Source organism: Schistocerca serialis, chromosome 9 (genome assembly GCF_023864345.2).
Source record: "Schistocerca serialis cubense isolate TAMUIC-IGC-003099 chromosome 9, iqSchSeri2.2, whole genome shotgun sequence".
Taxonomy (NCBI): Eukaryota; Metazoa; Arthropoda; class Insecta; order Orthoptera; family Acrididae; genus Schistocerca; species Schistocerca serialis.
In genome coordinates, this window is record NC_064646.1 from 403,450,005 (window position 1) to 403,522,093 (window position 72,089).

Here is a 72,089-nt window from a genome sequence, read left to right on the forward strand (position 1 = left end):
CGCCATTGTTAACATCAATGTCAGAACCGAATATGAGACAAATTCAGCAATGTGACACAAACCGGACACAGGAAACCGACAAACTGGACCGACTATTAGAGTTATTTGCAGACATGAAACGAGACGTTAGTCAGAAAATTGACATATTAAACCATACTATGACCGAAAATTTTGAACGGACGACAAAACAGATGACAGAATTAAATAACACCACTCAACAGCTCAGCCAGCGATTTGAGACATTGTCCGATCGAGTCACTAAACAGGAAAAAACTTTGGTTACATTCACACACGAAACAAAAAACAATATTACCCGATGTGAGAATCAGTTAACTCAAATAGTTAATGTGCAGCAGGAAGTGAACACTCGTGTGGAAGAGTTAGCTCAGGCCCACATTTCAGCTAGCTCCACCCAAGAAAAGCTGACTGAAGAAGTGGGAAATATTACCCAACAACTCACAATGGTAGTTCTTGAACAGACCCACCTCAAAGAAAAGATAGAAAAATTAGAAGACCGAGCGGACCTCGCGTCACTAAACGACACCAACATGGCCGAAAGAATTGTACATGAATGTAAATTGTGTGACGACTATCTGGATAAAAAACTTGAAACAATTACACAGGACGTACTTTCAAAAGCAAAGACACATGTTAAAGACGAGACAAAACACACAGAAGACGAAGTGACAAAATTACGAGACAATGTTGTGCCGTGTTTGGCGATTGGTGCAAACGCATCGCTAGGAAACGACAAAACAGCTAAAACCATGGCTAATGACACAGACAGAACACCACCTATTGTGGAATCACCTATTTCCAATCAAAATTACAATGTGCCGCTTTCTTTTCCACCGAACGATCAATATTACGGTACCACACCTAGAGTAGCAAGTGACCTAAATCACATCAATACAGTTATGCCAACCGGCATGGCCGATGACACGTTTGTAAGACATGGGTATTTCCAGACATTTTCCAGTGAGGACAAGCACAAAGTCCACCCTATTGTGTTTATTAGATCATTTGACGGTGTTTTTCCACGTAGTTGGTCAGAAGTCGATAAAATCAGATACGTCACCAATCTCATGAGAGGACGAGCAGCTAAGTGGGGTGCCGCTATGAAACGGCGGTGCTTTACGTTTGAACAGTTCGAACAAGCCTTCTTGGACGAATTCTGGTCTGAGAATGAGCAACGGAGTCTAAGGAGAGAAGTGTGCAACCCCGAGACCTATGACCCTAAAAAAGAGACATTAAGACAATACTTTGAGAGGTACCTAGACAAGACGCTGTACTGGTCCAAACCAGCCGACTTGCCAGTGATAATTGACACTTTAAAGAGCCACTTACCCTTTCCATACCGAGACAGATTAATAGGAGTACCGGAGAATGACGTTAAGACTTTCTTAAACTTCTTAGATCAAATGGACGTAGTTTACAGAGGCGATTCACGCCATTCAAATTTTACTCATATTAGTAACCAAAATCAGCACCCACCCCAAAGGAACCGTAGTGACGGTGGTTGGTGGAACCATCCGTCCGCGCCGCCACACAATACGATGCTTGCGCGCGAAACATATTCAAATGGAAACGTGTATGACAGTAGGAACAACCGCAGAAATTCGTGGAATAATAATAATAATGATAATAACAATAATTATCACCCATATCAAAATGGTAACTGCAAGCAAAATGAAAATTACAGACAGTACAACAACAACAACAATAGGAGACGTGAGAATAACCGGTACAACGTGGGCTACTTTGACAGGAACATGACATATAACAGACATAATTACCACCAAAACAATACCAATCCCAACAATCACCGACAGAATATGTGGAACACACAAATTTCACGCATGACAAATCATAACCCTCCACAGAATCCGCCCCCGTTCCCCAATACAGTTTTGCACTCCCCGCCACGAAGTAGCAATAACAATTGCGGCGCGCCATCAGCTGACGCGTGGGCGCCAACCGGCCGGAATGTAAACATAGTGGAGTTGGTCAATGAACCCGGCCAAACACAGCAGACGACGGAAAACAGTCGACGACCGAGCTAAGCGCTCGTGCTACGGTCGTGAGGTGTTGTAAGAGCGCAACGGCTGAGACGGTTTGTTTCCTCAGGTACGACGACAAAATGACAGCAAAACAGGAATTAACAAACCTATCAGGTTGATGACCTTGCTCTTTTGCGTTCACATCCCAAGTCTACAAAATTAAAACAGCTGAACAGAAAATGGCAGCTATTATATTCAGGTCCTTTCAGAATAGCAAGCATACCTCACCCAAGTTGTTACTCTCTAGAATACCCGTTATCTCACAAGCCGAGGGGGCTGCATCCCCACAGACATTTGAAACCCTTTGTGCACTAAAACAACATAATATAATGATAACTAAGTTGGACATGAGCAAGTTACTGTGAAAACGAGATCATAAATATTTGTATTGAATACACGAACATTAAGTTATACAGCCTAAGAACACAAACGTTAATTTATGGAAATTATATACTGCAGTTACAATTGTACACATAATTATGAAGAGAATGTAAACCCAGGCGAGTACACTTACTAAATGAGAAAAGATATTCATATAGGAATGAGATCTACACAGGTTACATTTGCTGTTAATTGTAAATTATAAGGTGAATCAACAATTAGTTAGTTATTTCAAGGCACTCTAATGACAGGAGATAATAGCTGTTGAAATCAGTAATGACATAGGTATGTAGCAGAATGAATGAGGATGTAAGAATGAATGATCAGTATGAATGAGTTAATATTTAAGTTAAAATAAGAAGGTAAGTTACTGTGAAGTAGTTGAGGGAGACAAGAGATTATTCGAGGAAAATATTATTGGAGTTTTATGAGAATGGAAGTGCCAAATGGCCCCACGTATGTGATATATTAATGTTTGATGAGGAATCTGTTTAATGTATAAGGATATATATATTATGATGAATATGTGAGTAAGGAATGAGTGAGAATGTTTGGTAATATTGTGCTACATAGAGAAGTGAGTAAACAGTCTACATCTTTAAGATTACATAAGAATTTCAGTTTGAGAGAAAACATTTGTGATGAGTTAGAACACGTGAGTACAAGACGTTAAACGTGAATCTGTTTACAGTGCCCATGAAAATGAACGAATGCAAGAAAAGCAGAGTGAACATAATGATGATTACAGCTGTTGAAAGAAGTGTAATAAGAATGTGACTCGTAAACACATAAGCTTTAATTTATTTCAGAAGTGTAACTTAGTAACCTTTCGTTAAGTCATTGTGCGGAAGAAAACATTTATAGTTCGTGTTCAGACAGGAGAATGATATTTTAAGGAACTTAAGTTGAAATATAGTTTTTACACAGCCCTCATGTGAATACATTTGTATAGAAAAATTTTTTTTTACACAAGACAGAAAACACTGAGGAAGCAAAAGATAGGAGAGTTATTAAGGCTGTTTTTGCGACTTGTACAACACCTCCACTTAAGCGAACAGTTGACAAAATTACATCTACGTTGAAGACATTTGACTTTTTAGGCTATGCAAGGTAAGTGCAAAGGAGCAGTGACCATTCGTGCAGCCGACGTCGAGCAACGGACAGTGAGAAAGAGACATTTTACTGTCAATTATAATAATATGTTCTTTATTTATAATTTATAGATAGAAATGATTTATATATACCACATACATGATGTTTAATCTTCACTAAAGTAGAAGAAAGTTCATGGTTGAACTCTTGAGAGGAAATTTGATATGTTATCATATAATACACATTATGGGAGAGACAATCTCTGAGATACATTTTCCATTTGTATAGATGGTATCCACAAGAAATGGAGATATTGAGGAAGTACTGAGCAGACACGGGATTCACTCTTGCAAGGATTTGTTAAGGTATAATACACTAAGTCATATGAACAATCACAACACAAACAGAGAATCTGTCATGATGTTACACTACACAGACTTGACGTAAGGACACTTACATTTACCCATGATTTGGTAAATTGTAAGCACCCCTTTCACACACCCCTTGAAGGTGATGCAAACGTCTTTCTTTCTCCATTATCCTACCACATACTGCCGCTGGGTATTGTTTGTTTATGGAATGTAAGAATATAATGTGTGACAGTAAACTTTCAGGTATGAATAAAAAGACTTGAATATTAATGGCATTACAAGCCTGGTTAACCACTAGCCAGCCAAGATATGGAATCAAAAGAAAGAAAGAAATAATAAATGAAGGAAAGCCCGTGCTTTTACACATTAAGTCTTATATCCCTTGGCACGCCCAAACCTGAATAAAAAAAATTAATACCCCAATAAAAGAAAGCCAATGGGACTTAGTATAATTTTTTTTTTAGTGTAAATATTTCACATGCATATTCTTGTAAATTTATATGTATTTGTATATGTATAAAAAACTTTGCATATTGTCAACATATTTTGAAATGTGACCACGAAATGTAAGCTATCAGAATTAACGATGTAAACATGCTTGGACAAAGTGAACTTTGGTAAAATGTAAATATGGCAAAAAAGTGTTGCAAACTGTGTTAAACAGTGAACGTTATAAACGACGAATTTTGTGCTGTTTGTGAAACTTATGGCGCATAAACCAAATAACTGTTTGGAAATCGATATAAACTGCAATATACTTCGACGATAATGAGGATTTTCACACTGCAAATGAACGTTTGTTGGCAAGTGTAAACAATGTGGTGAAACACCTACCTTTGCGAACATCGACGCCGTTGTTCCTGGCCGGCCTTCAGATGCTTGGAGACAATAAACTCAGCACCTGTCGTAGGCGATGTGGAGGCTAAAAACTACATCGACCATATATGCCCCGGGAACAATAGTCATGAAAACGCACAAGGACCTGCAGTGTTGTGTCGTAACAGAAGACATGGACGTTGCTTCAGATCACGCACACGCTCAATCTTATGATGTCACGGAACTTAACACGCCATTTATGCTGGAATAACAACTTGTAATGAACACTATGTGAGAGCGAATACTGTTGAAGACTGTCATAACACAGCGATTTTGAAACTGCCGCACGCGAAATTCAGTGATGCTACTGCGCATGCGGAAAGACTACGTGCTGCCAGAGGTGCATTGGGAAACCAACGCTGGGAGCACACAACATTAACTGCTCTGGCGAACAGCTTGTTCACACAAACTGTATGTACATATATATTAATTGGGTAAAAAGGATCCAAACTGTAATAATTGTCTTTAGTATATAGGTTTAGATAGTAAGTGTTGGTTAAGATTATCTCCTATGGATGCACGTGGCCTTTCCAATGAAAATATACATGTATTGACTTTTAGGTTTGCTAGCCTGCCACGCTAAGTGTTTTAGCGTGACAGTCGAGGGGGCGATGTAGCGGGACTTTAAATTTCGCCGCGCTACACTCGTTCCCTCAGATAAAAAATATCCCGTCGCAGCGGTATGAGCGCTCGACGGCAGAGAAAATACTAAAATGGTAACACTTTTTTTGTTTTCTATCCGTTTTTTGTTTGTCTCTTGATAGCCGTAGCTTAAAGCAGGCGTGATCGGATGCTGACGTAAAAACTTAATGGCTAATCTTGATCTGATTGTAATGTGTAGACATTGTGGAAGTTATTAAGAAATTCGGTGGATGGAAGTAGCAAAGTGAATTAAATTGCATACAGTATCAAGATGATTTTAATTAGTATAAATTAGTGATCCCTGGACTATTGCAAGATTTCGGAGCAGATTTTTTCACGCTGAAATGAAGGAAATTTTTGAAGACGTGGACGCCGCCCGAAAGAAGATAAGTTAATCTGGTAAAGGATGATCTCTCGTCTACGCCACTTCCCCCTGTCAGTTACATTCTGTTATTCTCTGTTTCTTTTCAATAACTTTTGTAGTGGAAATTGGTTTAACTTTTGCTCTAAAACGCCCCATGGACCACTCCAACAATAGCTTTTCCGAATAACGAAGTCCGATAGCTTTTCTGTAATACAAAGTCCGATTTGCTTTTCATTCTTTCTCTTTTTCACGGTCTCTCTTCTCCCATTTTTTTTATTAACCACTACAAGATGAAGAAGTTTGCACAGGATAGAGTAGCATGGAGAGCTGCATCAAACCAGTCTCAGGACTGAAGATCACAACAACAACAACATCTACAATGAAGAGCCCAAGGAACTGCAACACCTGCCTAATATCGTGTAGGGCCCCAGTGCCGTAACACGACGTGGCATGGACACTGCTAATGTCTGAAGTAGCGCTGGAGGCAACTGACACCATGAATCTTGCAGGGCTGTTCATAAATCCGGAAGAATACAAGGGGGTGAAGACGTCTTCTGAACAGCGCGTTGCAAGGCATCCCAGATATGATCAATAATGTTCATGTCTGGGGAGTCTGGTGGCCAGCCGAACCGTTTAAACTCAGAAGTCTGTTCCTGGAACCACTCTGTAGCAATTTTGGGCGTGTGGGGTGCCGCATCGCCCTGCTGGAATTGCCCAAATCCGTCGGAATGCACAGTGCACATAAATGGATGCAGGTGATCAGACAGGATGCTTACGTACGTGTCACCTGTCCAAGTCGTATCTAGACGTATTAGAAGTCCCATATCACTTCAACTGCGCACGCCCCACACCATTAAAGAGGCTCCAATAGCTTGATCAGTCCCTTGCTGACATGTAGGGTCGATGGATTCATGAGGTTGTCTCCTTACCCGTAGACGTCCATGCGCTCATTACAATTTGAAACGAGACTCGTCCGACCAGGTAATCTGTTACCAGTCATCAACAGCCTAATGTCAGTGTTGACGGGCCCAGGCGAGGAGAAAAGCTTTGTGTCCTGGCGTCATCGTAAACGAGTGGGCCTTCGGCTCTGAAAGCCCCATATCGATGATGTTTCGTTGAATGGTTCGCACGCTGACACCTGTTGATGGTCCAGCATTGAAATCTAAACCAATTTGCGGAATGGTTGCACTTCTGTCCCGTTCATCGATTCTCTTCAGTCGCCATTGGTCCCATACTTGCAGGACCTTTTTCTGGCCGCAGCGATGTCGGAGAGTTGATGTTTGACCGTGTTCCTGATATTCACGGTACACTCGTGAAATGGTCGTACGGGAAAATTCCCACTTCATCGGTACCTCGGAGGTACTGTGTCACATCCCTTGTGCGCTGACTGTAACACGCGTTTAAACGCACTTAAAACTTGATAACTTGCCATTTTAGCAGCAGTAACTGATCTGACAACTGCAATAGACACTTGTTGTATTATACAGTCGTTGCCGACAGCAGCGGCGTATTCTGAATGGTTACATATCTCCGAATTTGATTACGCATGCCTATACCAGTTTCTTTGGCGCTTCATTGTATAAATAAATGAGACTGTATCGACACCGAGTTAGACGACATACAGAGACGAATGGGTTATCTCAGATCAAAATTCCAGCTCAACAGATTCCGCTGGCATAAAAACCAGTGATGAGATAAATGAAAAATGATATGTACATAATGCATACACGACACTAAATGATGAAACAGCAATACGTAGACAAATTAGGATAGAAATATGTTAATCTATGAAATAAGATAGATTGTCGTGGATGTTGTGCCAGACGCCACGGTAAACCTGTAGTTAGATTACATCAACATAGAAACACAAGTAATCTAGCTAACAGACACACACACAGTATAAAAACACTAACAAAAGTTAGATATTAGAACAGTAATGCGAGAAATGAATCGACTCTTGACACCCGAGACGTGAATTATCTCGTGAAATAAAGTAACAATGGGGCGCGTTACCCAGGGACATGGGGCTCGAAGCCACATTCCGAGACCAGATTCCAGAGCAGCGTAGGTGAGGGGACAGGTATATCCAACAGTGATCATTAGACAGCAGGTTTTTAGATTAAAACCTATAGTTGGAAAACTGAAACTGCTAAACTGTATTGTATTTCTTTTTAATTTTTACTCATAGTAAGTGCCAGTGACCGATAAAAAAATTACAAATGGTTTTTATATACCCTTCTATATAGCATCTTGCTTCTTTCATGTACTGAGCTTCGAGGGATAAAAAGTCCCACTTAAATCAACATGCAAACGGAGCGTTACATAAGACAGCTGTTGAACGAGAAACAAAATTGAAGCAAACGCTTCTAACAAAGGCAACCGATGAATCCACAAAAACAAGCAATTCTGTAGTGACTTGTGTCATGTTATTCTGGAAGAAAACATCCCGGTTCGAAAACGAGGAAATCCTGTTTTCAAAGGTTTTCTTGAGAAGTACAGCCATTAGTCTATTCCTGCAGAGTCAATGATGCGTAGAAGTTATACGTATGAGATTACACTGACTCATTGCACAGAATATGTGAAGATATTGGGGAAGTTTGCATAAGGATTTCTCTTGATGAAACTGCTGACAGTCTTGGCCAGTATATTGAAAATATGACTGGTGGCAAGTTAGATCCAGATGCACCATGCAGGGCTTATTTGATTTGTTGGAAACTGCTCCCAAAGAGTAACTAGCAAACAACTGCACAGTTTGTCAAGAATGGGCTGAAGATGCTGTATCCAAATGGCATGTACGGAAACAAGATACGTCTGGCCTTCACAGATGCCGCTGCTTATATGAGTGAAACGTTTCATTTGCTTCAAGTACCCTACCGCTGACGATTCATGTAACCTGTGTAGCACATGCCGTATAACAGAGCAAGTAAACATACAATTCCCTAAAATAAATTAATTAATCTACAGGGTCAAGAAAGTTTTTGTTAAAGCACCGTCAAAGATACAGGAAACCAAAGAACAACTTCCAGATGTCTCCTTCCCACCTGTTGTTACCCACTACGGTATGCGGTTAGCAGCAGCAGAGTACTTCAGTAAGCATCGCCCAGCAGTCCAGAGGGTTTCTGAAACTCTACGGGAGGAGCTGTCTCTGTAACTTCATCAAAACAATTACTCAAAGATACCTCAATGCAACAGGACTTAGCTATATCAAAGCCAACTACACATTCACGCCAATACTTATTTCCGAATTAGAAGGCCCAGGGAGACCAGTTGTTTACTGCTGGAAGTTGAAAAGGAAATTAACTAAGCGCCAGGTGAATTGGGAGAGAAAGCACGGGCGAAATTGCAAAAGGTTTTGCAGAAGAACACCGGCCTGAAAAACTTGTGCGCAGCAGAATACCTACTTAACGGAAAATGCAGCTGTCCTGATAGCAGCATTTCCATCCACTTTGTGCCGAAAGTGAAGTACACCCCTGTTATATCCGATGATGTAGAAAGTTCTATTTCGGCATACAAATTAATACTGACTAACATTCCTCATACTTTTTTTTTCATCTGGTAACCTAGAAAAGATTTAAGTGATTTATTGTGAAGCCAACTACGATCTGAATGTTTGAAATTGCTGGCTTATCTTGGATTTATTAAATTACATATTACACGTATTGTTGTTGTGTTGTGTAACTGTGCACATTAACAATTTCCTTGTTTCTGATGAATGCTCGCAGATTAAACCTATGTGCCGTACAGAGACTCGAACTCGGAACCTGTGGTGAGGACGGTCTGGCACACAGTTTTAATTTTCCAGGATGTTTCATATCAGTGCACACTCCGCCACAGAGTGACAACCTCGTTCTGGAATAACATACTTATTTCTCAACACTGTGTATTCTACATTGTGTTCAGTTTTTCTACATAATACTTTTTAGGGCCTTTTTTATGTTATATGTAGCCTACATGAACTACCAGAAGAACCTATTTTAGGTGCCTAAAACGCACTGTTTTCCATCTTAATATCTGCGATCTACAAATCACCACTATTTTCTTTTTTTTTCTTCTTAAGAATTAAAATTTTGTAATTTTTCTCTCTGAAAATTCATGTGTTATAATTTCAATCAGTAATCACAGCTGTATCTTAAAAATAAAAGGACATACGACCTCCACACAGGCCAAACCCCATGTGGTGCTGCATGGACAGCAGTGTCCACAGCCTCAGCTGCGTAGTTAAATTGCATTGCTCCATTTGACGGTGGGTACTATGTGGACCGAGTGGAGTACTACGCCCCACACAAACTTTATGAGATGGCGAGCCCTAGTTGACTAAATGCAGCCTTGAAAACAAAAAAAGCGCACTATCTATCATAATTATCCAGACATTCCTATGTAATGTGGAACTGACTTGTGGACGCCACGAGAGGGGGACCGGCCAGTATAAAAGGAGACATATTGTTTTGTCAGGAGAGAAGCAGAGGCAACCGAATAGGTCAGTCAGAAGGACTCAGTAACTTCTAACGTGTTAACCCGGCTAGCCGCGCGGTCTAACGCGCTGCTTCCCGAACGGGAAGGCGTGCCGGTTCCCGGCACGAATCCGCCCGGCGAATTAGTGTCGAGGTACGGTGTGCTGGCCAGCCTGCGGATGGTTTTTAGGCGATTTTCCATCTGCCTCGGCGAATGCCGGCTGGTTCCCCTCATTCCGCCTCAGTTACACTATGTCGGCGATTGCTGTGCAAACACTGTCTGCACATACATGTACACCATAATTACTCTACCACGACCACGCAAACATTTGGGGCTACACTCGTCTGGTATGAGACGTTTCTGGGGTGTCCACTGGGGCCGAACTGCACAATAACCATGGGCTCGATGTGGGGCGCTGGTGGGTTGATTGGTCTGCTGCAGTCGGCTGTGGGGCTGTGAATCACACTGAGGGCTACGGAAGGGACGAAGTCTCTCCGTTGTTTCTAGGCCCCCAGTTCAATACACACACATAAAACTTCTAACGTGCACTAGTCATTGGACGTTACCTGAACAACAATCCGTCAGAAACATTTCAACCCTTCGGAAGGTGCCCAAGTTCAATGTTGACGATGTGGTAAGCAAAAACACAAAGAAACAGCCACAGCTAAACCAGACCAGAGCCTTCGAGCATTGCGGAGTGTGATTGTAAAATATCACATGAAATCAGAGGAATGATTCGTTAAAAAAAAAAAAAAAAAAAAAAAAAGAAATACAGTACAGTGGTCGAGCAGCTTCTCATAACCCAGATATTTCTACGTTCAGTGTTGAGCAACGTCTGAAGTAGTGTAAACTGCGACGGCACTGGACAGTAGATGACTGGAAACTAGTGATTTGGAGTGACGAATCACGCTGTATTCTCCAACAATCCGACATAAGATTTTGTGTTTAGCAGATGGCTGGAGAATGTTACCTGCGATCATTTATAGAGCCAGTAGGAAAGTACTGAGGTATGTGTGTGTTCCTCGTGGTTAGAATGTGGTCCCCTTAGTCTGCATTGTGTAGAGAAACCGTTCTGAGAGGATGGCTGTTTGTGTCAGCATGCCAATGCTCTCTGTCACAAAACAGTATCTCTGATCTTGAAATGGATTGCCCTGCTCACAGTTCCGATCTGAACCCAATGGATGATCTTCGGTGTGGGTTAGAACGTTGACTGCGCTCCCAGAGCCTTCTGCGGCTCTTGAGGAGGAATGGGCTGCTATTCCTCAACAGACACCGAGCGAGGTAGCGCTGCGATTAGCACACTGGACTCGCATCTGGGAGGACGACGGTTCAAACTCGCCTCCGGCCATCCTGATTTAGGTTTTCCGTGATATTCCTAAATCGCTTCAGGCAAATGGCAGGATGCTTCCTTTGAAAGGGCACAGCCGACATCCTTCCCCATCCTTTCCGAATCCATGGGACCGAAGTCCTCGCAGTTTGATCCTCTCCACAAAATCAACCAACCGACCTCAACAGATATTGAGACTCTCATTGAAACTGTCGCCAGCAAAACACAAACCGTCATAAAGACGAAGGGTTGACACGCCCCTTGTTAATGTCCACTTATAGCAGTCCATATACTTTTGGTGAGACATTGTATGTTGGCTGAGGTCTCCTCTGGGAGGGGTTGGTTCACCTCAGGTCAGCGGCGGCTGCATACCTGCATAGGCGGACACTACTGAAGGCGAGCAGGTAGTCGCTTTCACTGTTGTGTTCCGCCGTAATGCTTCCGCTGTATATATTTGTTTACCACGCCGACTAGAGCACAGCAGCAGGAAACAGACTTTCTGACTGTTGAGACTGCTGACAGTTCACGGTCGGGCCCATTGCTTTCTTGCATTAACGGGATTTTTTCCATAAATATCTAGTTGGGATAAATGCACAGCAAAAGGTAAGAGAGCACAAGGACAGAGGTTTCTACAATCTAGAAAAATAACTTGCTTATTTATGAAACAAAAGCACCTTTGCATTCTTAAAAAAAAAAGAAAAAGCGTTAAAAACAGAAAGCGAAACACTGACAACGTATGGTGCTGTAATAACAGGTACTGCATTATAAGGATTTGTGATAATCAGTTAATAGAAACACAGTCACGGTTCGAAAGGAGGATCTATCTATACTGCAAGCATGATAGTTAGAGTTATAATCACAGTTCCTGACGATGACCTATCTCTGACTGGAAGAACACTTGAACAATTGAAATTCCACTTCATAAAAGTTGAAGTACTTCTTTAAATGACTAGAAAGAGAAATCGTAGGCGCAGCGAGGACGAGAATTCAGATGGAGACGGAATACCCGACATAGGTTCTTGACTTGGCATGGCTGCGAGATATACGGTGTTGACGGGAGAGCGACAGCACCTCGCAGTACAACAGCTTCGTCAAACATGCAATTGTGACGAGCGGTTTTATTAGCTCGGTTTCTTAAAGACGTACAAGAAACACATAAAGTTTGAAGTGAGGAAGAACCTTTGTAACTGCAACCAGATGGCACCTACTGAGAGTGTGGGAGTGAACCCTTATCCAGGTAATAATGTTGAAACGACGAATAACTGAATTACTCGCCATCTTGTGCTGTGCACGACACCAATATATTACACAAAGCCGCTCGCGAAAATGCAGTTTTGCAAGCGTCATACTCCGGTTCTATTGATCACAGAGATAATGAGTCAAGTGTTTTGGATAGCCCCTGACCTAGCTACCATTTGTACACCTGTCGGAAGAATGGACATACTATCGCTATTCTACAGTACAGGGTCAAAACCACACACCTTCCTCCAGCCCAGGAAAATTAAGCAAATCGATTGGTTCTGTTGTACTGGGAGTGGTCATGGATGGACTTAGAAACCCTGTAAAATCACCATTTTTTTATGTGTGGTTTCTGAGAAAACACTGAGAAACCATGATTTTTGGGCACTAAATGAACTACTTCTGGCGATGGCTACTTCTGTTTCTTCTGTTTATGGCAAATCGTCGAAATTCTTAACACATGTTCTTAAGATGATGCTCTCATTTCCCAACATTTGTCGTTATTATTATCCCTTATCGAGGTCCAGAGGCTCGGAGTTACCGTACTTGTACACGTAAAATATGCACATTTTAGGTGACCTGAGCCGAAAATGTAGTTTTAACTGACGTAGCAAATACATGGCAAGAGCTGTGAGATCACCAAACTAAGTTTTTAGTCGCTATTTTTTCACCAATGTAACTTCATGACGTGCTGTGTCTGTATAATGGGAACTTCACTCCTATACAGTGTCCTGACCTGGAAATTATTCGATGGTGCCACCTGTCAGCGTGAGCACCTTTCAAGAATATTTTGTCATTCGAAATTCTTTGTACTTTGCAGATCTTTGTACTTTGCATTCTTTGTACTTTTCAAATCAAAAACCGAATTTTTTGGTGCCGCTTAAGACAACCTAAAATGAGGTGCATTTTACTGTAAAGTAATGGATACTTATATGTTGTTTATATATGTCAAATAATGTAAATATGTCGAAGTGTATAAATGAATTATCAATACTTTGTGGGCCTACAGAAATTGTTTTATGCAGAGTGTTAGGGGTGTAGGCGTAGATATTTTTAGTGGTGTCTGGGGACAGTACATCAGTATTTACTTAATTTGCTGACTAATAATTTTAGCTGTTAGGTGTAGTATGTTCTTAGATAGATTTGTACCTCCAAGTACAAGTGGCAAGAACAAGCCATTAATGGTTATTTTCCCCTGGGCAGCAGGTCAGGTGTTGAAATGTAGCCGCGTGGTTGCAAAATGGTCGGCGTATAATGACAGGCATAGTTCATTAAGTGGTGCAGTTACGACTGCAGAAAACGTAAGGTAGTAAACTGTTTAATGTTTTTATGGGAAGACTGTTGGGCGCAGAGAAAAAACAACTAATGCAGTGATGTCAGTATATGTCAAGGTACCAATGATCGCAATATGGGCACTTATATCACTAACACCCTGTATTAGCAACACACCCTGCTGTAACAAGGAAAACCCAACTGAGAAATGATCCTATTGGATAACGAAAGATGCGAATATATTCCTATTTCAAAGACTCTGACAGAAAAGTGTGGGGCCAGCTCTATCAGTTCTCATTCCGCGTCCCTCGACAAACAGTTTGGCATGCTGATGTATTCTGAGTTTCTTGTTCTGAAAGAAAGTAGCATAGAGACAGTGATCATGGAAGAATGAGGAGACAGGACCGTGAGAGAGAAAGAGAGGAAACAGTGATGGTGGGGGGGGGGGGGGGGAGACAGTAACAGCAAAAGAGAGATATGGATGAAGGTAATAGCAGTGGGAACAGAAGAGAGAGAAGACAATAGGAAAGAAAATGGGAGATGAGCAGAGATCGTTCGCAGACTTGGGGTATCACCGCTTCCTATTCATATCCCCCCTCCCCTCCCGTCCCCCCCTCCCCACCACTCCACGTTCCAGACCAGTAAACTTCAACACGAAAAAAAAAGCCCGCTTTCCCATATCCACTGTAGCCACGTTTTAAAGTTTCCAAGTCTAAGGTCAATACACTGAGCAAACCATCCTCAAGGACATTTGTGGGGAGGTGACAATGGGATTGAAGAGAAAGCAGACTGTATGTGAGAAAGAAAGAGGTAATGGTAATGGGAGAGCATAAGACAAAGACAATCTATGTGGAACAGAGAGACAATGAAAACTGAAAATGGCAGAGAAGGTGAGAGTGAAAAGGAAGAGCAAGTGGAAGGGATGAAGACAGTGACAGTGAGAGAGCAAGCCAAAGTGGGAGAAAAAGGTTGGAGAGGCGCATGTGCTTACAGTGGCAGCGACAGGCAGAAGCCGAGTATGAAGTCTTCACTATACAGAGAGGCTGGTTAAAAGGATTTAGAATATTCTAAGAGCTCTAATATATTCGCGTGCCTAAATTTTTGGTGTGCTATGCTGAACGCAGCTGGTTCCACCACCTTTCCGTCAGTCTTTTTGTGCTCTGATAGGGCATTTTTCAGCTAGTTTTTGATACTGAATTGGTGACTAATGACACCATACTGAAATTTTGGGTGCAGTGACTCCTGTGCCTGAGGAAGTTACTGACAGTCCTCCAGGCTGAAGTTAATTAGATTAGATATGTAAAATGGGGCCATAAATTTTCGTTATATCTAGACTATCCATCATATCAAAATTAAAATTAGATGCCTATAATTCTTTAATTTTCATTAAATTATATTAAAATTTAAATGGAAGCTCTCGATATTTGCTACAAACTACGAGGGATCCCTTTTCCCGGCTTTTCTTCTTTCCACTTGTTCAGCTGGAGAGCACGTCCTGGCTGTACCTCCGTGTGGCCATCCTTACGGAAAGTTTCCTGCAGATATTACAACTTTGCAGGACCACTCTTGCTGTCGTAAATGGCTCTTACTCCGATCAACAGGGTAGTTAGCACAGAAGTGCGTAGTGCTGAGTAGCAGCAACTGTTCGCCTCCATGGACAGCTCCAGGTGTGTCCTCTCCCTGTACACGGTGCACAATAGCGCGCCATGATGTGGGTGTTCGTATAATTGCTACAGATACATGTAGCGATGGCTTCTCATAACGGTTGGTTAGGGATCTGAGTCGGAAAGTTTAGAAAGAAATATAATTAACATGTGATAGTACACTAACCATCACATTCCAAATCTTTGGACGGCACGCATTACTCCTTGCTTTCCGTATCCGACTATTTTCTTCCACTAGTACCCTGTTCCAGTTTATGACCTTCTCACATTTCCTCAGACACCTGGAACGTCTTCGCGCTGTAGTTATGATGTGCTATGGGCAGGCATCAGAAGTTTATTCTACGAGTTATCACTTACCTCTGAATCTCTACTCGCTTCACAAAGACGGCGAGCTGCATTATTCAGATAGGAAATACTAGCAACAACCTACCTGTACATGCTTTCCTGCGTCCCACTAGATAAAAACCTCAGTCCTTCAGAAGAAGTTTCTGAGAATGTACGTTTGGAGCACAGAAATGTACGGTACAGAATCATGAACTGAGAAAAAGAGACTCGTAACGTTCTAGATGTAGTGCTGCAGAAGGATGTTGAAAGTTGGGTGGACTGATGAGGTTCTCTTCAGAAACGTCGAGGACAGTAACGTGTGGAAAACATTGTCAAGGAGAAGAGGCAGAATGACAGGATATGTGTTAAGAGGGGTTGGGTTGTTTTGGGGGAGGAGACCAGACAGCGAGGTCATCGGTCTCATCGGATTAGGAAAGGAAGTCGGCCGTGCCCTTTCGAAGCAACCATCCCGGCATTTGGCTGGAGCGATTTAGGGAAATCACGGAAAACCTAAATCAGGATGGCCGGACACGGGATTGAACCATCGTCCTCCCGAATGCGAGTCCAGTGTGCTAGCCACTGCGCCACCTCGCTCGGTATGTGTTAAGACATCAAGAAATAATTTAAATGATACTTAATGGAACTATGGGACGTAACTGTAGGGAAAGACAGAGATTAGAATGTATCCATGAAATAACTGAGGACACTGGGTGCAAGATACTCTGAAATGAGCAAGCTGTCAAATGGTTCAAATGGCTCTGAGCACTGTGGGACTTAACATCTATGGTCATCAGTCCCCTAGAACTTAGAACTACTTAAACCTCACTAACCTGAGGACATCACACAACACCCAGCCATCATGAGGCAGAGAAAGTCCCTAGCAAGCTGTCACAGTAGAGGAATTTATGGCAGGGCGTATGAAACAGTCATAAGACAGATGATCCAAAAAAGTAAGTATCATGAACAGTTCCTCTGCCCAAATAAGCTTAAGTAACTATGTAGACATACTAACACTGTAATGTTCAAAAAGCAGCAATACAAAACATCACTACCAAGTCCGTGGTGTTTAGTACAGTTACTTCTTATAAGACTCATTACAGATGAAAATAAATTATTTTCTTGCTCCAAAATCCACGCTAAGTTCGTTCGCAAAGAAGGTAGCGACGATATATTTTGGTTATTAAGTTTCTACAGTGCGAAATAAACGCGCACAGGGCTTTCCACATCTTACATTGTTAACCTTCATTCGCGTCTCTCAGTTTTTCTGGGCAAGAAGCATTTACTTACATCAAAAACAAAAATCAACGTAACATGCAAAGAGTAATTACTGTTCAAATGAAAACAGATAATCACCAGAGTTAATGATGATTAATAGTGTTGGAACCGAATTTTCAAGTCCACAGTCCAAAATCACTTGTGATTCTGTGTACTTTGCACGATTCTTGTCTGCTACGTATTTCTGCCGCGTCCAACAGAATGTTTTCAAGCAATGAGAGACGAGTGTTGCTGTCATTATAGCGTGCCTGCAACTCGTGTTTTCCACCTGCGTAAATATTACTGGCTCTTGAGAACGCAGGATAATTCTGTATTCTCATTGGCTTGAAAACATGTAATGGCTAATCAGCATCAGTCAACGCTCAGCCAGAATGAAGCACTTCCCCTGCTCGTCCAACTCGCGTCCTTTAATTAAAAATAATATTTCACAGAAAATGGTCTTTTTGATCGTTGCTAATCTGCTATGTAGGAGGAAAGATAATTCTTTGACGGCATAACCTGTACCTGCTTTAGAATACCCATCCACGTCATTTGCGTAACTGATAGATTGAAAATTGTTAAAATTACTTTCACGCGAATTTACTTGTTTATAATATCAACACTCGCACTTTACATTCACTGTGTTAATTAAAATAATTTTATACACTTTGTATTGAAATTATTACGATACATCCACCAAACGAGCTGTTAACTAGAAAGATATTTCTGAGTCATGATTAGTTCATGACCTTCCACGACTTCTCTGCATTGGTACATTACACGACAGCCAAACAAATAGCTAATTTACTGTTATTGCGTTCTTCGGTCAAAAGACAGGTTCGTTGCAGCGCACAATGCTAGTCTACCCTGCGCAAGCCTTTTCATCAACGAATAAGTGCAACCTACCTCTCACTTATGAGGGAAAAGAGAGTGGACTGGAAAACCAGGAGACTTATAAACTCATTGTACCTTAATCAAAAAGTTTCAGTTAAAGTGAGAGGAGAAAGTACAAACTGGATCAGACTAGGGAAAGGAGTAAGACAAGGATGCTGTTTATCACCTACTCTTTTCAACCTGTACTTGGAAAATATGATTGACCAATGCTCATTAGATGACAAAGGAGTAGAAATTGGAGGAAGAAGAGTAGGGTGCTTGAGATTTGCTGATGACATGGTCCTTCTAGCCACAGGGGAAAAAGAATTACAGGATTTGGTGGACACCATTGCAACTAACGGAAAAAAATATGGGCTGAAAATTAACACAAATAAAACAAAAGTATTGGCAATAGGAGGAAATAAGGAACTAAAAATTGTGCTGAATGGAGAAAAACTAGAACACGTGCAAAATTTTAAGTATCTTGGAAGCAGGATAGACACCGACTGGAAGTGCACCACAGAAATTAAAACAAGGATAGCAATGGCAAAAGAGGCGTTTTATAAGAAAAGGAGAATCTTCTGCAGCGATATGGACAGAGAACTCAGAAAGAGACTCATAAAATGTCTTGTATGGAGTGTTCTTCTATATGGCGCTGAAACATGGACTATGAGGAAAAAAGACAGAGATAGGCTGGAGGCTTTTGAGATCTGGACATGGCGGAAGATGGAAGGAATAAGTTGGATGGACAGAGTAAAAAATGAAGAGGTACTGAGAAGAGTGGGAGAGAAAAGGCAGTTACTAGATGTAATAAAGAGAAGAAAAAGAAATTGGATTGGGCATATATTAAGAAAGAATGACGGACTGATAAAAACAGTTTTAGAAGGTTATGTAGAAGGGAAAAGGAAGCGAGGAAGGAAGAGATTCCAGATACTGGATGACTTGATGGACGGTACAACATACAGCAGCCTTAAGAAGGAAGCAATGGATCGCAGAAAATGGAGAGGCAAAGGACCTGCTAATATAGCAGATAACTGATGATGATGAGATGACCTCTCACTGGGATCCACTTATTGCAGTCAGATTCTATGATTTTAGACGACGAAATTCCATACAAATACCGCCAGATAACACTTCTCAATACTTAATTTTGCATTAGATATTAACAAATTCCACTTTTTAAGAATTTCTTTCCTCGATATAGGCAGTCTGCATTTTATATTCACTGTACTTCGGGCATCATCAGTTAATTTTGCTGCCCCAGTAGCAAAACACATTTACTACTTTTAGTGTCTGCTTCTAGTTTAATTCCCTCAGCATCACCTGATTTAACTCGACTACATCCTGTTACCCATGGTTTACTTTTGTTTGTGTTCGTCTTGTAGTCTCTCTTGAAGACATTATTCGTTCCATTCCACAGCTCTTCCAAGTTATTTCCCGTCTGTGGAAGGATTACAATGTCACCAAAGAACCTCATTTTCTGTTTCTTCTCCTTGAACTTAAATTCCGTTGTGCAGCCAGGAATGCTCTTCTTCCACCATTAGTCTGAAAGTACTGAGTCTATCATCCACTACTGAATGTATTATGTTTACTGCACAAGTTCGTTTATGCGCAATAGCTAAATTTTGGCAGTAAAGAAAACTCACTCAAATGACAGGCACAGTTTATTCTTAGCGAGGAAGGAATAAGATATCTTATGTAAAAAGCGTAAAACTACTATCTGTAAAATCTAAGTGTTGTTCCACAAGCTGTGACATAGCCGTAAATAAAAGCCTATAGGAACTTACCACAAATTTTTTCTGAATAAAACAGATCCTAATACGATCTACATCTATATCTACATATATACTCCGATAGCCATCAAGCGGTGTGTGGCGGAGGGCACAATTCGTGCCGAAGTCATATCCCCCCCCCACCCCCCCCCCCCCCACCCACCCTCTGTTCCACTTGTGGATCGCGCGAGGGAAAAACGACTGTCCGAACGCCTCAGTACGAGCTCTTATTTCCCTTATCTTTGAATGATGATCATTACGCGATTTGGAAGTTGGTGGTAATAATATATGCTCCACATCCTCGGTGAAGATTGGATTTCGGAATTTAGAGAGCAACCCCTTATGTTTAGCGCGTCGTCTATCTCCAAGTGTGTCCCACTTCAAACTTTCTATGAGATTTGTAACGCTCTCGCGATGGCTAAATGTACCAGTCACGACTCTTGCCGCTCTTCTTTGGACCATCTCAATCTCTTGAATCAGACCCAACTGGTAATGGTCCCATACAGACGAACAATACTCTAAGACTGGACGAACTAACGTATTGTAAGCTATTTCCTTTGCTGAAGGACTGCATCGCTTCAGGATTCTACCAATAAACCGCAATATAGAGTTCGCCTTACCCGTTACTTGTGTAATCTGATCATTCCATTTGAGATCATTTCGAATAGTCACACCCAGATATTTGACTGATGTTACCGCTTCCAAAGACTGATCATTTATTTTGTACTCGTACGTTAATGGGGATTTTCGCCTTGTTATACGCAGTAGGTTACACTTACTAATATTGAGAGATAACTGCCAGTCATTACACCACGCATTTATTTTCTGCAAATCCTCATTTATTTGGTTACAACTTTCGTGTGATGCTACTTTCCTGTAGACTACAGCATCAGCGGCAAACAGTCTAAGGCCAGGCTTTTAAAATTAGGATACGTTTTAAACAGTAAAGTCACTACGGACCGTAATCGATAGTCTGAGGGAAATTTTTTCTTGATCAATGACTGGAAGAAAAGGATCAAATGCTAAGTGTTGTTGTTATTATCTTCAGTCTGAATAATCATTTGATGCAGCTCTCCTAATTAATCTGTTCTGAGCAAGTGTTCCCCCATCTCTACTTTTAACTACTGCGATCTGCTTACGCCTTGGTCTCCTAGAATTTTTATCACCAACCCTTCTGCCATTTTAAAACTGAAAATTCCTTGATGCCTTGGGACGTGTCCTATCAATCGGTCCTCCTTTTGCTCAAATTGTGGCGAAAATTTCTTTTCTGTCCGATTTGATTCATTATTCTACATTCGTTATCCAATCTGCCTATCTAACCTTCTTCTCTAGCACCACATTTCGAAAGCTGCTATATCTTTCTCTTCTCTAGTATTCACCGTCTTTTTCCTTCTTATTTCTACTATTTATCGTACTTCTATCGGACATGTTGATCAAGCGGTAGAGCGCTTACCTGGATAAAGGAAGGCCCTTGAATTTAACGCCAGTTCGTTCCCAGATTTTTTTCGGTCTGCCTTCAACCTAGCCTTCAGCTCTCAAGGATATGAAAATTCGTCAGGAACGTCATGTCGTTCGGAGTCCAAGTTAAACTGTAGGTTCCCTTTCTCTGGGACGATTACAGAGGTAGTTAGGGACATGCAGGTCACTTTTAGCTATTTTGCTACCCCAGTAGCAAACCTCATTTACTTTTAGTGCTTCATTTCCGTTCAACATTCCCGCTTCGCATGCCAGGCGAGTAGGTTCTGCCCACCTCTGTCGTAGCGCTGCGAGTGTCTCCTTGTTTGCCCTCGGTGTCGCGTGTGTCGTTCTGTGTGTGACATCGCTGTTTGTCTCTCAGCGTCTCGTGTTTGTGATTCAGTTCTGACACGGCGTTGTCTTGCGCCGTGATGTCGTCCAGGGCTCCGAGGAACATTACACACACAGGTACCATCAGCTTTAGTTTGACAAACCCTTGCGACACTGGCAGCCATGTTCGTTAGAAATTCATGACTGGCTTGTAGATACGATCAAGGTCATTTCAGAACAGGTTTACACGGCATACTTCGATTCTGAATGGTATGTGTTTTTATGTCAAGTTCCTAGGTCCGCTTCAGGTTGACAGGCTTCTTTTGTAGCGTAGACAAGAAGTCCCTTTCAATCACCGCGGTGGTCCTAATAATATGGTTATTCTGTTGAATGTGAAGGTGGAATATACGAATGTTAGGGTGTTTAACCTTCCACCCGAAGATGATGACAGTTTCATCAAGACCTCGTTTGGGGACATACGGAATATACGGCGGGAACGCTGGTCCACTCAGCACAGTTTACCACTTAATAGTGGAGTTCGATTCGTGGATATGATGATCAAACGGAATATCCCCTCTCATTGGCAGGTGTTTGAGAACTGGGTACATATAATAAACTACGACCCTACTGGGCACTATGCACTGTAGTTTGAATAGTTAGCTCTAGCCCCCACGTGCTACGGCACGAAAAAATATATATTTGTTACACTCAGCTTAACTGAGCAGCCCAGAGATGTGCGTGGTCTCAATGTTTGGCTACGTTTTTCGTCATAGGGTGCCAGCACACACCTCTCGCAAACTCAATTTTTTAAACTGAAATAAAATATAACAAAACACTGCAGGCAGGTATTGCGGTGAAATTTAAAATATTGAGTTATTCACATTGAATTAAAATTTGAACAAGTAGTTTATTTTTCTTCAGTATATTCATAGAACACTCAAAATGCAGGCTGAGGGGCTTTTACGTAAGGGCGGCCTTTAACAATTGATGCTACAACGCTTCACTATAAAATTCATATATCGCGATCATGGCACTCGACGGTCTGTTCACAATTCACAAAATGCACGTCTGCTTTCCTAAACCACTATATTGCGCTCCGCTTGATGGCTTTCGAACGTGGCTACCAACCCACTACTACCCCCACATGCGCTGCACGTCCGGCTCTCAGCGTCGCTCGGAACCCAACTGTCCCAAAAGATCAAAGATGGCCGCCCTATGCACCCTCGAAACGACTGCCAACTCAAAACAATGTTTGACAATAAGAATTACGAAGATTCTAAAACTAAACACAAAACCACATATGATACATTGGAAAATAGGGAAAATTTCCGGGCAATAGCAATTTAAGGTCCAATTTTCTGTATCTGCCACCGCTTTTCACAAATAATGTTCTTGTGGTGTGATATTGATTTTCCCGGATTTTTGATACTACAAATAAATAAACAAATAAAAATACATACTTATTCATCTACCTCTTTAAACTTTAGAATGCTGCCATTAGTTTTGTCTCTTTAAATTCATTTATTAGGAAAAACAGTTTCTCTCAGTCGAATCCCATGTTCCGACCTCTCATTCAAAAATGGTACATGTTTTGCTAAATCGACTATGATTGCTCGATCCAGCTCTACTAGCCGCATCCGTAGACACTTTGTTTATATTAATCGGCTAAACCATAGTCGAGATATTAGCTTTTGAACTTTCATAAATTTACAAGTTTTCAGACGACAATAACTTTTAAACTACTAAATATTTTTGTGGTGCGTCTAGATAATTTAGTTTTACACTATTTTCTGTCCATGAGTGCCAACTCCCACCTTCCTGTCACTCTTAGTTTTATTTTTATCAATTTTTCTCTGGAATTTAAATTCCTCCAAGTGCGAAAACATGGCCATATGTACCCCTGCCAAGCGTCCACTCGGGTTTTTCCAAGGCCGCGTAAACGCTAACCGCTCGCCACGGCCCCGTAGCAACCGCCAGCCACGCGCTCTGCGGCGGGAAACTGCCGCTCTAAACTCCCGCCACAGCTTGTACGCTCACAATGCACAGAACAAGAAACGACTTGTTTTATAAGTGATGAGAGTGGACATCTCGTCACAAATTGCCCTCGTCGTGTCACGATCTTAAAAATCACTTATGAACGACGTAAAAGGCTAACTTTAGCGGACCTGGGTCCCCAGGTGTCAGCCATTGTGGCTGATCAAGTTTTGGGGCAACGTGAGCCATTGCGTGATGGTCCTAGCGCATTTCCGCCGTTAACCTCGCGTAGAGACTTTTCCGCTGTAGCTTCCGAGCGACCACAACCTGCACTTCAAAATAAACGTCGACGGACGTAAGATGGTGAAGAGTTAGACGGTTCTTTCTCCATTCTGCTGAACAGATTTCGTTGGAGGAGACGTCTCCACTCCCGGATCATAACGCGTCGGTTGCTGTTTAAGATTCGAAAGCATTTATCACCCTTTCTGATGTGTCGACCGAGACCGAGATCGCCTCTTCAGAATTAAAGAGGGTAGGTCTGTTCCGTAGCCCTGTACGATATCGACGGACTTGCCAAACATACCAGAGTCTAACGTCTTCCCACCCTTCTTCTGCATCCCCGGATGGAGAGAGAATTCCACAGGCCGGTGCAGATGAGAACCATGTCGGAACATGTATGCCAGTGGGACATGTGGTGACGGTAAAAGACGTATCGTCAGTTTTCGTTTCCGTTGATTCCCAGGAGCCCCACTGCCCATTTGTGGAAGAGTTGGGTATATTCTCTGTACCTGATACTGGGTTTCCGCCCCCCCCCCCCCCTCGCCACCCCCCACGATGCCTCATGAGGCAGTCGCCTTTCTGCACAGCTGAAACAAACAGTGTTTTCAACCTGAGCGTGCGGCATCGCGAAATAATGGTAAAACAAACAAAAAATAGGTGGAAGAGAGGTATCCATCTCTTTACGTTCGGATTCGTCCGTTGATTCTGCCATGCTGCCATGGACTGTGATATACGACTTTAAAGGTCACTTGCACGTAAGTAACCGCACAGTTTTGGTAATAAAGAGACAGAGACCTAAACCTTGCTTACTTTGAAGGTGAAGAGATTTAGTTCCGAGCTTGCGGCGCGGCCACAATTTATTTACGATTCAAGTGCAGACGTGATCTTTTTGCAAGAAGTGTTATCTGACCATTTTCCTATTCCCGGCTTTTCCACTTTTCTTTAATGTGGTTCCTGAACTATATACTGGCACTGCGTTATTTTACAGAGAGGGAGAACCATTGACTGATTTCGTTCTTGATAATGACCGAGGAATCGGCAGCAATTTTTGTGACCTTACTTTAATTCTTCTTTATGCTCCTTCAGAAGCTGACCGTCCCACAGATCGTGCACGTTTTTGTAAAGACCATATAGTTTATTTCGTAAAACACCACAGAAACTTTTGTTACGCAGAGATTTTAATTGTCTTTTGCGTCCTGTGTATCAGACCCTAATTTTAATTTCAATAAGGAACTGGACGATTTTGTGCGCTCTTCGCGAACACGCAATGCGTGGGGATCTGTCACTATCCCATTGTCGTCAAGTATACGCACATTACAGCAACTTACAGTAGCACTCGATCGCTTTTATCTTTGTTTGCCGGGCGTTGTGACCGAGCGTGAAGCGTTAAAGCATTGCGGCGCTGACAGGGTGAGGTATCTCCGTCGGACACAGTAATTTTATTATTCCGTCTTGCGACATCTTTACCTCGCAGTCAGGGCTCCCTTACATTATGAATGTGCGCCATGTTAAAGCGAAGCTTCTTCAGTTAAAGAGGCAACAAATGGAGGCACTCAGGGTGTGATCAAAATCCCTCTCCTTTCTTCCTTTGTATCACCTTATCCGGTCGCGGACGCGTCAAAAAAGAGCATGTATCACGTCCCTTAATCACACCGATGGTAACGTACTGACCTCCCAACGTGACATTTCCACAGCGAACTAAAGTTACTTTACCGACCTTTATGATGGCCCTGCTACTGACACGATTGACCATGATACTCCTCTCCTGGACTGCGAGGTTGCTCCCTCATTAAATGATGAATTTATAAGTGACTTTAGTTCTTGTGGTGTATATCGCCTTATTGTTGATTCATCATGCAAAAATCGCCGGGACTAGATGGTATACCTAAAGAATTTTATGTGCATTTTTGGCCTCGTACAGATGATGATGTCATTAAGTCACTGGTAAAGGAGGAGACCCGGGCGATCTGATTCCTGACCCCTTCAAAGTTGGAGATCGTTCTAATTCTGAAGACAACCGGATGTCCAGACATTGACAAATTCCATCCGATTACACTACTTAATTTCGATTACAAAACTGTCGTCCGGGTGGTTAATAGCCTTCCTAACCAGGAATAATCTTTATTTGTACATGAGGCAGTCGGACTGTGAAATGGTAACTATTACGTGCAGTAGCTGGTCAGGAATTATTCTTACACGATGTACTTAACCGGACAATGATAGAACAAAGCTACCACACTTCAAATTATTAATTAGAATGTTAAGTGAAGAGAGGGGGAGTTACTAATTGAGCTGATAAGTGCGTAACAACATTGAGATGACTGATGGAACCTTAACACAGCATCTGGAACATATTAGCAGAAATACTTGAGCCTATCTGCGTTTACGTTCACTGAAAATATTAACATCAGACTGAACAATATGTAAATAACTAATATTCAGTAGTTAATTGCATGATTAATCTGCATTGCAGTGATGGCACAGTATGCACTTTGGTGGATAGTCCTTTTTGTTAGAAGTTTAAGGATTATTTATTTTTTATACACAGAAGTGTCAAAGAAATTGGTATAGGTATGCGTACTCAAGTGCAGAGGTATGTAAACAGGTAGAATACGGCGCTGCGGTCGGCATCGCCTATATAAGACAACAAGTATCTGTCGCAGTTGTCAGATTTATTGCTGCTACAACGGCAAGTTTTAAGATTTAAGCGAGTTTGAACGTGGTGTTGTTATAGTCGGCGCACGAGCGGTGGTATACGCATCTCAGAGGTAGGGATGAAGTGGGGACTTTACCCGTACGACCATTTCACGAGTGTATCGTGAATATCAGGAATCCGGTAAAACATCATGTTTCAGGTATCAATGCAGCCAGAAAAAGATCCTGCAAGAACGGGATCAACGACGACTGAAGAGAATCGCTCAACGCGACAGAAGAGCAACCCTTCCGCAAATTGCTGCAGATTTCAGTGCTGGCCCATCAACAAGTGTCATCGTGCGACCCATTCAACGAAACATCATCGATATGGGCTTTCGGAGCCGTAGGCCCACTCGTGTACCCTTGGTGACTGCGCGACACAGAACTTTACGCCTCGGGTGGGCACGTCAACACCGACATTGGACTGTTGATGACAGTAAACATGTTGCCTGGACGGACGGGTCTAGTTTCACATTGTATCGTGTAGGGGTATGGAGACAACCTCATGAATCCATGGACCCTGCATAACAGCATGGGACTGTTATAACTGGTGGAGGCTCTGTAATGGTGTGGGGCGTGTGCAATTGGATATTTTTGGATATGAGTCGGACAGGTGATAGGTACGTAAGCATCCTTTCTGATCACCTGCGTACATTCATGTCCACTGTGCATTCCGATGGACTTGGGCAATTCCAACAGGACAATGCCACAACACACGCGTCCAGAATTGCAACACTCTTCTGAGTTTAAACACTTCTGCTGACCACGAGACTCCTCAAACATGAAGTCCGCAGCTCGTGGTCTTGCGGTTGCGTTCTCGCTTCCCAAGCACGGAGTTCTGGGTTCGATTCCCGGCGGGGTCAGGGATTTTCACCTGCCTCGAGATGACTGGCTGTTTGTGTTCTCATCATTTCATCCTCATTCAAGAAAGGGGCGAGATTTGGGTGAGCAAAGGTTGGAAATTTGTACGGGCGCTGATAACCGCGCAGTTGAGCTCCCCCCAAACCAAACATCATCATTCTCAGACATGAACGTTATGGAGCATATCGGGGATGCTTTGCAACTTGCTGTTCAGAAGAGTCTCTACCCCTCGTTGTCTTACGGATTTATGGACAGCTCTGCAGGATTCGTGGTGTCACTTCCCTCCAGCACTATTTCAGACATTAGTCGACTCCATGCCATGTCGTGTTGTGGCACTTTTGCGTGCTCGCGAGGGCCCTACACGATATGAGGCGGGTGTACCAGTTTCTTCGGCTCTTCAGTATAAATGACAGTCTGCACAAGCTCACTGTATAGTAGATGTGTGAGAGACAATATTCAGCTGAAAATGTTGCAAAAACTGTACTAGTGGTATTGATAACACTTTAATTTCGTCACACGCAACGAAAGTGATGTTTTCACTCTACTTCATTCGCCACAGCGCCCACTTTGTTTGCTAAATAATATGGTTTACGTTTTTAAGTCAGCTTCTTTGTATTTTCCACAGATAATTGATATCTTTGTTACAGGAAACTCAATTATTATTTAGATGATTCCGTTGCGTTAGTTCATTATAAAACATATTAACTTTATCTTGGGTCAGGTTCCTTTTGTAATTGTTAAATATGGATCAGATTTTAGTCACGCGGAATGCAGGCCTGGGTTACACTTACTACTTACGTAAAGGAACGCATAAGCCCATTGCATTGAACAAAACAATAATTATTCAGAATAAATAACCACACTTGTGATAAATTGGCTTCAAAGTTCATAATTGCTTCAGTTAGCGGTCAATGGCTCTGTTTTAATGCTTCGTAGTTACGCACAACAGTACCCATTAAACATTTATCTCGATGCAACAGCTTGCAGTCCGTATAAGTTGCTGTGTCCATTACAGAATTAGTCGGCTATCATCCAGAAGACGCATTACGTTGTCCATTCTGCTGAAGCAAAAGTGCGTTTTAAATACTTGCTGATATGGCGCCAACAAACTCCATCACGATGGTGTACAGCTGGTGTATAAGCGTGGATTCCAAAAGTAGCATTTTTACACAATTTTCGGGTGCTTAATCCGTCTGCTCTCAAATGCTCACATAAGCAACTCTTCACAAAGACAAAATCGCAAAACTCACGAATAAAGACTAAAGAAAATACGGGACTGAATCGCGTCTTTTGTCCACCGACAAATCCATTAACTGATGTAATAAATAATCTGCTACAGCCATTACACTGTCGTTAACGATATGCAGTTTTTAACGCTATCATTTAATAGTTTGTTTTATATATGACATCATTTAAGTTTTAAACATCATAATCATTAAGACCTACCAACGGAAAAATGCTTCTATTGGAGCACAAATCGCGCTGGATTAGCCGAGCGGTCTGGGGCGCTACAGTCATGGACTGTGCAGCTGGTCCCGGGGGAGGTTCGAGTCCTCCCTCGGGCATGGGTATGTGTGTTTGTCCTTAGGATTATTTAAGTTAAGTAGTGTGTAAGCTTAGGGACTGGTGACCTTAGCAGTTAAGTCCCATAAGATTTCGCACACATTTGAACATTTTTTTTTTTGGAGCACAAATAATGCGAGTATGCCCCTGTTTATTTAAATTACAAAACTCTGCCTGAAGAGTGTGATACTATTTCCTACTGCTGCTGTCTCTTCTCGCAATCACTATCTCTCCCTCCCTCCTTGTCACAGTCACATACTTCGACTATGATTTTCACTGTCTCTCACCCACTTCCACTTTCTCTTTACTCCGAAACCCCCAGTAAATCCCCCGGCATTATTCCTTTGTTCCTTTACTCTCTGCATAGCACTGTTCTGTCACTGTGAACTATGCTCCATAGTCATCGAGTGCTTCTCTTGTTCCACATTGCTATTGTCTCCTTCACTCATTCTATAGCACAACCACTATCCACTAGCATCCAGTATTTATTACTTTTCCGTCTCTTTGACACAGCCACTGTCTTCTTCTCTCTCAACTTAAACACCAAAGTTTTTCAGACAATTTTAAAGGTACTGAGACATGTAGAATGAGGCAGCTGGTGCTCTACTTTTAAAATTTTTGGCCACTATATTTATTTTAAATATGACGTAGTTGTTTTATTCTGTAAATCTTTAGATATTACGGCATGTGTTCATTAGGAACGTTAAATGTGCTGTATCCAGTGTAAACTATTTTGTATTATGATGTTCTTATTCTGGGTTAATGCCGTTAGCGAAAGTTATGAAAAGCAGTATCGTTGGTAGAGAGTAAAAACTTGTGTAAGAGCGCTGCCTGTGGACGCAAGACTGATGTGAGAGCAGAGCGCGCATGGCAGTTAGTTGTTCGAGAGACGTAACAGTGAACACGCACTCAAGAGGCACGCAGTGTTGGGCCTGTGTGAGGTGCAGTTGTTACTAGCGAGGCTCATACATCATCAATGGCATCCACGATACACTCTTAATGTTACCGCCCTTGCTTTTATTTTCACCGAAGGTTGTTTTGACTTTTCCATTTGCTGAGTTATCATTTCTTTTTCGATTTTTTCACATTTTCTCAGCAACCTTTTCGCTTTGGCTTCCCTGCACTTCATATTTATTAAATTCCTAACTGGTTTATGTTGCTGTATTCCTGACTTCCTTCTTTCGTCGATCAATTCAAGTACTACTTCTGTTACCCAAAGTTTCTTCGCAATTACCTCCCACGTACTACTGTTTGTCTGTCGAACATCCGTAATAGCTCCTTTTAAATATGTCCACTCCTCTTCACCTGAGCTACCTTCTCTGGTATCGCAGTATCCGGATCCTTAGTGATCTTCAAATGCGTCTCATCAATTATCGGTACTTCAGTATCCCACTTCGACACTGACTCTTCTGTGCTATTCTTTTAAATTTCAGTCCACTCTTCATAATTACTAAATTGTGATCTATGTCTACGTCTGCATCTGGGTACTCCTCACAGCCTCATACCTGATTCCGGAACCTCCATCAGATCCTGGCGTAATTCAGATAAAACATTACCGTGTCTCCGAGTCTTTTCCAGGTACACATCAAATGGCTCTGAGCACTATGGGACTCAACTGCTGAAGTCATTAGTCCCCTAGAACTTAGAACTAGTTAAACCTAACTAACCTAAGGACATCACAAACATCCATGCCCGAGGCAGGATTCGAACCTGCGACCGTAGCGGTCTTGCGGTTCCAGACTGCAGCGCCCTTAACCGCACGGCCACTTCGGCCGGCCAGGTACACATACTCCTCTTGTGATTCTTGAACAGGGCATTCGCTATTGCCATCTGAAATTTATTGCAGAACTCAATTAGTCTCTCCTCTATCATCCCTGCTGCCAAGCCAATGTTCTCCCGCAATTCTGTCTCTTCTGTTCCTTCCCCTACAACCGCGTTGCAGCCGCCCGTGAGTATTACATATTCATCTCCCTTTCCATGCAGACTTACCCGCTCGTTATTCTCATATGATTTCTCTATCTCTTCATCTGCTGCTTACGGCGTTGGCATATATACCTGAACAATTGTTGTCGGCGTTGGTTTGCTGTCGAGTCTGATAACAACCCTATGACTGTTCACGGTAGCTCATTCTAACATGATGGATGTACACAGAGATTTGTTTTAACGCCACTACTTTCATTTCGTAGCTTAAGGGCATTCTATTACAACCCATAACTTTTTGTAGAGCTTGCTTGGCACCTCCTGATATACACTAAAAGTATTCTCTTTTATTACGCTGGGACCTGAAGTTGACATAGTGGAACGCCGAAACTGGTAGTCAAAATAAAATAGAGATCTCAACTAATGATTCATTGATAATTACTTGATGAACTGATGTCCCATGTCCACCATGGATCAATAGAGACTGAGTGAACCATACCAGGTGTTGGGACAGCCCCGTGAATTCATTAGCAACAAAATTAAATTAATGGCAACAACAACTGCTATTGACTTTATTAGGAGATGTATATCTGGAGGTGTCACTCTCGAGTTTGCACAAATCAAGATTAGAAAACGCGACTGGGTTAGCCATACTGTCAAGACGAAAAGTGAAGAGGTGTGGATGAAACAGGAAATGAGAAATTTGTACTGCAAATATGATGACCTTACTGAACGTCTATACTTGGATCACCAAAAACTCAGCAAGTTATTATTAACTTGACAGCTTGTTACAATGTGCTGAGTGTGTAGTAGAAAAGAAAATAAAAAATAAGAAAATCTGTATTCTAAAACGACGACAAAAATTATACGTCAATAATGTAATTAAGTTTAGTAGTCACTGGTTTTTCGATAGAGTTCTTGATAAGACTGACTTTATCTTCAATAAGGAAGAACTTGAGTTGCTACAAAAATATAATAAGTATGCAGTAAATAGATCAATACATAATGATGACATAAAATCATTGGTTGTAGGGATTAAAAGAACTTTAAGCTACTATAAGATCAGCAAACCCCATCAGGCTTTCATTGGTGATAATGTGGCTGAAGTAATATCTTCGCTTAATAGTACAAACAAAAATTGTAAAAAGAATAAAAGTAAAAATGTAAATGATGAGTTATTTGTAAGCAGTATCAATAAGAAACTCAAAACCCATGAGGAGGTTGTCGTTAAGGCAGATAAAGGTAATACCCTCGTTGTGTTATACATAAGTGAATATGTTAGTAAGGGAAAGGAATTCATTGAGAAGAATCGGATTTTCAAAGCTAATCACGATCTCACTAAATATTTTTCTAAGACGATCAAACATCTTCTAAAGAATATCTATTTTTAATTTCATGACAGGGTTTCTAGAACTTTAGAGGTTATGAATCAGCATGCCCCCAGGTTAAGAGCACAACCTAAGGTACATAAAGCTGATGTTCCTATAGGCCTATCGTTAGTTATATTGGAACTCTCACCTGTAAGCTATGTGACAAATTGAATGAAGTTCTTGTTAATAATTACATCTTTGATAGATGTTTCTCTGTGAAGAATACTTACGATTTAGTAGATAAGATAAAAGAAATAAAAATCCCGATTGGCTACAAATAGATATCTATAGATGTGACTAACTTGTACACTAATGTGCCTGTTATGGAAATCATTGGCCTTGTCAAGAACAATTTTGTTAGATTTAAACGATTGGCTGTAGGAGAAATTGAAGAATTTCTACAATTACTTGCATTAGTTTTCTCTTATAATTATTGTCACATCAATGGTGAAATTTTTCAACTACAGGACCGATTAGCTATGGAATGTTGTTTGTCAGGGGCATTATCCAATATTTTTCTTAACCACACCAAGGTATCGGCCTTTGCGCAGTACCCTGAGTTGCACGACATAGTTTTATACTATTACCGTTATGTAGATGATACGATTACGTTATACAAAAAGGAGAATGGTGGCCTTGATAAAACCTTAAGAATATTCAACAACCTTTACCGAGCAATAGCGTTCAGGTATGAGCACCAGGTTAATTATAAAACTGATTTCCTCGACATTTCCCCGAGTAATTAGAGTGGCAGGCATAGTTCTGCTATTTTCAGAAAGCCCACAACTTCAGATGTTATCATACCCACGGATTCCACGCATTTCAACAAGTACAAAGCCTCCTCCTTCTATGTTCTTGTCAGCTGGCTTAGTAATATCCCCTTAGAAGATGTAGAAATTGGAAAGGGAAAGAATATACTATGGGATATGGAGGTGAACAATGGTTACTAACCTGAGATTAATGAGTTAATTCGTGATACGATTGTTAGAAAAAAATGTAATTTTCTGCCTTAAATTACTCTCACCCATACTGAAACCAGTAAAAAAGTATATTCAAGCATGGATTTTATAGGTCCTATTTCTTATAAAGTTGAACAAGCATTGCGTAAAATCAGCACTGAAGTTGGTTTTACTAGTAAAAATACATTAGTCAAGGCAATTACTCATTCAATCGATCCTTTTTTGAGTTCTGGGATTTACAAAATTAAATGCAACGACTGTGATGTAATGTATCTTGGGTAAAACGGTAGAACTTTCAAAGAAAGATGTCGAGAGCACACAGCTCTGCATACCATCAATCATTTTACTTTAAGGAACACCTGCGAACGACAAAACACAAGATCGTTGGTATTAATGACAATCGAGAGATATCACACGTTACTGATAAAGGTGGGACGATGGATGTTTCTGAAAACATGGATATCTATGTTCATTAGCAGACAGAACAAGGGAATCTTTTAAATGAGCAAACTGAATCAAAGAATAAGTTCTTTCTCAAAATTTTTCGCAACCTGTTGTGGATTTATTGCGGAATCTGGAAAGGAGATTACATGGTTTCATTCTGGATCTCCAATTTTTCTGTAGGACAAACGTTTCCTACGTATTTGATCTTTGAAGGCTATAATTTGGGACTAACGTGTGTACGTGAATTTCATGTTTGTCACTGAATGGGCAGCACCTGTGCGTGATAGTTCATCCCGCAGTCTATTTCACGCTGTGTTTGTTCATATTATGCACTTCACACGTCTACGATTTAATGATGTATCGATCTTTGCCACTGACGGGTCTTTTTTATTTTTTGAGTCGGTGGGACTAGCTTCGACCACGTTCTTGGAATGCAGGTGTATTCAGTTGCAATCAAGTCTTCGAATGGAGCACTTGGAATACCGTATTTTGGCATTTAGCAGGTACTAGTGCAATGTTCATCTTGAATTTTATTTTAGGTTTGACTGCTTTCAGTTTTTAGGTTTTGAATTCACGACATCTACGAATATATGGCACTGTATAAAAATATGTTTTATTTTTGAGAGATGCATATGGTGAGCAGTTTACGCTCTATTGTAGTTCTTGCTATGAATAATTGGTGAGAGGGGTTATTTTATTAGATTTGTACCAATGTTGCTTCTCTGACGTATTATGGCTAGGTTGAGGTTTCGTACTTATTTTATTGTTACATACGACCTGACAGAGAGCGATTCTTTTATGAAGTGTAACTTGATATCCTTTTGCAGAATGGTTACTGTATTTCTAGTGATTCAGTTCCCTACCGATTTTATCATAAGATATGTGACGTAGTATTAACATTAAGGGTCTTTGGTGTGACGTCATAAGCGAGTGACTATGTGTGAGATCGCTCTCGAAGTTTTTATATATTTTTAGGTTTCAGATACATATTTTAACGGTTTTTGTGATATTTACTATATAAGTGACTTATTAGTGGTTTCTTCATTCACCTCTGCCTTTCTTGTGTTGTGACCTGATATTTGTGAGTGTTTCGTATCGAGCAACGTAACCTCTTACCTGTGTTTACATTCCGCGCTGACCAGTTGCAGCTGTAGCGGCGCGTCGAAAGCTAAGTACTAATTAATTGTTTGTGTATAGTGGTTTATTTAGGAACTTTAGTAGTCTTCAACCGGTGTTTTTTGTGTTTTCTGGTGAAATAATTTCAGAAGAACCTTTTGGGAACTGTTTTCAGCTTCGTTACTGTGTCATTAGACGTTTGATTCTCTTTCTGTATTAGTCATTTGTTATATTCACATTTGTTGTGTATTAATACTGTTAATAATAGTAGTTACTTCCCTTGTAGAGTAAATTTGTGATTATTGTAGTCAGGTTTTTAAAATCTTATTGTAGTAGCGGAACATAGAAAAGTAAAATTTTACCATGCGTAAGAAGTGTGGGCTTTGCCGTAGGTTCGTGAGTAGTGGATTGTGGTGTGAAACTTGTTCGAAGTATTTTCACTTGGGGGAATGCAGTGGGGAAGCCAGTGGGCATTCTGATGAGATCCTCTCCTGGAACTGTTTATATTTAGTTTTCCCCCACCCAAAACACCCCATTTCCCGTTAGTGTCATTAGGCTTCTTGTGGAAAGTGTGTGCGTTTGTTTTTGATTCCGCCATATTTGTGACGTCATGGGTCAAAGCAGACGGGCGGGATCGCACGCTTCCGTATTTCCACTGCAGGTTATGTGGCAAGAGTAAGTTGATAGAGGAGCAGGAGCGTAAGATCTGTGCCCTTCAGGTGCAGTTGAAAAACGCACAGGAGGAGCTAGATAGGATGAGGAGGGAGAAGGTTGGGGAATGGGAGTTGGCTGTTGGCAAGAGATCTGCTAGGAGAAGATGATTTTCAGATAGTTTTACTATTGGTGTTTACAATAGATATGACCAACTGTCAGTCTAGTGGAGAGGAATCTCTAGTAGCTGTAGATGTAGGAAGTATACAGCAGACCTCAGTAGTTACTGTGGCTAGAACAACTGCAGAGGAAGAAGTTCTTAAGGCAGAGGTGTAGGCCAGCAGTTGCAGGAAGTGCTGAGGAGTACCAGGTCACCAGCATTGTGAAGCCTAATGCAGGATTGGCTCAGGTGACTGTTAACATAGGGGGTTATGTATGGATTTTACTAATGAGGATCAGGTAGTGATTGTGGGTGGGGCTGGTTATAGTATTGATAGGGATGGGGAGTATGACATAGATGGTGACCTGGAAAAGATAGCCACTCAGACTGGCAACACGAATGTGCATTTCGTGGAACTGTTTCAGCGTCACGATCGGCCTCATCTTAATACAGCCGTCAGGCGTAATAACATGAGACTTGGGGGTGCGCTGATAACAGAAAGCATGGGTCACATTTCAGTGGTGTCGGTGGAGTCTATCAGCAGGACGGGGTTTCTCTAGACATGGCCTGCACCTCAACTGGTATGGGAAGGGGAGGTTGGCAAAGCTTGTAGGTGACAGCATAGGTGGGGGTGGTGGGATCAGTCGTGGGAAAATTCCTGCAGTAGTGGGTGTTAGAGCTGCACCTTTTTTAGATTGAAGTCAGCTGATAGGTATTCCCGCTTAAGGGAAGTCTCTCTAACAAAGGTACCACTTTTGACAAAGCTTAGGTATCCGAGTAACGAGGGAATTAGTACATTTCATCAAAATACACAAGGCATTAGAGATAAAGTTAGTGAACTGCTTATAGATGTTGGCTCTGAAATTATTGGTATATCTGAACACTTCTTAAATAAGGAGATAATTCAGAGGCTTCCTTTACTAGGATACAGGTTGGCTGGCAGCTTTTCGAGGAACTCTTTGCGGCGTGGGGGAGTAGCCATGTATGTGAAAAACGGCATCCCATTTGAGTCAATTGATGTTTCAAAGTACTGCACTGAAAAGGTGTTTGAATGTTGTGCAGGTGTGGTTAAATTTAATGGAGCTAAACTTCTAACTGTTGTTATTTCTAGATCCCCAGACTCCGATTTCACAACATTTTTGCTAAAGCTGGAGGAGGTTCTTGGTTAACTTTATAGGAAATACAAAAAGTTAGTTACATGTAGTGACTTCAATATTAATTGTATAAGTGATTGTGCAAGGAAGAGGATGCTGGTAGACCTCCTTAATTCATATAATCTTATGCAAACCGTATTCTTTCCAACGAGAGTGCAAGGGAATAGTAGAACAACAATAGACAACATTTTTGTTCATTCCTCATTACTAGAAGGGCATTCTGTTAGCAAAAAGGTGAATGGCCTTTCAGATCATGATGCACAAATTTTAACTCTAAAAGATTTTTGTGCTGCAACACGTGTTAAATATAGTCATCAGCTGTTTAGGAAAGCTGATCCAGTTGCTGTAGAGACCTTTGTAAACCTTATCAAGGAACAAGAGTGGCAAGATGTTTATAGCGCTGATACAGTAGACGATAAATATAATGCTTTTCTCAAGACTTTTCTCGTGCTATTTGAAAGTTGCTTTCCGTTAGAACGTTCAAAACTGGGTACTAGCGCAAACAGGCAGCCTGGGTGGCTGACTAGAGGGATAAGAATATCTTGTAGAACAAAGTGGCAATTATATCAAAACGTTAGAAACAGTTAAAATCTAAATGCAGCCGCCCATAACAAACAGTATTGTAAGGTGCTTAAAAATGTTATTAGGAAGGCAAAAAGTATGTGGGATGCAGACAGAATAGCTAAGTCTCAGGATAAAATTAAAACCATATGGTCAGTCGTAAAGCAAGTGGTTGGTCAGCCGAGACAGGTTGAGGATATAGAATCAATGCGTAGTGGGAATGCCCGTGTTACTGATAAGTCGCATATGTGTACAGTATTTAATAATCACTTTCTGAATATAGCAGGTGAACTAAATAGAAACCTAGTCCCAACGGGGAATCATATAGCGCTCTTAGAAAAAAGTGTTCCGAGACTGTTACCTGAAATGCTCCTCCATGATACTGACAAGAGGGAGATTGAGTTAATAATTAAATCACTAAAGACCAAGAACTCTCATAGATATGACAGGGTATCTAGCAGAATACTGAAGTATTGTTTTATGTATGTTAGCCCAGTACTTAGCCATATCTGTAACTTTTCCTTTAGGAGTGGTCGGTTTCCTGACCGATTAAAGTACACGGTAGTGAAGCCACTTTATAAAAAGGGAGACAGGGATAATGTTGACAATTTTAGACCTGTTTCTATGCCATCGGTGTTTGCTAAAGTTATCGAGAAGGTTGTATATACAAGGTTACTGGAGCATTTAAATTCACATAATTTGCTGTCAAATGTTCAGTTTGGTTTTAGAAATGGTTTAACAACTGAAAATGCTATATTCTCTTTTCTCTGTTAGGTTTTGGGCGGATTAAATAAAAGGTTGCGAACGCTAGGTGTTTTCTTTGATTTAACGAAGGCTTTTGATTGTGTTGACCACAAAATATTACTGCAGAAGTTGGACCATTATGGAGTAAGGGGAGTAGCTTACAATTGGTTCGCCTCTTACTTTAAGAACAGAAAGCAGAAGGTAATTCTTCCCAATATTGAGAGTGGTAGTGATGTTCTGTCCCAATGGGGAACTGTTAAGTGGGACGTTCCCCAAGGATCGGTGCTAGGGCCATTACTGTTTCTTATTTATATAAATGATATGCCTTCTAGTATTACAGCTGATTCAAAAATATTTCTGTTTGCTGATGACACCAGCTTAGTAGTGAAGGATCTTGTGTGTAATATTGAAACAGTATCAAATAATGTAGTTCATGAAATAAGTACGTGGCTTGCAGAAAATAATTTGATGCTAAATCACAGTAAGACTCAGTTTTTGCAGTTTCTAACTCACAATTCAACAAGAACCGATATTTTGATCAGACAGAATGGTCATATTATAAGCGAGACGGAACAGTTCAAGTTCCTAGGCGTTCGGATAGATAGTAAGCTGTTGTGGAAAGCCCATGTCCAGGATCTTGTTCAGAAGCTAAATGCTGCTTTATTTACCATTAGAACAGTATCTGAAATAAGTGACACTTCAACACGAAAAGTAGTCTACTTAGCATATTTTCATACGCTTATGTCGTATGGTATTATTTTTTGGGTAATTCTTCTGATTCAAAAAGGGTATTTTTGGCTCAAAAACGGGCTGTTCGAGCTATGTATGGTGTAAGTTCGAAAACCTCTTGTCGACCCCTTTTCAATAGTCTGGGAATTCTGACATTGCCCTCACAGTATGTATTTTCTTTAATGTCGTTTGTTGTTAGCAATATTAGCCTATTACCAAGAGTTGGCAGCTTTCACTCAGTTAATACTACGCAGAAATCAAATCTGCATGTGGAATGCACTTCCTTGACTCTTGTGGAGACAGGAGTGCAGTATTCTGCTGCATCCATTTTCAATAAGCTACCACAAGAACTCAAAAATCTTAGCAGTATCCCAAACTCTTTTAAGTCTAAACCGAATAGTTTCCTCGTGGCTCACTCCTCCTATTCTGTCGAGGAGCTCCTGGAAGAGCTAAAAAATTTAGCAAATTCCAGTGTTACATTGTTGATTTTCTTTATTTAAACTTACGACTTGTCACCTGAATGTTTTTTATACTTCATTTTATCTGTTTCTAATATCGTGTTATAATTTCATGTATTGACTCGTTCCATGACCATGGAGACTTCTCCTTAATTCGGTCCCACGGAACAATAAATAAATAAAGATCGTGCACTTCACAGTATTGAGTCCATTTGGATGTGGTACTTGTTAACACTGATGTTTTAGCTCCTATTAAATTGGATTAGGTGACAGCAGAGGAGTTAATGCTAGTTGTCCTTTATAATATTAGGTATAAACAGTAGGTGTTGCCACAGTCTGATGATTGTTTACATATCACGATTCAGTTTCAGTAACGGTGGAGCACTTTTGTGTCCCTTTTATTGCATAATTGGAACAATAAATTGTGGTTTAGTTAGAAACATTGGGTTTCCTGTGTTGCAGTGGTCTTGACCTGTGATTGAATAGGTTGTTGCATTGAATTTTACATTTATTGGTGAACATATGAGGACCTTTTTAAGTACAGCCCAGTTTGTCCTTCACATGATTGTCTCTGTCGGTGTTTTTCTATCATTAGTCTAGCGGGACTGTTTTGTGTAAGTGTCCGCCATTTAAGAGAATAATTTGACTTAACAAGGCGCTTGGTGTGAGGGTTTTCGCTGTGAATACCTAGCTTGCTGTCATTGTTTAGGATTCTGTCATTTCTTTGACGGTTCATTTTTGCCGATATTAGGAGTTTAGCAGTTTTGCCGTGGTATAGTCGGTCCTGTGAGCGAGATATAATAGTGTGTTAGCTGCTCATTATACACTACTGGCAATTAAAATTGCTGCACCACGAAAATGACATCCTAGAGACGCGAAATTTAACCGGCAGGAAGAAGATGCTGTGATATGCAAATGATTAGCTTTTCAGAGCATTCACACAATGTTGGCGCCGGTGGCGACACCAACGCGTTGAGGAAAGTTTCCAACCGATTTCTCATACACAAACAGCAGTTGACCGGCGTTGCCTGGTGAAACGTTGTGGTGATGCCTCGTGTAAGGGGGAGAAATGCCTACCATCACGTTTCCGACTTTGGTAAAGGTCGAATTGTACCCTATCGCGATTGTGGTTTATCGTATCGCGAAATTACTGCTCGCGGTGGTCGAGATCCAATGACTGTTAGCAGAATATAGAATCGGTGGGTTCAGGAGGGTAATACGGAACGCCGTGCTGGATCCCAATGGCCTCGTATCACTAGCAGTCGAGATGACAAGCATCTTATCCGCTTGGCTGCAGCCACGTCTCGATCCCTGAGTCAACAGATCGGGACGTTTGCAAGACAACTACCATCTGCACGAACAGTTCGACGACGTTTGCAGCATCATGGACAATCAACTCGGAGACCATGGCTGCGGCTACCCTTGACTCTGCATCACAGTCAGGAGCGCCTGCGATGGTGTACTCAAAGACGAACCTGGGTGCACGAATGGCAAAACGTCATTTTTTCGTATGAATCCAGGTTCTGGTTACAGCATCATAATGGTCGCATCCGTGTTTGGTGACATTGCGGTGAACGCACATTGGAAGCGTGTATTCGTCATCGCCATACTGGCGTATCACCCGGCGTGGTGGTATGGGGTGCCATTGGTTACACGTCTCGGTCACCTCTTGTTCGCATTGACTGCACTTTGAACAGTGGACGTTACATTTCAGATGTGTTACGACCCATGGCTCTACCCTTAATTCGATCCCTGCGAAACCCTACATTTCGGCAGGATAATGCACGGCCGCATGTTGCAGGTCCTGTACGGGTGTTTCTGGATACAGAAAATGCTCGACTGGTGCCCTGGCCAGCACATTCTCCAGATCTCTCACCCATTGAAACGTCTGTTCGATGGTGGCCGAGAAACTGGCTCGTCACAATACGCCAGTCACTACTCTTGATGAACTGTGGTATCGTGTTGAAGCTGCATGGGCAGCTGTAGCTGTACACACCATCCGAGCTCTGTTTGACTCAATGTCCAGGTGTATCAAGGCCGTTATTATGGCCAGAGGTGGTTGTTCTGGGTACTGATTTTTCAGGATCCATGCACCCAAACTGCGTGATAATGTAATCACATGTCAGTCCTAGTATAATATATTTTGCAATGAATACCTGTTTATCATCTGCATTTCTTCGTGGTATGGCAATTTTAGTGGCAAGTAGTGTGTTATGCATTCCTCTGGGGCGTCCTCTGTCATAACTATGGCATCGATATATTTCGTTTGGGTAGAATAACCTATGACTAGTTTGGCACATTAGTGTCTAGACTTTGTCATTTCTGGGACTTACTGTAGTAAATTTCGTGTTGTTGCTTTGGTGGTTCCTTTGGATTGTAGCTTTTGTTGACCTATATTTATATACTTCTGCGTTAATTTAAGTCTTTATATGTTCTATCATTGTTTCCGACAATCTAAGTTTTTCTTCGCCTGTAATTTTTTGTCTACGATTCTTAGTCTGAATGTACCTGTTTTAACTTTACTGTAACACACTGATTTGTTTGGGTGTGGCATACAATAAGTCACTTTGAGGGAACTGGATTAGCTCGTAGATCTTGGTTGTTTCCGCAACTCCTTGTATCTTGCTTTATAGCAGTCTAATCTGTTGGTATGCAGCACGTTTTCATTATTGGCGGTGTTTTCGGTTTTTTGTTCAAAATGGTTCAAATGGCTCTGAGCACTATGGGACTCAACTGCTGAGGTCATTAGTCCCCTAGAACTTAGAACTAGTTAAACCTAACTAACCTAAGGACAACACAAACATCCATGCCCGAGGCAGGATTCGAACCTGCGACCGTAGCGGTCTTGCGGTTCCAGACTGCAGCGCCTTTAACCGCACGGCCACTTCGGCCGGCGTTTTTTGTCTTGTACGCTATTTTTATACTTAGGAAAATGAAGTTTTTTACTAGTTACCTATGGTGCGATTTGGTGTTATCTACTGTCAACATATCACTCTTTAGCTAGTTACATTTTAGACCCAAATTGACACATTACCAGTTCATTTGTAGGAATTCAGTACTTCCTGCCTGCATCTTATGAGTAACATTAGAGTTTCAGCGTTGTCCTCTAGTCCTCCTTACAGTTTATGAGGTGTGCTATGATGATCTTACTAGATAACGTGCTTTGGTCTTTATGGACTTTGATGTCGGCTTGAGACTCTGTGTATATTTGTACTTTAACACTTTCTTTCATTACCTTGGGCTACTCAGTTACTGGTTATGCTTTGAGCAGTATTTTTCACTCCACGAATACTATATATTATGATTCCAGTTAAACTCTTTTTCGCTCACAATCGGTCCCCCTTTTTGTTAAAGTACGTTACTTATTTAGCGTACTTAAACTTTGACATTATGTTCTTCCCACATTCACCTATTTTGTAGCTCTTCCGTACCCGCATTACCTATCGCGACACCTTCCTATGTGTCTATTACTATTTAAATTGGTTCGTCATTTTATAGATAGGTCGTTAGGGTAGTGCCTCATACTCGCAGGGATATACTACGGCTGAGAACTTGAAGGACTCCCCTTAGTTAAGTAGAAGTTGAGATCCTGATTGATTTGTTCACCGTGGTAGTGTCGACCTGTTAAGCGATATAAAGGACACCAAAGCATATGTTTTTATTTCGAATTGTAGTATAGCATAGGCTCACCAGATATTTGTGAATTTTCTTAGCGTGCTCTTTGCATTTCGTTTTTCTCTTAATATGTCGTCTGCCGTTGGGTATTGCGTCAAACTGCATTTCTGATGCCGTCATACTAATTATACCATGAGTTGTGATGGTACCTGTGCTGTAAATATGCATATTATTGTACTTCGTACTGTGGCCGAGCGGTTCTAGGCGCTTCAGTCTGGAGCCGAGCGGCCGCTACGGTCGCAAGTTCGAGTCCTTCGGTTGGTTAGGTTTGTGTAGTTCGAAGTTCTAGGGGACTGATGACCTCAGATGTTAAGTCCCATAGTGTTCAGAGCCATTTGAACCATTTTTTTGTACTTCGTACATTACAGTGTGACATTTTACTTCGAGGATATGCTCTCATATGTACTAGGGGTTTCTTCACCTGTAAGAATTATATAGGATTTTATAATTATAAAATTGAAAAGCTTTATTCGGCAAAGGTCCTGATTGTATACTGTCTAGTTCTGATCTTTTTAATGTTTTTGCATGTTCTCTTAAATCTGTGATTTTAAATAGTTTCAGGACCAACAAATATGTATGTATGTATGTTTTATTCTATTATGATGGTTGTACACAGAGAATTTTTTTCACGCCACTACTTTCATTTTGTAGGTTTAAGTGCTTTTATGATTACCCGTCATTTTCTGAAAAGCTTGCTTAGTACACCCTAATACACACTACAAGCATACTCTTGTATTATGCAGAGACCAGAATATGACATAGTGGAATACAAAGACTGGTAGTCAAAATAAAATGAAACATGACAACTATACGGCTGTTGGCGAATTTCATTGATAATTAGTCTTCTCTCTCTGTTGTCAGGAGGCCGTCCTGGTTTTCTTGTGGCCGTACCTTCCTGTCACCACCGCTGCCAAAAGTCATGGAAAATGGCTACATCCCTACCAAGCCTTTCTGTAACATCGCAGGAGGAACTTGCAGCTCCTCGTAGCCCTATTACACAACCTCGTTCAAACCCAGTGAGCTGTTGATAATGGCGTCTTCGTTGTATTAAAGGCAATATTAACTGTCATCAACTCATCACGTCCAATCATAAAGATTACTAACTCTCACGACCGCTACACTATGTATTTAAGGGGAGCTTTACTATCTTTGGCCCGAAAAAAGCATGTTCTTTGAGAATTTTTTTTCTCGGGATGTGTTATAGATATCAATGTCAAATTTCGTCGAAATGTTTATTGATATTTCCTCTACATACTGGAATTTTTCTACCATAAATGTGGAAGAGCAAAGGCGGAAGTGCCGTCGGAACGAAACAAAATTTCGATGTAGACCTCCACGCGCGGTATGCCACAGGTCAGCCGGCTCGTCTGAAATAAAAATTGAGTTGACCTTAGCGAAGTATATTTAAGATTCTCTAGGAGTTTTACCTCGCTTAAGTTATTTGGACCATAGGAAAAAAATGGCGGCCATTTGAAAAAAAATAGTGTTTTTTCATCGATTTTTCGACTTCGTCGGCCAAGTAAAAATATTTATAGTTGATGTATCGGAATAAAAGTGGTACAACTCCTAGACAATTCAGTTAGCTTCGTCGGGAACAAGGAATCCTTAATATCGGTTCAGTGGATTTGAAGTTACCATACCGCGCAATAAAAAAGTCATGTCGATAAAAACTCGTTTGAAGTTTTCACTACATATAAATGCGATATTATGCAACGTACATTCAATCTGCTATTCCGGGTCCATGAACTAGTCCTTCCTCTTCCTCATAGAGGGCGTTCTGCTCGATCTGCGTCATCCTGCGCTGCTCCAGAGCCGCTCGTACGGCCGGTGACAAGAGGTTTTCGGCCACTTGAATCCGGTGGTCGTCCGAATGCTTGGCGAACTGCGTCGAATAGATTCCCATGGTGACGTCCATCGTTGTCATGGTCTTCAGAATTGCTGAATACCCTTCGCTGAAGCTGTTCACTGCCAGGAAAGTCGCTATCTCCACAGTCTTCGCACCAGAATGCAAATGCTTGGGGGCTAACTTCCAAACACACGCGTTCAAACTTTCATTTGAATTTTGTGTGTTTCCTCCCAAGCACAGGTACAATAACTCGTCCCATGGTGACGTCCTTCGTTGTCATGGTCTTCAGAATTGCTGAATACCCTTCGCTGAAGCTGTTCACTGCCAGGAAAGTCGCTATCTCCACAGTCTTCGCACCAGAGTGCAAATGCTTGGGGGCTAACTTCCAAACACACGCGTTCAAACTTTCATTTGAATTTTGTGTGTTTCCTCCCAAGCACCGGTACAATAACTCGTCCTACGAAAGAAAACAAGCGGGTCATGAAGAAGGCCGATTTTAGGCAGGTGCATTTTTTGTATAACCGCGAATAACAAACATTTCCGTTCCGTATTTGGAAAACTATTTCAGGGGTGGATTATAAACACTTTCATGGATCCAAAAAAGCAATTTTTTTTAAAAAAAATTGATTTTTGAACCAAAGGATAGTAAATCTCCCTTAAAGGAAACGTGATTTCTATCCGTGGCATCACTCTTATGCGATCGGCGCGAAATCTGAATAGACGCCTTTCAGATGAAGAAACGCGCCTACCAAACTTCGCTCAGCTCGCGCAACTCCTCCTTGGTGCTGGGATTTTTTTCCGTTAGTGTATTTGTGAGCACTGCAGTTGGTTCCGCTCCTTCACGTTTCCGCATTTTATGTATTAAATATATTTTTCAGTACGTAGCTGGTGTACCTTGCTTGCACGCCTCTGCAGCATGTTCATATTGGTGTAGCCAGTGCTCGTAGGTAGCAAATGGCTGCCGGGTCGCGTGGCAGCGAGTGAACAGATGCGGGCGCCGATACGGTACCGGCGGGGCACGTTATTGAGTAGCTGTCCCAACCAGGGCACGTAAGCTGCGGACCGAGCCTAAGTACTCGCTTTCTCCAGGGAGAGGAGAAAACTCGCCAGGGGTCAACGGGTGTGGGCCGTTGACAAGGAGGAGCACTACGCTTGCGGCCAGTCGTACCAATATAGGGGTCTCTGTTGTTCCAGGAGGAGGTTATCTGCGCTCAACGGCAAGGTTATCAGCGCGTGTTGCTCAAGGAGTAATGTAGAATAGCCCTTTGCAAATGTTCTTGTTGTGGTTTTAGTCTGGACACTACTTTATTGCAGCTCTGCACGCTCGTCTAACCTGTGGAAACCGTAACGGAATTTCTTTCGTTAATTGCTTAGTGTTTATTTCCTTCTTACATTTATGCGGTCTGTATTATATGACACACGAGGACTTATATGTAAATTACAGCATGTGTATGATTTCTATTCTGTAAGTACTATACTCAAAGAAATTAATGTAAGCGTTGAAGGATAGCGAGTAGAGAGATGATGAACACGTTTTGTTTTCCTAGCTGGTGGCGACAGAAGCTAGTGTCAAGAGAAGCTTACTGTGAAGTTACGTCAAAATGATGTGTCGCTCGATGCGACCATCAAAGTCGACAGCAGTCCAGTGACACCACTTCTCCCATGTGTGAGTGGAACCTTGGAAATCGTAACATGTTTATAGAAGAAAGAGCTACATGTCTGTGACAAGCAACAATACAAATCTCGTTCCTTCTTTCCCACCGCCTCTTTCGATATCGGGTCGGTAATGTGCTTTCTGATTTGTACGTGCAGGAGAAGGTGTTCCTCAGGGAAGCGTTTCAAGTGTCACCCTCTTTGCTGTCGCCATTAGCAGTATCACCTCCACTATCCGGAGTCCGGCCCAGTGCTCCTTGTTTGTGGACGATTTTGCTGTTTTCTGTTCTTCCTCCAGTCTTGTCACTGTTAGTCGGCAGCTGCAGCTTACGATAAAGCGATTGGAGGCATGGACTGCGAAGACGGGTTTTACCTTTTCTGCAGACAAATGTGTGTGTGTGTTTATTTTAATCGTTCTCGACGTGCTTTTACCTCCCCTGAATTGCGTCTGAGGGACACCATTCTTCCTTTTAGAGACACTGTGAGGTTCCTGGGCCTCACTTTTGATTCCAAGTTGTCGTGGTTGCCGCACCTTAAAGACCTCAATGTGCGGGCCCTGAGCCATCGGTCCTGGGGAGCAGATCGGGCGCGTCTGCTGCAGTTTTATAGGGCTTTCGTCCGGTCGCGTCTTGACTATGGATGCACCGTGAATGGGTCAGCGAGGCCTTCGTATCTGAAGATTTTTGACGCAGAACACCATGAGGGTATCAGGCTGACCACTGGTGCCTTCCGTACCAGTCCCATCCCCAGCCTGTGCGCTGAGGCAGGGGAACCGCCGCTCGCCATCCGGCGGAAACTCTTCATGGTGCTACGGGTGTGTCAATTCCTTGCCTGTCCTACCTCCCCTGCGTACCCTACTGTTGTCCGACCGCCTATGGAACGTCTCTTTTTTCCAGTCGTCCCAGGGCAACGAGACCATTTGGGATTCGTCCAAGCATTTGCTTGAGTCCCTTGGTGTGGAGCGTGTGGCACCCCAACTCCAGGGTTTTACCCGCCTGCCTCCTTGGTTGCTCCAGAGGCCCAGATTTGTCAGAGTACCGGAGGAGCTGCACTCCTGCGTTTGTTTTTACCTCCTTATTTTACAATATTTTAAATCAGCATCCCGACCATGTACCAGTATTTACGGATGGCTCTAAACAGGGGGACTCTGTTGGTTGGGCTGTTGTTTTCCCTGATAGAGTCCTCAAGTTACGGCTTCCTGCGGCGTTTACCATCTTTGATGCCGAATTGTTTGCGATCTTGCGGGCATTGAAGCAGATGAGATGGGTTCCCAGTCTTAAGTTTCTCATCTGTTCTGACTCCCTGAGTGCCCTTCAGACCATGCAACACTAGTACCCAGCGGATACGGTCGTCCAGAACATCCATGACGCCCTACTCCACCTGCAACGGCAGGGGAAGGAGGTTTCTTTCTGATGGGTGCCGGGGCACGTGGGTATAAGGGGAAACGAACAGGCGGATGTGGCTGCCAAAGATGCATGTTCCCTCCCTCACGTTGTTGAATGTGACGTCCCCCTCCATACTGTTACCTCCCTTTTGCGTTTTCGTGTTATACGTCAATGGGAAGAGTGGCTGGCAGTCGGTGAAAATAAGCTGCGTTTGGTCAAGGCCACCACGCGACCATGGCGTACGTCCTACCAGTCGTGCAGGCGGGATGAGGTTCTCCTCACTCGCCTCCGCATCGGGCACAGTCCCTTAACGCATGGTTTTTTACTCCGTCGGGAGGACCCCCCCCCCCCCCCCCCCCCCAATCTGCAGTGCTTGCGGCGTCCAGATTACTGTCCGCCACATTTTACTTGACTGTCCTTTATACTCTGACCAGAAGGCGGTGGTTTCCTTGCCACCGAATTTGTCCTCTATTTTTCAAGACGACGCAACGACTGTGGTTAAGGTCTAACGGTTTTGTGTCCTGTCCAATTTGTTGCCTCGGATTTTAGGGAGAGGATTTTAATGTGCTGCTGGGTGACTGGCTCACCCAGGTTTCAGGTAAGAGGTCCGCCAGTCACGATTACCTACTTATTTCACTTCGAGTTCTGTTCTCTTTTCCTTGTGTTTCCTTTCCTTTTTAGTGCGTTTCTTCTCCTCTTGTTTTGCCTCTGTATGTGAGGATTTGGAACTGCTTCAGGTCTGTGTCTTTCAGCCGTTCTGCTTGTTCACTGTCCGTCTTCGTCCCTTCACCGCATGTGTTCCTGTTTCTATGCGTTTGGGCGCTGATGACCACGCTGTTTAGCGCCCGAAAACCTCTTCGTTTCATCGTTTCACAGATATTCAAACTTTCGTTTTTTAATCACATTGAAATCACAAAATCAAACAACCCCACTCCTGAGACAGACTGCTCTTATATTTGAATAACATCGAATATTCCAGACTATACCAGTGTTACATTAATAAGAGAGCCCCTGAATCTGATACAAACGCAAAGGTGAAGAAGAAAAAAACAAAACAAAAAAAAAGAGTAGAACATAACAGGATACGAACGTACAGCTTTCGACTCTAAGTCTCTAACACTAGATCATGGTGGACAAACACGATATTCAACAGTGTCGCTCAAGATGAGATCATCTGAACACTTTTATTGCTGATGTTTCATTAACTGATATTCAGTTATAACAGCAAGTACCAAGAGGAACGTGTTTGTGATAAATCATCAATGTGTTGTTGCCTTGAAACGGCATACTATCATAACAGGCAGGTTATAATATGAAAACAACGAAATACGATCATTTGTTGACTGCTATTGAGTTTCGAGGCTGCATCGAGTGACGTATCAATCACTACACAATAAGCTTCTTTTGTCACTAGTTTCTCCTGGTTGGTGGCAGGATGTACTAGAAGTGCAAGAACGTATATTAAGGGACATTCATAATTATCTGTGTGCTAAACTTGTGTAAACGGAGAAAAGATTGTTAGATATCAGGTTTTAACGTTTAAAAGTAACACCTACACGGTAGGTTAATGGTGTGATACATATATTCAGGAAGTTATTCTGTATTTAATTGTGATTAATAATCAACAAACAGTCAGCCATTTCCTTAAATGTAAACTGAGTGCGCAGTTTTATATGAATGGAAATGAGTGTCTGTGAGCATTTAGTCTCCAATACATCTGGACACCGCACTATAACTGCTCTGCATAGATTGCATTTCCAGAAACTGCTGTATTACAGCAATCCATTAGTCATTTAGCTTCCAAAAACAGTTTTAACGACGAATTACATAATATGTCACCATACTGGATAAGCTTCAGAAATTGCTGCATCACTCGCCATCTTCATATGTCACAGGATATGCGAAACTTGCCTTTAATCACGTTTGCATTCAGAGTGCAACAACCATTAATATTTTCAAGTAATAGACAGATTAGAGGCTTACTTCTTATATTTAATGAATGAAATCAATTTATAAGCATTCTCGCGAAATTACTGGAACAGTTGGTTTATTTACATAATGGTCTTATAGCTACAACCCTTCTTCATCTCTGTATAAATAATTCAACCTTTATCCATTTGAAACTGCTTACTGTACTCAAACCTTGTTTACCCTCTGAAATCGTTACCGTAAATACTTCCCTCAATCACCAGACTGACGATTCCTTGATGGCTTTTGATATCTCTCATGATCTGATTCATTCTTTTTGTCAGGTCATGCTATAAATTTGGTTTCTTTCCCAATTCAATTCAGCGCCTTCTCATTATTTATTCGATTTACCCTCTTATCTTCAGTATTCTTTTGTAATATTTAAAAAATCTTTTCTCTTCTTAGATATAACGTTTATCATCTGTGTTTCACTTCTCCAGAAAAGTACGTTTAGAAGGGTTCCGCTATTAGCAAATTTCCTTTTCACAGAAATATCTGGGTTTAATGAAAAGTAATGCCTCTAAATTCTCATGTGAAAACTCTTAAAACGAACTTTATTAATATCCCATCACTTTATTTTTCATTTCTACATATTTAGTTCAGTATACTGTCACCCTGGCGACGAACACACTTCTCACAGCGAGAGACCAGTTGATTGATACCTCCACTGTAGAATGTTTGACTTCATTGATGTCGCCACAACCTCACCTCTGCATGCACTGCATTATCACTATCAAAGCAAAGTCCTCGAATGTGTTCTTTTAATGTTCGAAATAGATGAAAATCGGATGATGGCAAGCTGGAACTGTATGGAGGATGATTGATGATAGACATCGGATTGTTGCAGATGTCACAGGACTCGTGTGTGGTCGGGCATTGTTATGCTAAAGGAGAGGGTACTTCATGTCTGTTTCAGTTACAAGGAAATTTTCTGTGGTAAGAAACTAGAGTGCAGCAAGCTGTTTCCGATGCACCGACGTAATTACGTTACACACAGCCATTTTACATGCTTCAATTCCGAGCCCCCTTGAGGCAGAGGGTTGCAATTTGTGTCAGCGAAGTGGGAAAGACGGCCAAGTAATATGCATGACATGTGATACCTCGATCTTTATTGGGAACAGAATAAAAAATTCGGAGCCATTATTTTCAGCACACCGTCGTACTTTCCTTGCTGTTGCAAGTGTGCATTTTATAACCACTGTGCTTCTTCCATCATCAGTTGTCTTGCAGCCCAAATAGCAGAAATCATCTTCATTTAGTATTACATTTACTAATTTGAAACCCTTAGCATCGCTTGATTTAATTCAGCTACATCTCATTAATCTCATTTTACTTTTGTTGGGGAGAAGACGTGGTGCTGTGTAGTTCTTGGTCACCGGTATTCCCTCAAGTGTCTTGAGTTAGATTACTTACCCCTCTGTTGTGTTGCATAAATGGGAGCATGTGACACTGTTGATGGTGACCCAGCCATTGGATGGGGACTATTAACTCAGAGGTTTCCTTGTTGCCGTTTGGGAGGAGTAGAGGTGCCAACATTAGGTTTCAACTTTTCTCTCCTCTTCATCTTCTGTTCCTCTACAAATTTATAAAAATCATTATGTATGTACTAGCCTTTTCCTTGTGGCTTCGCCCATGAATATGTTAAACGCACACCTCCCTCTTCCCCTCTGCATCCACCTGAAAAGATGGACATACAGAGTCTTCCTACCTCTGTATGCCCACCACTTCTTCCCACCTCTGTCTGTCTCCTCCTCCCCACTCTCTCTGTCCCTTTATTTCATCCTTCCCCTCTCTTTGTTCATTTTCTCCACTCCCTCTCATAGCTTCTCTCCACTATCTCTACCATATCTTCGTCACCCTCTCTCTTTCCTTGCCCTCTTCCTTTTCCACCTGGCCACTGCTCCCACAACATACCTTTCATGCAGGGCAAGTTCAAGGGCCTTGAAAATCATTTATTTGCCCCTGCCATACAGAGCGCTATGCAGAGCAGATCGATAAATTAGGACGCTACTATTCCATCACAATATGGCTGTCATGCAGAGCAGCCTAAATGTTGGGTCTTGGAAAATCGTTTTCTGTCCCTGACGTGTATGCTGCCCTGCAAAGCAGGTTGATTTGGTAGGTAGACACTGTTCCCACACAACTTACCTCTAATGCAGGGCAGTCTATGTTCCATAATTTTTGAAAACACTTTTCTGCCTTTATCTCTGCTCCTATAGGAGCTAAGAAGTTGTAAACTCGACAGTGCTGATATTCACGAGGTCTGCTGCTTGTGCCAAATTTGGTTGAAATCGACCCAGGGGTTTGGGAGGAGATCCTGGAGATATATGTGTATATACAGGGTGGTCCATCTGATGTTTCGGATGAGATTATCTCGAAAACTATACATCGGGTACAAATAGTGGGTAAGACAAATTCGTAAGCTCAAAGGGGGACAGCAAATGATATTACACGTGACCCGCAGCCCCCATCCCCTTTAGTGGGGCGGGGGGCAACTTTAAATCTTAAGTGGAAACCCCCATTTTTTATTGTAGATTCGTATTCTCCATAAAAAAGTAATCAAGTTTTGTCTGAAACATTTTTTAAACCATTGACAGGTGGCCCTGAAATCGAGAAACATTAAAACTGGGGAAGAACTCCGATTTATTTAGAATTATCCTAGTGGGACGCACAACTCGATACAAAATGTGCACCAGTTCTTTCATTACGCCAAATTAAGCTATTTTTTAACAAAATGTATCCTACCCGCCACAGTTTTTGATGAGGAGAGGCGGAATGGTATTAAAGTCTCGTTAGGAAACTCTTCAGAATTGCATTACTCACCCGACTGTGTCGCTACCGTGGCCAAACTGCGAACTATGGCTCAGTATAAAGATAGGTGCAATGCCGATCAGACGTCAGTTCACTTTCATATGGTGAACCGTAAACATCAACTGACGAAAGTAAATTATTTTTTTAGCGAAACATGGCTCACTATCCTCCTACAGTGATTGTTGACATGATGTTAATTTTAGGTGAATGCCATAACAATTACGCTGCAGCTGCGCAATTGTATGCGGATCGTTTCCCGAATAGACGACAACCAAGCGAAAACATTATTCGAAACTGCACTCAACGAGCTCGAAATGGATACATGCACCATCCACCTCGTCATCGCGAATACAATGAAAATTACGCTCGTACCCTTATCGTTCTCGCCTGTGTTCACCTGGATCCCGAAATTAGTAGTCGTGCGATTCAGAGAGAAACTGGAATACCGAAATCAACTGTTTTAAGGATTTTGAAAGCACATAAATATAATTCGCATCATATCACAGTGACACAGGCATTAATGCCGAAAGATGTGCAAATACGTTTGCATTTCTGCCAATGAGTCTTGGAAATGATAAGAGATGATAATGATTTTTTGGATACGTTATGTTCACCAATGAAGCCACATTCAAAAATAATGGTGAATTAAATCGTCATGATTGTCATTATTGGTCCCGTGTCAATCCACACTGGCATAGACCCGTTGACAATCAACTCAAATGATCGTTAATGGTCTGGTCTGGAATTTTAAACGGTTAATTGATAGGACCGTATTTTTTTGACCGAAATGTTACTGGGGAATCTTAATTACTGCTTCTCCGCGATGATTTGTTGGAGCTAATGCAAGATGTTGATTTCGAAACTACGTAACGAATGTGGTTCCATCAGGATGGAGCAGCTCCCCATTACGCTAAAAACGCGAAACTTTTTTAATTTACGGTACTCTGGGTTCACCAGACCTAATAACAGCTGATTTTTTTCTTGTGAGGTTATACAGGGTGTTACAAAAAGGTACGGCCAAACTTTCAGGAAACATTCTTCACACACAAAGAAAGAAAATATGTTATGTGGACATGTGTCCGGAAACGCTTACTTTCCATTTTAGAGCTCATTTTATTACTTCTCTTCAAATCACATTAATCATGGAATGAAAACACACAGCAACAGAACGTACCAGCGTGACTTCAAACACTTTCTTACAGGAAATGTTCAAAATGTCCTCCGTTAGCGAGGATACATGCATCCGCCCTCCGTCGCATGGAATCCCTGATGCGCTGATGCAGCCCTGGAGAATGGCGTATTGTATCACAGCCGTCCATAATACGAGCACGAAGAGTCTCTACTTGTGGTACCGGGGTTGCGTAGGCAACAGCTTTCAAATGCCCCCATAAATGAGGCAAGAGGGTTGAGGTCAGGAGAGCGTGGAGGCCATGGATCCTCTGTGTTGGTGACGTGATTGCGCAATTGCTTGCGGATTCTCGTCAGCCCACAAATGTTGATTGTGAAAATTTACAATTTTATCACGTTGGAATGAAGTCTCATCCGCAAAGAGAACATTTGCACTGAAATGAGGATTGACACATTGTTGGATGAACCATTCGCAGAAGTGTACCCGTGGAGGCCAATCAGCTGCTGATAGTGCCTGCACACGCTGTACATGGTACGGAAACAACTGGTTCTCCCGTAGCGCTCTCCATATAGTGACGTCGTCAACGATACCTTGTACAGCAGCAACTTCTCTGGCGCTGACATTAGGGTTATCGTCAAATGCACGAAGAATTGCCTCGTCCATTGCAGGTGTCCTCGTCGTTCTAGGTCTTCCCCAGTCGCGAGTCATAGGCTGGAATGTTCCGTGCTCCGTAAGAGGCCGATCAATTGCTTCGAATCCCTGTCGGGACACCTTAGTTCTGGAAATTTGTCTCGATACAAACGTACCGCGCCACGGCTATTGTCCCGTGCTAATCCATACATCAAATGGGCATCTGCCAACTCCGCATTTGTAAACATTGCACTGACTGCAAAACCACGTTCGTGATGAACACTAACCTGTTGATGCTACGTACTGATGTGCTTAATGCTAGTACTGTAAATGTCGCATGTCATCACAAGCACCGAAGTCAACATTACCTTCCTTCAATTGGGCCAACTGGCGGTGAATCGAGGAAGTACAGTACATACTGACGAAACTAAAATGAGCTCTAACATGGAAATTAAGCGTTTCCGGGCACATGTCCACATAACATCTTTTCTTTATTTATGTGTGAGGAATGTTTCCTGAAAGTTTGGCCGTACCTTTTTGTAACACCCTGTATAAAAAATATTGTTTATGAAAGACAGCCCAAAACGCGAAACAATATGGAGCAACGAAATCGAAGAGCGTGTGTAGCCATGCCACGGGACGTGCTGCTCAAAACTGTGGACAACTTTCGCAGACGACTGACTTTATGCATTGAAGCAAATGAGGATAATTGTGAACAATTTCTTTGTGGCTAATTTCATTAATTAAGCACCCCAAATTATGAGAGGCAAGGGGACTCACTCTGAAGAAGCATCCCAAGAGAGGCAAGGGGACTCACACCAATGAAGCACCCCAACATGTGACAGGCAAGGGGACTCACACTAATGAAGCACCCCATGGGAACATCATTCTACTTTGTCCATGTCGTTGTTCCTGGTTAACGTTGAAAGTAGGGTACAGTACATTTTGTACAAAAATAGCTTAATTTGGCGTAACGAAAGAATTGGTGCACATTTTTTATCGATTTGATGCGTCTTTCTCGGATAATTCTAAATAAATCGTTCTTCCCCAATTTTACTTTTTGCACGATTTCAGCGCCATCTGTCAATGGTTTAAAAATTTTTCAGACAAAACTTTATTACTTTTTTATGGAAAATACGAATCTTCAATAAAAAAATGGCGTTTTGATTTAAGACTTAAAAGTTCGCCTCCCGCCCCACCCAAGGGGATGTACATTTCTCCAAATACAGTCTAAATCACTATATTGATTTGAACCGCAGTTTTTACACACGTCACTTATTGACTGATAAGAAGTGCTGTTGGAATAAAAACCACTCACTACTACCATGGATGAGTCTGAAAAAGTGATAAAGTAGAAGCAAAACTCAGACATCCATACTAATTACAACCAGATATTATGCATACTAGGCTTATTATTTGTATAAAAATAATCTGGATATAATATACTGCTGGCATCCCTAGAAGCGTGATTGGGGGTGATAAACCATGACATGTGAAAATATTCGATAACGAATGTTATTAACATCAAATCCACAGTTTTAGGAATTCCCTAGGCTCAATGTTGACAGTGTCTATCAAATTTCAACCTTGGAGGTGAGGAGTCCACATAAATATATCACGATATCTCTGAAACGTCTGAACCAATTTCCATCTAATCTGGCACACATATCCCTAGATATGTCAAAAATTACTGTGACTGTAACAAGTCAGTAGTACCACTATGTGAGAGGGTGGGGTTGAAAAGGTGTCAAAAAGAAATTTAACACCGAATTGTCTGGTGCAGCTTCAACTACGTTTGGTTTATACATGACTCATTTCTTGTGTAGAAATACAATTACAGTAAGACCTCTCAGCTACCCCTAGGTGTAAGAGTGCGGATGAGAAGTGCTGATAAGACAAAATGTTCGAAAACGACCTGTTGGCAATTTTTTCCTATATTTCATTGCCAAGGGATACCTTAGAAGTTTGGAGCTCAATAGGTGTCTTACTTGTTTAGGTCACTTCATCTACCTGATCTACCTAATTTTGTCAGGATATTTCAGGGCCTAAGAAAAGCCATGATTGAACCATTGTCCATCCTTAGGATACAGATGAAACTCCAGGGCGAAATTAGTTATAAATGCTGATGAAATGAAATGGGTGTACATATATGTGTGAAATATATACAGGGTTATTGCATGAAAATATTAAAACTTTCAGGGATTACAGAGGTTTCAATGTATCATTTTCAGGTAAGGGGCCCTGATCCAGAAAAGGCCAAGCCGAAAATTATAAGCGAAAATGTATGTGATACATTTGAAAGAAATCTCTTGCACTGTAAGCTCTTTGGTTTCCACATTTTGGGAGGAGATACTACAGATAAAAACAATAAATAATGTCATGTCAACATAGGCTCTAAAACGCATATCATAAGAGCTATGCCGGCCGGAGTGGCCGTGCGATTCTAGGCGCTACAGTCTGGAACCGAGCGACCGCTACGGTCGCAGGTTCGAATCCTGCCTCGGGCATGGATGTGTGTGATGTCCTTAGGTTAGTTGGTTTTAATTAGTTCTAAGTTCTAGGCGACTGATGACCTCAGAAGCTAAGTCGCATACTGCTCAGAGCCATTTGAACCATAGGAGATATGAGCACTCCTTCAACAGAAGTGATGTGTTTCACAGTAACAAAGCTGAAGAAGTCGGCATAGCTCATAAGATACACACTTACGAGCCCATGTTTACTAGGCTTTTTTCTTCTTTGTTCGTATTACTTCCTCCCAAAATATGGAAAGCGAAGATTTGGCAGTAGACGAGGTCCACTGTCACAGAGATGACAACGATTTTCCCTTATAACTTTAGTCTCGGTCGATTTAGCGCTAGGGTACATAACCTCAAATTGATACATTAATTTTTTACCCTTCTCTATTAACCCTGAAAGTCTTAACATCACAGAATCATCTCATACATTTCAGGTACATACACTGGTGTGCTAAATTTAAGAATGAAAGCAATTTCATACGATGTGTCACTGCCAAGTACGAGGGTTATTCGGGAAGTACGGAACGATCGGTCGCGAAATGGAAAATACAGTGAAAATCTGATGCTTTGCACAAATGCGTTGGGCACTGTGTCTAGTATGCCCGTCGATCGCACCATGTCGCTCTTTTCAGTTTTGAGCTCACAGTGAGAACATAAAGATGGCTAGGAATTAGCGTCTCCCGCCAAGTATGAGGGCCTGGCGAAAGATTTCGTCTGAAGCTATGCAATCCACATAACACAACTGTCATGCGGATTGTTCTACACAATCCTCGGCCGCACTCTCCAGGGGCAATGTAGATGCTCCTGCAGCATTTTCGATGAGAAGTGTTTGATCACCCACAATACAGCCTGTAATTGGCTACCCCTAAGGGTCACCTCTGCTCAAATGAACCGCTGGCTATGAAGACAATATTTTGATACAGACAACGAGCTGTAGTGCAGAGTAGAAAATTGTCAAAAAGCACAGGCGGCTGTCTTCTATAACGAGGGAATTGAAAAGTTTGTATAACGCTACGACAGATGTCTCTGAGCGGCGACTGTGTAGAGAAGTATCTGGAAGGTGTAGCTAACCGTTGCAAATAAAACAAATTGATTTTTACTGTGGTTTCCATTTCGTGACTTATCGTTCCTTACTTTTCGAATAGCTCTCGTAATATACAGTTCGATTATACTTGCGCCATACACTGAAAGAACTGGTGCAGTATAGTACTGAAGGTAATTTAAAGAAATACGAAATGAGACTAATAGAAATGATTCAAAGAAATAGTTACACTGAAGTCACAGCGATTTATGATGATCCCCTGGACATAACAAAAGGCACTTGATTCTTAATAGGGCGTATGATCACCTTGAACGGCAATGCATGCTTTGCAGCTACTGCAGTTCTGGCCACAAGGTGAGGAGGACTTCCTGTGGAAAGGCGTTCCATTCCTCATCCAGCGCGGTTGACAGCTGCTTTGTGGTCGGTGGTGCATCTACATGTACTGCAGTACGTTCCCCAACTGATCTCACATGTGATCGACGGGATTTAAGTCGGGACAGCGAGCAGGCCAAACCATTCACCGAATATCCTCTCGTTCCGAGAGCTCCTCCAATTGCGCTGGTCGATGTGGTCGCACATTGCCATCCATAAAAATGAAGTCATCCATAAAAATGAAGTTAAAGCCTAAGACATCCCTGAAAATCTATGCGTGGTGGATGAATATAGCAATAGCGCCTTTCTTAGCAAGCATATACAACCGCCCACTCGACGAAAGGTCTGTTCCTAAAGACTGGAAAGTAGCACAGGTCACACCAATATTCAAGAAAGGAAATACGGGTAACCCACTGAATTACAGACCCATATAACTACCCTCAATATGCTGTAGGATTTTGGAGCATGTACTGTACTCGAAAATTATGAATCACCTTAAAGAAAATGACTTATTGATACATAACACGGATCCAGAACATATCTTTCTTGTGCAACACAGCTAGCTCTTTATTCCCATGCAGTACGAACTGCTAAACATGGAGCTATTTTATCAGCATACTCTGAGAGGAACCTGACTGGTATACAATCTGGACCGGAGGCCTTGCCTTTATTAAGTGATTTAAGCTGCTTTGTTACACCGCGGATATCTACTTCTATGTTTCTCATCTTGGCAGTTGTTCTTGATTGGAATTCAGGAATATTTACTTAGTCTTCTTTGGTGAAGGAGTTCCGGAAAACCGTGTTTAATAACTCTGCTTTAGTGACACTGTCATCAGTGACTTCATCGTTGTTATCGAGCAGTGAAGGTACTGATTGTATCTTGCCACTGGTGTGCTTTATGTATGACCACAATCTCTTTGGGTTTTCTGCCAGATTTCGAGACAGAATTTCATTGTGGAAATTATTAAAAGCATCTCGCATTGAAGCACGCGCCATATTTCGAACTTATGTAAAACTATGTCAATCTTGGGGTTTTTGCGTTCTTTTAAATTTGGCATGCTTTTTTCGTTGCTACTGCAATAACGATCTGACCCGTTTTGTGTACCATGGGGGATCAGTACAATCACTTATTAATTTATGTGGTATATATCTCAATTCCTGTTGATACTATCTCTTTGAAAACATTTACAACTTTTGTACACTTACATCAGATCTGAAGGGGTGAAGACTGTCTTTTAAAAAGGCGTTAAGAGCATTTTTATCAGATTTTTAAATAGATATACTTTGCGTTTGTTTTTTATGGTTGTAGGTGTTACGATATTCAGCATAGCAGCAACTGCCTTGTGGTCGCTAATCCCTGAGTGCTGTCGAGAAGGGACCTCAGATAGAGTCCACATTCCTAGATTTCCAGAAGGCTTTCGATACCATTACTCAAAAGAGACTATTAATCAAATTGCGTGCATATGGAGTATCGTTGCAGCTGTGTGACTGGATTCGTGATTTCCTCTGAGAGGTCACAGTTCATAGTGATAGATGGTAAATCATCGAGTAGAACAGAAGTGATATCTGACGTTCCGCAAGGCAGTGTCATAGGCCCTTTGCTGCTCCCGATTTACATAAATGATCTAGGTGATAATCTAAGCAGCCCCCTTAGATTGTTTGCAGACGCTGTAATTTACCGTTTAGTAAAATCATCAGACGACCAATTCCAGTTACAAAATGATCTGGAGAGAATTTCTGTATGGTGCGAAAAGTGGCAATTATCACTAAACAAAGAAAAGTGCGAGGTCATCCACATGGGTACTAAAAGAAATCCGATAAATGTTGGGTATACGATAAATCGCACAAATCAAAGGGCTGTCAATTCGATGAAATACCTAGAAATTACAATTACGAGCAACTTAAATTGGAAAGACCACATAGATAATATTGTGGGAAGGGCGAAACAAAGGCTGCTCTTTTGTTGGCAGAAGATGCTACAAACCCACTAAAGAGACAGCGTGCATTACACTTGTCCGTCCCCTGCTGGAATATTGCTGCGTGGTGTGGGATCCTTACCAGGTAGGATTGACGTGGGACATCGAAGACGTGAAAAGGCAGCAGCTCGTTTCGTGTTACCGCACAACAGGGGTGAAAGAGTCACTGATAAGATACGCGAGTTGGGGTGACAGTCACTGAAACAAAGGCGGTTTTCTTTGCGGCGAGATCTACACTACCGGCCATTAAAATTGCTAGACGAAGAAGAAATGCAGATGATAAACGGGTATTCATTGGACAAATATATTATACTAGAACTGACACGTGATTACATTTTCACGCAATTTGGGTGCATAGATCCTGAGAAATCAGTACCCAGAACAACCACCTCTGGCCGTAATAACGGCCTTGACACGCCTGGGCATTAAGTCAAACAGAGCTTGGATGGCGTGTACAGCTACAGCTGCCCATGCAGCTTCAACATGATAACATGGTTCATCAAGAGTAGTGACTGGCGTGTTGTGACGAGGCAGTTGTTAGGCCACCATTGACCAGACGATTTCCGTTGGAGAGATCTGTTGAATGTATTGGCCAGGGCAGCAGTCGAACATTTTTTGTATCCAGAAAGACCCGTACAGAACCTGCAACATGCGGTCGTGCATTATCCTGCTCAAATGTAGCGTCTCGCAGGGATCAAATGAAGGGTAGAGCCACGGGTCATAACACATCTGAAATGTAACGTCCACTGTTCAAAGTGCCGTCAATGCGAACAAGAGGTGACAGAGACGTGTAACCAATGGTACCCCATACCATCACGCCGGATGATACGCCAGTATGGCGATGACGAATACACGCTTTCAATGTGCGTTCACTGCGATGTCGCCTGGACTCATTCGAAAAAATGACGTTTTGCCATCGTGCACCCAGGTTCGTCGTTGAGTACACCATCGCAGGCGCTCCTGTCTGTGATGCAGCGTCAAGGGTAACCGCAACCACGGTCTCCGAGTCTCCGAGCTAATAGTCCATGCTGCTGCAAACGTTGTCGAATTGTTCGTGCAGATGGTTGTTGTCTTGCAAACGTCCCCATCTGTTGACCCAGGGATCGACACGTGGCTGCACGATCCGTTACAGCCATGCGGATAAGATGCCTGTCATCTCGACTGCTAGTGATATGAGGCCGTTGGGAGCCAGCACCGCGTTCCGTATTACCCTCATGAACCCACCGATTCTATATTCTGCTAACAGTCATTGGATCTCGACCAACGCGAGCACCAATGTCGCGATACGATAAACCGCAATCGCGATAGGCTTCAATCCGACCTTTATCAAAGTCGGAAACGTGATGGTACGCATTTCTCCTCCATACACGAGGCATCTCAACGACGTTTCACCAGGTAACGCCGGTCAACTACTGTTTGTGTATGAGAAATCGGTTGAAAACTTTCCTCATGTCAGCTTGTTGTAGGTGTCGCCACCGGCGCCAGCCTTGTGTGGATGCTCTGAAAAGTTAATCATTTGCATATCACAGCATCTTCTTCGTGTCGGTTAAGTTTCGCGTCTCTAGGATGTCATCTTCGTGGTGTAGCAATTTTAATGGCCAGTAGTGCCAAAGTTCGGAGCAGGTATTAAAATCCATCGAGAAGAAATAAAAACTTTGAGGTTCGCCGAGGACATTGTAATTCTGTCAGAGACAGCAAAGGACTTGGAAGAGCAGTTGAATGGAATGGACAGTGTCTTGAAAGGAGGATACAAGATGAACATCAACAAAAGCAAGACGAGGATAATGGAATGTAGTCGAATTAAGTCGGGTGATGCTGAGGGAATTAGATTAGGAAATGACACACTTAAAGTAGTAAAGGAGTTCTGCTATTTGAGGAGCAAAATAACTGATGATGGTCGAAGTAGAGAGGATATGAAATGTAGACTGGCAATGGCAATGTCAAGGAAAGCGTTTCTGAAGAAGAGAAATTTGTTAACATTGAGTATTGATTTAAGTGTCAGGAAGTCGTTTCTTAAAGTATTTGTATGGAGTGTAGCCATGTATGGAAGTGAAACGTGGACGATAAATAGCTTAGACAAGAAGAGAATAGAAGCTTTCAAAATGTGGTACTACAGAAGAATGCTGAAGATTAGATGGGTTGATCACATAACTAATTAGGAGGTAATGAATAGAATTGGGGAGAAGAGGAGCTTGTGGCACAACTTGACTAGAAGGTGGGATCGGTTGGTAGGACATGTTCTGAGACATCGAGGGATCACCAATTTAGTATTGGAGGGCAGCGTGGAGAGTAAAAATCGTAGAGGGAGACCAAGATATGAATACACTAAACAGATTCAGAAGGATGTAGGTTGCAATAGGTACTGGGAGATGAAGAAGCTTGCACAGGATAGAGTAGCATGGAGAGCTGCATCAAACCAGTCTCAGGACTGAAGACCACAACAACAGCGTATTAACGAAATTTCAACCACCTACTTTCTCTTCCGAATGCGAAAATATTTTGTTGACACCCACCTACGTAGGGAGAAATGATCATCATAATAAAATAAGAGAAATCAGAGCTCGAACGGAAAGATTTAGGTGTTCCTTTTTCCGCCGCGCCATTTGAGAGTGGAATGGTAGAGAAGTAGTATAAAAATGGTCCGATGAACCCTCTGCCAGTCACTTAAGTGTGAATTTCAGAGTAACCATGTAGATGTGGATGTAGACTACAGCGTTAGAATCACGTTGGCCAGTAACTGCTATGTGTTCAAAGATTTGTAAGTCAGTACGCCCATGCACCATTATGTCCACCCACAGCATAACACCTGGACTTCCAAAACATCATGTTAGACAGTATTCGTGGATGCATTGCCATCTCTCACCAAATGAGATTTTGTAATCCACCCAGGAACATTGTCGAATATGATATTTTTGGTTACCTAGGTCTTTTGGTGTGGGGAGACATAATGTTGCATCCTTGAACATGGTGCACTCACCGTTGAACGTTACTAAGACACTACTCCGTTTCGCCATGTGCTTCTTTTCTGGGGTGCATTCGGCTCTGACCACATTTTTATGGATGACAAGGCTTGGCTGCATCGAAATGGTCAGGAGGAGGAGCTTTTAGAACGAGAGGGTATTCGGTGAATGGATTGGCCTGCCCGTTCCCATCGATTGAAATCCGAACGAGCTCCTCTAGAATGCGCTGTGGAGACGTATCGCAACACGCCCACGAGAACGAACTATCATCGAGCAGTTGTAAACCGCGCTGAACAAGAATGGAACGCCCTACAACAGGTCTACTGACGTACCCTATGGGCAGCATGGGAGCACGTTACGGAGCCTTCATTGTCGTCCATGGTGGTCACATGCTATTAAGAACCATATCCTACCTCTGATAGTGTCCGGGAGACCATCATGAATCGCACTGCCTTAAGCGCAATTAGAAGTGTCATTTCTGTTCATTTCAATGCGTATTTCTTTCAGTTACCTTCTGTGATATGCTCCAACAGTTCTTTCTATATCTGATCGAAGTTCAGCGAGCTGTTTTACTTGGCAACGACACATCATGCGAATGTCGCTTATGTCCCTAAGCTTTGTATATCAATGTATACATGTCAAAAATATGACACACACCTGATATTTCATAACAGATTGGAAGAAGGTGATGGGAGCTTCTTCCACTAGGACTTTATCCAGGATGGTAAAGCGGAATCCCTTCATCAGCTACAAACGCTCTTCTCGAATAAGTGAAGCTGATAAATATTTCATCCGATATTTCTTTTAAATATCATTTCGAAATGTATGAACATTTTATTGTTTTCTTTACTTGCACTTCCCCAAGAAAGCTAAATCCCAGACCGCTGAAACTTATTTTGCCGCATTTGTTTCCAGAATTACCTTAATGAACATGTTAATTAGTTCATGATCCATGGAAAATTTGGAGAATAAGACGTAATGATGTGGAAAGAGTCATTTTACATTCATATCGTAAATTACTTTGTAATTATGGCTACATGCTGAACATTTATAATTTGTTTTATTATTATTATTATTATTGAATACACACACACACACACACACACACACACACACACACACACACACACACACACACGAGTTAGTTATTCCTACCTTCCATCTTTTGCAGATTCCAGTGACAGAAATTCTTCCTGCATTAGAATGAGTTAACTAGGAGAAATTTTTTGTCTGTTTTTAAATTTACTTTGCTTCGGTGAGATATTCAATATCTCCGGGTAAGTTACCATAAATTTTTGTTGTCATTGTACATCCCTTTTTATGCTAAAGACAGCCTTATTGTGGAGCAACGAGATTCATTTTCTCTTCTGATATTGTAATTATATGCGTCATTTTTCCCTTTTGAACAGCAGTGGAATGCAAATATATAGTGAAACAGTAGTCAGAATGCCCACATTCTTAAATAGATGGCTACAAGATAATCGTTGGTCAGAACTGCATATTACGTGGGTGGTTTGAAAAGTTCTCGGAATGACATGATGATCCGCGCAGTGGTCGGCCAAGATGCGCCACTACTCCAGAAATCATTACAAAAGTGCACAAAATGGTCATGGAGGATCACCGATTGAAAGTGCATGAAATTGCTCACGCTTGCCAGATGTCATCTGAAACGGTATATGACATTTTAACTGAAGAATTAGAAATGAAAAAATTATCTGCAAGATGGGTGCCGCAACGCTTGACACGCGCGCCCGCACCCATGTGCCGTCGCCATGGCAAAATTACACAAACTAAGGTATGAATTGTTGCCACACCCGCCTTATTCAGCTGATATGTGTCTGTCAGACTTTCATCTCTTCCCAAAACTGAAAATTTTTCTGGTTTTTTTCAAACGAAGAATTGGTAGCCGGAGCTGACAACTATTTTGCAGGCCTGGAGGAAACTCATTTTCGAGATAGTATCAAGACATTGGGACATCGTTGGACCAAGTGAATTAATCTAAAAGGAGACTACAGTGAAACAAATAAGAAAGGTTTCAGTGATGTTCCGAGTACTTTTGAAACCACCCTTGCAATCTTACAGCACGTTTCTTGAAGATGAGTTACCCCAGAACATTATTCCATATGACATTATTGAATGAAAATATGCGGCATATGTCAACATTACTTAACTCTTCTCAACATTTGCGATAATTCTAAATGCGCATATGGCTAAACTGAATTATTTTTGGAGTTCCAAATTGTAGGTTTTCCGGTTTAACTTAACAAATTTTGAAGTTTCCACCCTGTTTTTTTCTCACTGTGTGTTACGTTGATGTCTGACGTGATAACTATGTGCATACTGCATCCTTGGCGCCCTAATGTTGATTATATTTGAGCTGTGTTTCATTTTGGCCCGTTGCTGCGATGCCGGAGGACGCTTGTCTAGAAGAGGGTGCTTAAGCGGCGGCGGACGTGGCTGCAGAGGCGTGCTCGCCTATCTGTGTGGGGATAAAGGGGCATCCTCGCCTAGCTGAGTGCAAGTGGCAGTTGGAGGGATGGGTTTACCACGAAATTGCGTTCGCCTGGTTTGTGGAGTGCTACTGGTGCCATAACGCCAGTTGGAGTTCAACTGTCAGCTGCTCATCTTTGGAGGAAGCGAGCCTGCTCGGGGAACCATGGTGTGCCCATATTGCGGACTATGTGGTGAGGCCTTTTGTAACAGGCAGTAATGTTGTTCTTAACTGATGTGTGAGCCCCCGCATTGTGGTTATTTCGGGTCTAGCTGGTGTTGTGGTCGTTCGATTTATTGTTGTCAGCCATAGGCACTCATCTGTATTTTGCTACTAGAGTTTACTTAGCCGATTCTCTGGACACACATTCAGGATTCGTGGCGAACGTGGATTATATTTTTAATTTGTTGTCATCTCACAACTTTGATTAGCGTAGTTAGGTTGTTTGTGCATGCAAGCAGCGTTTGCTTTTCAAATTATTTTGTATATTACCCGCTTGGCGTATTACTTACTGAATCTCGCCAGTCTTATTTGATTCATTAGTGTCTTGGGCCAGAATAGTGTTTAACGTTTCCGGCGCTTGTCAAATTGGTTTAATTTATTGGCCTTCTGTATTTAATTAGAATTTTGTTTAACACTTTCAGGGCCTGTCAAACTTATTTTATGCGTTGGATGTTTCACATTTAATAGAATAGTGTTTACTATCCTTATACGTGTGTGGTACAAGACAGATTAGCCTTTATTTAACGCTTTATTTATACTGACTTTTTGATCACCCGATAGATCAGGAACAATAGTGAGCCTATAACACTTCCATGAGGAACGCCGGATATTACTTCTGTTTTACGAACTGTGACCTTTCTGACTGAAATCACGAATCCAGTCGCACAACTGAGGCGATACTCGGTAGGCACGCAGTTCGGTTAGAAGACGCTTTTGAGGAACGGTGTCGAAAGCCTTCTGGAAATCAAAAAATAGAGAATCAATTTGACATCCCCTGTCGATAGCACTTATTACTTTGAGTATAAAGGGCTAGTTGTGTTTCACAAGAACGATATTTTCTGTATCCGTGCTGACTGTGTGTCAAATAGTTTTCTTCTAGGTACTTCACGATGTTTTAGTCTGGCATGCGCCGTAAGGCTCCCTGTTTATAAGCCTGATAACATGCCTGCCCAGGCGTGTTCAGATATAAGCTTAAGATCCTTCAAAATAAATACTAATTTCACGTAAATCCTGAAACACCTTCACCAACTGTAAAGCTGTTTCATGGCTGTCAGCCGTTAATTTAGTTTCCTTTTATCTGCAGTAAATGTTATTTCACTTCCTCATAGTCAAATCCTGTTCTCTTAAGCCTGGTTAGTGCTGTCGTAAACTAGTTTTAATGGCCAACACCTAGTGTTCCCATTCCTAGCTTACTAAACCCTCATAAAATTTACGACTTCAGCAGGGTGTAAAACAAGACATTTTATACTTAATCTAGTATCTAACATACCATTGGGGCTTTAATAAATGTAATTAACTAATACATAACAGATAAATTAGGCTCCCTTTGAATAAAATTTGGAGTAGTGAACTGTCTAGAGGCGGTCTTTAGTAGGCTATAGCTTTAACCTGATGTTTTGGTCGAGCATAACATGCAGAGGAAATTGAGTTCACGTTGTAAAACAGGATCTGATGCCATAAAATGAAGTTTAGCAGAAGTATTATCACTTTTCCATCCTGTTTCAACCATCTATTTAATGTAGTAACAGATGCATAAGACTAGAGCTTTGGACGCAGCATTTTTCAACTAACAGATACTAATAACACATAATACTGGCCAATTGATTTTGCTAGTAGAGTTTTAACCCATCATGAAAGAAATTGTGGGATCATGAAAAAAGAAGTATGGTCATTATGGTCATCTGGAAAAGAAACAATAGCACATACAAATCACAATGCATTACCTTTTCTCTCACTGAATGGATTGATACATGATAGACTTAGTCTTAAAATATTTTTCTTCTCTTGCGTGATGCCTTATCCTGGGTACCATTAGGTTTACAAGCGGATCAAGATGTGAAAGACAGAGACAGTATTGCTATTTACTTCTTAAAAATTAATAGATATGGAAGAGATATTGAAGATTTTTCAAATTGTGTAGATTATTTACAAAGAGAGGACGATTTATTAAAAGTTCATGTAAAACTGTTACAGAGTTGTGATATTGATAAAAATTATCACTAAAAGTTGTGTAAAACAATTTTATTCCATAGAAACAATGTATTGAATGAGTGATTACTCTCTATACCTAAAAATAGTATTTAAGTATTCAGATGATAAGTATATTTAGCCTACTATTATTTTGATCCAAAAAACGTATGCTGCAAATGGCAAAGCATTAATCTTTTAAACATATGTTTAGGTTAGTAAAGAAGGTACCAAGATCCTGTAGTTTATATAAAAGGTTAATGGACTTACTTGAAGTGTAAATACTGTATAATCTCAAATTGTACTAGAATGTTACTGGGATCTGGTGGCAATGGACTTCTATGGTCATTAACATAAAAGAAAGTGAAAAACCAGCCAAAAGTTTTATCTATTACAGGAACAACCTTTTTTTATCAATATGCCATACCACAAGCCAATGATAGTGTCCAATGCCACTACTAGAAAACTAAAAGGACTGCTCAGTTCACAAGATATGACCCTTTGTACTTTGTTAGGCTAAGTGCAAAAATTAGAGAAAATAATTGAATTCCACACAACTTATTCGTAATTATGGAAGAGTAACTAAAACCTCAAGATCGAAACTGAAGTAACATTACTAATAGCCGTCTCAACATGGACATATGACAAGAGATGTGTCCCAAGGGAGATACATCTTCTTGAAAGTGGAGATAAATTATTTTCGACAATGTGCGTTTCAGTGAATGAAAGCATCAGTAACAATACATGAAGCAATACAGAATATTGTCTGTACTAGCGGTTTTGCTAAATGGGGAAAAACTACAGGAAACGATTGTTGGTCATATGGATATATGGCCGGAAAGGCATGGTGTCTCAGCCAGGGGTTGTTAATTGCCGGCCAGTGTGGCCGAGCGGTTCTAGGCGCTGCGGTCGCAGGTTCGAATCCTGCCTCGGGCATGGATGTGTGTGACGTCTGTAGGTTAGTTAGGTTTAAGTAGTTCTAAGTTGTAGGGGACTGATGACCTCAGAAGTTCAGTCCCACAGCGCTCAGAGCCATTTTGTTTATTAATTCATCAGGCCTGTACAGTACAACACAATGCACGACATTAGAATGTACCATCCTGTCACCGAATGGCGCCACGGGCAACATGAATGCGTTGTTTCAGTGTCTGCAAGTTCGTTAGCAAGCACGATTTCTTTCAGGTGCCCCCACAGATAGAAATCTAAAGGGTCGCGATCTTTTATCTCCACCTTCAAGTGGATGTGCCACAAGACATTTCCCGTCATATTCCGTATGACCGTTCCTTAGTCGGAGAAACGAATCCTTTATAATATCACTTAGATGTCCATGTGGCGGTCTTACTTTTTAAAACATTTTTTTCTCGGGAACGGTTAGATGGGTCATGTTGAAGTTTGCCACATACTATATTCTACATCCCTTTTGGCGTTGCAAAAAATCGAAGCTTCTAAGTCAATGCAGTCAAAAGATACGACCATCTATGCCACAAACGGTGTTCTAATACCGGTACTCGCAAACTCACTCATTTAAACTTACAGGGTACTTTCTGTCGACCTACAATCATGAAATTTGGTAAGAAGAAAGGCTTCTCGGTACAAGTACAGGAAGACATCAGAAAATTATTACTTCGTAATTACATGACACGAAAATACATTTCTTTTGTCACAATCTTAAATATGGCTCACAGCAGCAAATGTAAATGAACGTTCAGTATATAAACTATGCAACAAACCGGTTGCGTAACATTTTTGTAACAACTCTGACCCAAGTTTCAACGCCACTAAGGGTATCTTCTTCAGAAGGGAAGTCACTTACAGTGCTTTACACATATAATAAACGAAACATCTAAAATACTTAATACTTTACAACATTGAACTGGAGTTTATATAACAAACCTGCTACTTACATAAAATGCATGACGTTAAAACTGCAAAAATAAATAAGTTGAAGAACTAAGTGATACGTGTGGCGATTAGTTGCGATGCCAAGTAATCATGGTGTAATGCGCGCCACTTAAACGGCGCTAGTAGCCCCATAAACGCTCAGCTATATGAAATACCCAGCTGTTACAGTAATAATCAGTGTGATACATATTTGGATGTTTTAAAGATAGTAAATTTGTATGTAGTATAAACGCAAGGATATGTAAAAGTTGCAAAAGGAATAAAATAAATTTGATAAAAATGACTACGGCAGTATGTGACGTAACATAACATAGTTAATTACACAGACGTGCTGAGAATAAAGAACGTACTGTATCAGGATTTTATCAGGACGTTGCAATAAGCAAAAATGGGGAAATATGCTTACATAAAACTTGCAAACAATTTAGTATACAGTGCCAACTGGCGTGCTAACAGTACGAAGTCCATAAAAAAAAGGCAGAAACAACGTTTGCAAAATGGAAGTGAATGGAAACATCAATTAAGGCATCACAGAGTGCGAGCAATGGCTTAAAGGCGTTAAAAAAGCTTTCGTTTCTCAAATGTAGTTCTTTGTTTAAAATGAGGCCATGGTTACTGAGGATATGTCTAAAGATTTCAAGTTCTTCCTAGACGTCAAGTTTCTACACTTTCTTCCCTCTTTGTACGCTCGCCATTTTGTCTAGTCCTTTTGGACTGTCCCGATATTAATAAAAGCTTCATGAAAGTAGAATTATGAACATCACTGCCTTTCTTCCCTCGCAAGTGTTCCTTAAAAGTTATGTAAAATCCTTACCGGTTTGTCCTTTATAAAACGCCGGGTACATGCCGGCAGTGCGTTTGTGAGCTCCTGAGCTACCTAACGGTTGATTTAAAGTTTTTAAATTATGGATAATTTTTTTTTTGTAAACTGTTATTTGTGGAGAAAACAACCTTACATCCATTTTCTTACTAGGTACTGTATCCTATACGATACGTTACGTAAGTGAGGTACTGAAATATATTATCCTTTATCATTATCGCCTTCCAAAACGTTACCTAGCGTAGTGATTCTTTTATTAGTTCTCGCTTCGAAAATTTTTTCCACTAGTGAGGATTCATAATCGGTATTAAAGACACTGTTTTAATTAAATTAATTTCTTTCGTTCGCTTAATTGATGTTGATGAGATTATAGCGCGATGAATATCTGAATGAAAGTAGCCTGTCTTAGGATTGTTGAATCCGAAGGCACAATCCGAACGGTATCTGTTGCCTTACGAAAGATATTATGGCTAAATTTAGATCCAAATAATTTGGCTCTCGTTTTTCATTTTGTAACCCGCAAATGAAACTCATTTTGTCATGAAGATTATTAAATATTTAAAAAGGTTGATTAATCCTTTCATTAGGTCTATTATACATTATCAAAATATCATCCACGTAACCAGAGTAGGACTGAATGCCTAGTTCTGTAGAAACATAAGCATACAAACACCGTCCGAACAGTTCTTGGAGGTCCAACGGCACCGACCGACCGCCGTGTCATCCTCAGCCCTTAGGCGTCACAGTTCTGAAAAATTGTTCTTCCAGTGAATTTATAAAAATGTCTGGTAGGCGATCCGTTAACGAATTACCTATGCAAGCCCATGTGGTTTCTGAAACAGTTTTCCATTAAATTCAAAATAGTTGTACTTAACTATTACTTTTAGTAACTGTGTAAGTTCTGCAATTTGTTCATCTGTTTATACACTTTATAAAAGCATGCAGGTTTTCCTCCACAGATTCTAAAGTTGACTGAACTGGTAGATTAGTGTACAGATTAGTAATATCGAACTATATTTTGTCTCTTGGTTACGTAAAAAATTCTTTTTTTTTTCATCAATACCTATTTGCTACTGAATAATTATTTTGGCAGACATATGATTTTTAGTTTTTCCATGAGGAAAGCTAGCTAATTCATGGTATCCTCCTGCTAATACAATTCACAGTTGGAGACTCAGATGACTAATTTTATGGACCTTTAATCGCTAACTTAGCGTAAGAACTAGTGGATTCGTCTTAATCAATCGTTTCTTATTAGAAGTCTTTGTAACAAAATCTGATGAAGGTAATGCTGTAATTAATTTCAGTAAAGGCGCACATGTTTCTAAAGTTTTAAAT